This window comes from Plecotus auritus, assembly GCF_963455305.1.
Source record: "Plecotus auritus genome assembly, chromosome: 4".
NCBI lineage: Eukaryota > Metazoa > Chordata > Mammalia > Chiroptera > Vespertilionidae > Plecotus > Plecotus auritus.
This window is the reverse complement of record NC_137775.1, coordinates 180,138,533-180,210,621: the sequence shown is the minus strand read 5'-3', so window position 1 is coordinate 180,210,621 and position 72,089 is coordinate 180,138,533.

The following is a 72,089-nucleotide window of genomic DNA, read 5'->3' as shown; positions in this document are numbered from 1 at the left end:
GGGATATCAACTGTTCGCATGTGCTGGGCCAAAGACAGGGTTATTCATGGTTCCCCCTTCCAGGAGGGGAAACCTAGACTTGAACTTCCTGGGTTCTCCAAGGTGCAATTTCCTGCTCTGTGGTGGACCCCAAATTACCTTCAGTTGATCAAACTCACATATTCAAGAAGAGATGCTGTCTTCCCTTCTTTCCCTTCCTTCCTTTCTTCCTCGGTCCAGCAACATTTATTTTTAGGGTCTATTCTGCGTCACACAAGCTTGCTGCCTGCCCTTGAAGAGCTTCAAAAAATGGTGAAGGCAATTGAAAGGATTGACGAGTCAGGGAGAAACTGGGCAGGGAAGAGGGCGGGACACACAAGGCACGCTGAGTGAGTGGGTACAGGGGAGTAAACCGATGACTGAGGGGCCCTCGCGCTGCGATAGCACTGGGCAGCGTCCAGCCACAGCAGGTGCAGGAGACACGGAACATTTGGTTGACTGAGAAGTTTTCAAAAGATGCCCGTCCTTGTCATAGTAGATGGGAATTGTTTCTTTATATCAAGCATGGGAGGGTTGCTTTGAGACCTTTTTGTGAGCTTCATGTGGGGTCTTTTCTCTTTTACAGCCACATTTCAGAGCAAAGTGGAGACCAACCTTAGTTGTTTTTTTTTTTCTATTTAAAAGAAAAGACTCTCTCTCTCTCTCTCTCTCTCTCTCTCTCTCTCTCTCTCTCTCTCCTTCCCTCTCCCCTCCCTTCCACTTTCTCTAAAAATCAAAATCAATGGAAAAAGTTTCCTCGGGTGAGGATTAACAACAAAAAAGTCATAGACTAACAAGGATCGATCATCCATACTCACTTACGTTTCCCAGGCAGGGAGAGCACGAGCAAATGAAACACACAGACGGGCTTCAAGCCACACAGGCTCCAAGACTTCTGCTGCTGCGCCAAGAGCGGATGACATTTTCCATCTCCCCTCTTCGGGTGAATGCAGAGAGGTAAGCCACGGGCACTGTAGTATTCCATCGCATCTTGGTTTTAAGCCATGGAATTGGTTTTCTACTAAGAAAGAAAAAAAGCATTGTCATAGAAACACCCAAACTTCAGAGACATTAACATGTTGAAATATGCATGTCTCTGAATCTATGGAAAACATCATTCTGCCTAATGCTGGGCCCAGGGCTTTGCATAGGTGGTCAATAAGTATTTCTCTCATGAGTGAGTAAATATAGGTGACAAGCAGAAATCCTTGGATTTTGTAACGCTTAGGGTCAGTCTCTGAGAACAGTGGACAGATCTCTGCTTGACATTTTAAGTAGCACTGAGAAGGGCAGGGGACTGTTCTCTAGTTGAGAAAAAAACGACACACAAACAGCCAGGTTGCAGAGTCTGCCAGTCTACCCCGTGGGGGTCTTGTATGTTGTTCATGAAGAAATAATGATTTTTTTCATCTCCACTGTGCCCATCACACAGAGATCTTTCTCTGAATAATCAAAGAAGGGATAGTTTTGTACAAGAATCACATTGAAATGCGTACGAATGTGCAAATGAGTGTGTGTACGTTAAGGAAGGCAGATGGACCAGGCATCCTCAAACTTTTTAAACAGGGGGCCAGTTCACTGTCCCTCAGACCGTTGGAGGGCCGGACTATAGTTTTTTTAAAAAAACTATGAACAAATTCCTATGCGCACTGCAGGCCCGGGACGAGTTGGCTGCTAAGCAGGACAGGCAGCGGCACCTGGCGGGCTGGATAAATGTCCTTGGCGGGCCGCATGTGGCCCGCGATCAGCAAGCAGCATACACTCGTGATGAACCCACAGATCTCAGATGGCAGCTTGCAGCTCTGTGTCTCCTCTCTACAATAAAGACGGGCAATATTGATGCCACTTCCAAGCCCCCCAAAATATAGCTGACTCTGTTCCACAGAGCTGGTCAGACTGCTGCAGGCAAATCACCTCCAGGTCAGAACCCCACACATGTAACCTTCAGAGCATTTATGAAGTCTGGGCTCACAGGGTGACAGATCCAGACTATAGATGTCCCTGAATAGCCTGTCCTACTGGAGCCTATTTTTAAAATTCTCCACCAGTAGTAAGGATGTAGTCTCTGATATGGGCCTCCTTACAAATAGCTTCTAGTTTATCTTTTAAGGGTTCCTGCAAGAAAACCAAGAAGGTCTTCATTCAAAGTACACAAATGTATAAGCAAAAGGATGGGAGATAATGATGTCAATTAGGATTCAACTAGATGTCAGGGCAGGGAGGATGCTGTGTGGAACTCAGGGGACTCACTGCCATGTCCTAATATGTCCGTCCTTGCCCAGTAACCCCTAGCAATGGGAAACGGAGACAATAAAGGCAAGGCCACCAAATACTCAGATCATCTGGATCAAAGATTTGGCCATCCCATCAGATAAAGGATCTATCCAATGAGTTGCGGGTAGAGTGTGGGGGGACATGGAAAGAGTGGTGGAGGAAGGCCGCTGTAATTACTAGGTGGGGCTCTTGACCAACTACAGAAGTGGGGATTGAGGCAGGACCCTCTTTCTACCACTGTCTGCATAAGTCCCCAGGTCTGAGAAGTAAAGAAGCAGAAGGGGGCTTTTAATAGTGCAACGAATGGTGGCACTGCCATCCCAAGTCCCATAGAAGGGTAGTATTATGGGGGGAATGGCACAAAAATAAATCGTGCTGGGAGTGGGCATGGGCTCATCTATTTGAATCTCCTCAAGAGCCTGAATTTCAGTCATGCCTGTTGTCCTGCAGGCCCCTCGCCCAAGACAAGCATTCCTTCGCTCAGATAGTTCAGTGTAACTCAACCCTTTAAGAAGAGCAAACCTGTTACCTGGACCTAACTTGATAGACACTCTACATCTGTGGGTTCTATGTTATTCTGCTTGGTTCTTCCCTTCACATCCCTTCCTCCACACATTCTTTCTCCTCCTTGGGCCTTTGGTGGCCATTCCCCAAGTTTTCAAGAGAAAAATTTAAAGATGACTATTTTAATAAGGCTTGTTATGCTCTTAGTCAAGGGTCTTTATCTCCTGTGAATTCTTCCTTATAAACGTTAAAAAACTCATTCCCCAATTTGTCTCTTGAGCCACGCTACCTGGGTTTGAACCCTCGCTCTGCTGTGTAGTACTGTGTGACCTTGGAAAAGTTATGTAAACTCTCTGTTCTTCAGCTTCCTCATCTGCGAAATGAGAATGATAGCAGTGTGTCCTACTGTTACGGGACTTTTATGAGGATTGCATAAGATTATATGGGAAGTGCTTAGAAAGGTGCCTGTGACAATGTTGCTGTATCAGGAGGAAATTAAGGACTTGTCGACATGACATACCATACGACCAACTGATCCTCTCTGCAAGGAAGGGAGTGAGGCAGATGCTAGGGCCTCCTCTCTCTGACATCTTTTGACTGTAGTTGCAATGCAGTGACAGGCTTGCCTTTGAACTTGAAAACGGTCCTTGGTCCCCTGCCCTGCCCATATGAAGGCAGGAGACTGACAGCCCAAATGGAACCAAAGTTCTTTAAGCAAAAGAGCTCACCGGACTGTCAAGTGTGACCCAAAGAACTCCCATGAGAAGCCATCTTCCAATTCTCAGGGAAAAAGCAAAGCTGTCTGATAGCTTTTGAATTTACACAAACCAGGTCTCCTCCACGCCCCCCAACCCCCGGCTTTCTAAGTATCTCAAGCCAAATGAATTCTCAATGTCAGCAGAATTTTACATACGTTATGCAAAAGCACATCGCTGGAACCCAGAGAAAAGACATAAAATAATGCAAACGGGGCCTCTGCATTAGCCTGGCCAGATGAATGGAGTGGGGACCACAATTAGCTAGCCGAGGCCAACAATGGTCACTGAGGCAATATAACTTATGGGAGGTGTCTAGGTAGACCAGCACATTTGCAAGGTGGGAATCTAGTGTTTCAAAAAAGAGACAGGCGAAGAAAAATTGTGAGGGGCTGCGAGACCCGGTAGGGAGAGAGAGGAACAGACTCGGAGAGCGGGGCAGAGGGAGGGGAGCTCACAGGCGAGGGCCCAGCATTGGTTTTTGAACAAGGACAGAAACTGCAAGTGTCGCCCTTTGAATCCTCGCCCGGGCATCTTGAGCGAGCTGCTGATTCTGCTGGAGCCTAAATGACAGAGGGCTGTGGGTTAGATGGAGAACCGCCTGGCCGCCCCTCAGCAGATGGGAGAACCGCGTGGAAGCGAGATTAGCGGCTGCCTGGTGGAGAGAGCGCCTGGGTCTTTCCTGCTCCAGGCGCTCAGAGCCTGCGTGGGGTATAAACTCAGGACCATCATCCGGAGGTGGCTCCAGCATGAACAAAGCAGCCATTAACAACAACAACCCTTTTCCTTCTCACAGATGTAAGAGACAAATTCCCTTTTCCAAGAAATTGCTAACCGGTTTTCATTCTAGAAGCCTGGGTTGGAGTAGGTGTGAGAAGGAGGCTGGGAGGTTTCTCCTGCCCCCTCACAGCCCACCCTGGGCACCCTGAAGTTACTGTCGCCTCCAGGGAGTTGGGCACAGGCGGGCACAGAGGGAACAGCAGCGTGAGCAGGAAAGAAGTGTCCGGAGGGAAGCCGGGCCCTCCCCCCAGGAGGCGCACTGGCCAACAGGAGCTGTTTCTGTTGAAATAGCAGCTCCCACTTCTCCTTGGAGGGTTCGATTGAGGGATGGAGCTCAGGGAGCTCCAAGCAGCCAGCAAAGGCCCCCCCTGTCCCGAGAGAACAGCACTCACCAAAGAGCCGCGGGAAGGCAGATGGGGGCCATTCTGAAATCACCCTCCCTTGAGTCACAGGCTTCTGGGAGCCACAGAGGGTTTCCATAAAGTCTGGGCAGTTTTGGAAACCATTTCACTAAACTTGCATCCTAGGGGGAGTCATAACCCAGCACATAGATACTCAAAATCATAATAATCATTATAACAACCATAATAATGATGACAATAATACTAGCTGGAGTCATGAGTACAATCATAATAAAATCTAATACTTATTTAATGCTTACCATGTGCCCACCACTGTGTTAAGCACTTTGCATGCATTTTCTCATTTAGTCCTCAAATAAGACGGAGGTAGAGACTATTATTAGCTGCATTCTGGAGGTGATGAGGCTGTGGAGCAGGGAAGAGAAAGGCCTCGCAAAGGTCACGGTGGTAGGTCGATTACCAAAGTGGTCACTCTGCACTCTTCCCAGTACTCACACTCTGCAGTGTGGCTTTGCAGCTTCTGGCTGGTCTCCGGGCTTGCTTTTGGCCAACAGAATGAGGCTTTGCTGACAGTGTCCCAGTTCTGAGCCTAGACCTCCAACATTTCTACTCTTTCTCTTGGAATTCTGAGAGGACGCCAGGTGAACAGACCGGGACCAGCTGCTGGGGGATGAGGGACCAGTTGGAGCAGAGCTAAGCTGCCCCAACTGAGACCACCCTAGACCAGCCAGCCTCCTGAGAGCTCAGATGAGTCTGGCTCAGATTAGCAGAACCACCAAGCTGATCTGCCGACCAGTGAGCAATAATAGATGGTTGTTGTTTTAAGCCACTAAGTTTTGGGGTGATTGTTATATAGCAATTAATAACCGAAACAATCACCCAAGTCATGCTAACATTCCAACCAGGCTTCTTTACCCCGAAGTTCTTTGCCTTTTGATCCTTAATCTCCGGTGACACACTCCCAAGTTCCCCATCGTTCTCGACAACATTATCTTCTCCCATTCCGTCTTTCTCTTTCCAGTAGGTTCCAGCAGCAGGTATTGCTGGTTGCCCACTGATGTTCATTTGCTGGCAATATACATAGGGATACATATAGGGATCCTGACTCCACGGGCAAATCTTGATTGGAAAAACCAGCCATGGTGACTGCAGTCCCTCAGTGGCCATTGAACAGGGGTAAAGACGGGACCCATTTCTGACTCTGAGGTAGAAGGGTGGGCCCACTGAGGGCTTTTGGAAAAGATTTCCATTTTTCCCAGAGGACAGAAACACCAAAACACACAGTCTTGTTCTGATTTTGTTTGCTGTCCATCATCTTGCAACATGAAGGGGCTACCTGAGGCTGAAGGTAACTCTTGTGACAGAATCATGCCTGGGCCCATACTGGTTTTCCTTTTATTTTCTCTTTTGTTCAAGCCAGTTGGATTTGTTTTAAAACTAGCAGCCAAAAGCCTCCTAATTAACAGAGTTCCAATCATCAGTTACAAGGATCCAGCCATCTGGTTGTTGAGTCCTTTATTTCTGCAAAATACGAAGTCAAAGCCCTTTATTCCTACAATAACCAAACTGAAAATGCAGAGGAACTGAAACTGACACCCCCCCCCGAAGCAGGCCCCCGCCCTCTGGAGCCCCAGGCTTCTGAGAGATTGCTGCTCTGTGTAGCAGGTGTCAGCAGTAAGTAGCTGCCGTAGGACTCAGGGCAGGGTGACTGCACGGTGGGGTGATGGAAGACTTGGGACGTTCTGGGGAACATGACTGAAGTGCGGCCCGAGATCCAAGGAGACAACAGATGCTCAACTAATGCATGTTCTTGGGGGTATTCCCCGCTTCAGTTGGTCCCAACATTTCCTCCCCATTCCTCTACTCCCAGGAGGCACGTGCCTTTACTCAGCAATGACACTCACAGTATTTAACCACTGGTATGCTCAGATGCAGATCAATCAAAAAACCAAGGCTCCTGCAGTTCTGGGCAGGGTCTTGGAGGCCCCTGTTTTGGATCCTGGGAAAGCTGGGGGTTGTTAGGTGGAAAGGATGTCCTTGAGGAAGGGTCAGGGCAGAAAGGGTAGAAGAAGATGGATATTGTCGGGTAGGTGGATGGGCACTTGGGACAGTGAGTGTTCACCAATTTGAATTTATTTTCCAAAATGGAACACAAATTTTAACATCTTGTGTAGTCATACCAGGGCACAGCAGACTATTCTATTCTAAAACATCCTGCATTCTGTGTGCATCTGTCTGCACTGCCAGCTAGTGTACCCCAGAGGCCAAAGGCAACTGTGATGCTCATTTGCATATTCCCAGCACTCAGCACAACCCCCCAGCACACAGGCCATCTCAACGCAGTTGGATGAATTGAGCAGAATCAACAATATAAACCCTGAGACCCATTCTCTTCACCTTGTCCAGATTCTGAATAAAGAAGAATCTGACTGGTCACAGCCATTTTCCTGTGAAACAATTATTTCTTTGGAGCAGAGTTATGGAGAGCTAAGGTGACCTCTGACGTTCCGACCTCTTTCGCCCTGAGATAGCTCAAGATTAAACTGTCTCATTGAGGAGAGCAGATGGCAGAGCGAGCTGGGGGGAGAGAACAGCCCCCTGTGTCTCTCAGGCCTTGGAGCACGCTGTGCCCTAAGCTGCCAGGCCTCCATCATCATTAGTGATTCAACAGTTCTCATTTGACTGAGAAAGGGTGCAAAACCCTGCCCCACACAACCTTGCCCTGGGGAACTCCTAAAATAAGCCTGCAATCCCAGTACTTGGACACAGTCTCCTTCTCCGAGGCACTGCTGTGTCCTTTTCATCTTTACCCCAATACCAAGCGTGGCAGGGGTTCAGGGGCCATCTGCTGGGAGCAAGAGTGAGGGAATGAATGCATGTGTGAATGAATGAATGAGTGAGTAAGGGCACCCTCCTTTGCAAGCAGTTTTGGTATAGCGAGCATGAGATGAACTTTGGAGTCCTATTCATGTGCGCTCATGTCCAGGTTTTGTCATTTAATGGCTATTGACTTCAAGCAAATTCCTTAACTTCCATAAATTTGTTTCTCGGGTACAAATAAGTGTGATAAAACCAACCTCACAGGCTCACAACTCATGTAAAGTGTTTAGTTTAACACCCAGAAGTGCTCAATAAATTGTAACTACTTCTGTTCTTCTATAATCTTTTTCTTCATTTTATTCTTTTTGTTTTAATATCGTTATTATTAAACTCACTACTCAGAGATACTCTTTGCATGTTTTAGAATTGCCTAGTTTGAGTTTTTACCCAAATAATGTTCACATAAGTCAGCATTTAAACAGTCTCTCTCTGAACAGTCTTTGTTGTCCATTTATAGCCACTTCTCCTGCCCACATTAAGGAGGAAGGTCCATTTGAAACAAGCCTATAAAAGAATGTAATGTCCACATACAGTGGGCACCTACTTTAGTTTACCTTCTCCCTCATAATCTTTACTGAGCACTTGCAGGGTGCCAGGCGCAGTACAATGCTCCTTGTATTCTTAATCCCTACCACAGCCAGCAAGGTGGATACCAAGGTATGTAATCTTCATCTTATAGATGAGAAAACTGAGGCTCAGGGAGGTTAAATGACAAGGTCAAGGGAATGCAAGTAGCCGAGCTGGCACCATGAACATGATGGTTGTCTCCCGGCACCCCTTCTCACCTCCCCTTAGGTGGAGCATACCTTTGTTTTTGGTATGATCAGCTCTATCCCCAACTCCAATGAGTGACTCTCATGGGTGTAAACCAACCAGGGTAATCCTATCCCTTTTGCCCAGTGATTGGCTCAGATTAACCAGACTGTAGCCAGTCAGTGGTTGGGGGACCCCAGCTCTCCCTTTTGTTCCCCTGCTGACCCCTAAAGAGGAAGCCCTAACTGCAGCTCGAAGCCAGCTTTCAGCCTTGGGGGAAATTAGGAAATCAGTTTGAGGATGAAGCTAAAACAGTAGAGTGGAGAGAAGAGCCACTGACTTCCTTGAACCCCTGGAACAACCAGCCCAGAAGCCTGCTCTGCCCGTTGTCCAATATGAGCCACTAGATTTCCTTCCCTGTTAAACCAGTTTGACTTGGTTTTGTTGTCAAGTGGAATCAAAAGCATTTAAAATAATACAGGAAGATTCAAGCTCCGGTCTGTCTGATCCACGAACAGTACATTCCTCCCATGTTACACTGATTTCCGCTGGTCATCTGAAACCCACACCTTTAAGGGAAGCCCATAGCATCACTGGGTCTCAGCCAGCATGCAGCATTTCTGGGCTGGCTGGAAGGCGGAGGCCCCAGGAGGTAGCTGGTGGGCACTTAAGGTCACTCTTTCAAATTAGTGACTGGAGGCCAGGAGCACAGAGCTAGTGGCTATTTCTAGATCCAAGGTAATGCAAACCTCTTCTTGGGGTGATTCCAGCCAAGCCAGGCTTTAGAGGAGGGCTGACCTCCGTGACTGCTTATCAGGCCTTGACATACTGAACATGTGAAAATGCTAACCTCCTCCAATGGCAGTTTAATTTGCAAGTGCTTAGAGAGAACACTGAGTTTATCAGAGCTTGAAGTACAAAATATTAAAAATAAATCACTGCTAGTAAAATTGTAGAGCTACCAGGAGATGCATTTGAAAGACAGTTAGCAAAGTCAATCAGAGATACATTCATCAGGCTTTGAGCTCAGAGGAAGATGCCCCACTCCCATGGACTTCCTTCCAGCCAGCCCAAAGGGGGCGTAGAGTTTAAGGCTGAGAACAGCTAAATCCTGACAACCAGGAATCAGATCATTGGAAACTTGAATAAAAGTGTTGAAAGAGATAAAAGAAAATGCCAGCCCACATAGCTGAGACCAAGAGGCTTTTTAAAATTTATTTTATTGCTTTCCCTTGTCCTGGCTTGGTCTTTCTGGGGACACCCATGATGGGCCTGTTCTCGGTCTCCCCCAGTAGACCTACTCATACCCGATCTTCTGAGCCCAGGTATAAAGTCAACTTCCCAGACCTGGGGTTCAGGTAACTGACAATGAAGAACCTTCTATATCGGGTCTCAAGTCTCCCTGACTGCCTGCAATTGAAGGACCCATGTTGACCTCACTGGGAACATGTAACCTTCCTGCTTACCCAGTTTGACCCTAGCACAGGACTGTGCATCCTAAATCCTGACTGGCCAGGCCTCCAGCCTAAAAAAAAAAAAAAAAAAAGCCTGATCTCCTGGGCCCTTGGGCTGACCCACTCTATTGGTATGTGGTGTCACACGCAGACTACTCTCTACAGCCCTGTCTGTGTCCCTGGGCCTCTGGGGGTAGACCTGGCCCTTTCCTCTTCCCACCTGCCCCAGACTATGTGAGAGGGAATGACCCCGAGTCATTTGTGTGTCAACCATTTTTTTTTAATGAAATAGTATAGCATGATAATTTAGAGAGCAGTGCTTCTCAAGGATCTGTGCTGAACGGCCAGGGTTTCATACTTTCAGTCCATCACAGAAGAAAATGTGGGCTCCCTGTGTGTATCTAGAATGTAGCTTATATCACATGTGACTCCCAGTGCAGATGTGACAGTCCTGAGCTCATCTAGACCCTAGTCAATGAGATATGCCCACCATTGATCATGTATTTGGATGATGGCAATGTCAAATGATAAAAGCTTCCCAAAGCTTCCCTTTGATTTAGTTTCTGTGCTTATCTTGTCACACTGGTAACAAATAGCTCATATCTGCAGTTGGCATTTTGAATAACATTTATTTAAAACAACGGTTCTCAAAATGTGGTCATCAGCAGCACCTGGGAACTTGCTAGAAATGCAAATGACCAGGCTCCCTCCTGAACCTAAGGGATCAGAAATTCTGGGGATGAAACCCAGAAATCTGGCCTTGAACCAGCGGCCTGGGTTACCGTGAGGGCCCATGCCATTCTGTAGAACCACCTCTCATGCAGTGGGAATGAGCTAAGAGCAACAGATTTGTTAGGAGATTTCTTCTGTTAGAGCCTTAAGTATCATTCAAAGGAAATAGTTATGACTATCTTAGCGACTATTGAGCTCAATTTTTGAAGCTTTGAATTGTATTTGCCCTGAAGTCAATGAGTAGTGTATTCCACAGAAATATACTTTTCTAGACTCCTCTTAACCAAGCCCATCATTTGTGTTTCCAAGTTAATCTTTAACAGATTTAAGAGTGAGTGACCATTTTATAGCTTCTCCTCACCCCACTCCTATCTTCTGCACCATTTTCAGCAACTCTTCAATGGCACACCTGCAGAGATGCCTGGAGGAAGGATTAACAAGGGAGGGAAGGCCCCTCCCTGAGAACACGGAGCCTCCCTCTCTGTGTCTCCAGCACCTGGCTTATCACAGATGCTCGGTCCATCTTAAAGGAACGAATGAGTGGATAAATCAACAAACGGAAGAATGAAATTTGATGAGCTAGAATACTTTGCAAAAGGATGTTATGATGAATCGAACTCTGTCATTAATTGACATATCCTTTTTGTCTGGTTCTTCCTTTTTTCCCTAAATTAGTAATTTTTATTTTTAAAATTTTACTTGTCAATTATAGTTTATATTCAATATTATTTTCTTTTAGTTTCAGGTGGACAGCATAGTTGTTAGACAGTCATACACTTTAAAATATTATTCAGCCATAAAGAAGAATGAAATCTTACCATTTACAACAGCATGGATGGTTCTAGAGGGTGTTACGCTAAGTGAAATAAGTCAGACAGAGAAAGATAAATACCGTATGATTTCACTTACATGTAGAATCTAAAGAACAAAATAAACCAACAAGAAAAATAGCAGCAGACTTACAGATACAGAGAACAGACTGATGGTCGCCAGAGGAGTGGAGGTTGGGTTGGGAGACTGGGTGATAAAGGTGAGGGGATTAAAAGGTACAAATTGGCACTTACAACATAGTCACAGGATGTAAAGGACAGCCCAGGGAATATAGTCAATAATATTGTAATAACTATGTATGGTGCCAGGTGGGTGTTTGACATATCAGGGGGTTCACATTGCAACGTACATGATTGTCTGGTTCTTATTTTCAAAACGCTTTCATAAAAAAAAAATTACATTTTTGTTTTTCATATAATTTTAGTGAATTTCTATCAATTGCAACCCAAATGTCACTTGACTAGAGACAGCCTTGCTCAAGTGTGATACATCCAAATTATATCTGTCCTAAAGGGGCTATTGTTCAAGTTTCTGGGGTCACATAAAATAGTAAAACTGAGCATTTCATTTCTGAGAATTTTTTATTGAGAATGAATTTTATTGGAAATCGCATGCAGAGAAAAGCAAATAAAAAAATTATAGCCCATGAAGCATGGCAAACAGATGCCATTATTTGGGGTAAAATGTAATTATTTTTATTACTGAACTTAAACTAAGCACACCCGCATTTGGCATTACCATCACCATAATTGGTAAAATGGTTCTGTAACAAGCTCGGAGTGGTTCAGGCAGGATTTATCCAACAGACGTAGGAGAAGCAAGCAAGGAAAATCATATGTCGTAAAAAAAAATATTGAGAGAAAAGTAAAAACATCTACCAACTGATTTGCATACACAGGGCCAAGCCGCTGGGACAATGGATTCACTGAAATTGACTGATCCTTTGTCTAAAGCTTCATTGGCACAATGCTAAGATAACCCACTGATTTGAACCGTTCAGTCCTAAATGGACTGAACTGACCGGCCCATTGGAGTGCCTGGGGAATCCGCCTGTGATGTGTTTGTCTTGAATACGAGGCCTCACTTCCTTTATGAATATCTTCAGACCCACACCATCCCTCCTTAGTGGAGAGCAGAAGTGTAGAGGCCAACAAGAAAGTTCCAATGTCTGGCTCAGAGCCCTCTTTATGATGCAGGTCATTCATATGAGACAAATTGATCGTCTTTCCTAAAAAAAAATTTTTTTTAAATATTAGATTTTGAAGGGTGAGGTGAATTCAGATCTTAAATCTCCCTCTTTAGCCTTAGGGTGGTCCTCTGTATAATGGGAGTAATAATACAACCTGCCTCATAGACTTTTTTTTAAGGATTAAATAAGATAGTGCACGTAAAGCATTTATTGTCATGCATGGCATTTAATTAATATTAGCTATTATTAACAGTTACTCTTCATCAAGCATCACAAATAGTTTTCCTTGATTTGCCCGACAACACCTCCTTGGTATTAGATATTTGAGTTAAGATGCAAAGTCTGTGATTAGGTGCCTATCAGCACGCTCTTCACTCCGGTGCTGAGTTTACACCATATTTTATGAGCTGGTTGTGAAGGAAATAATGCTTTTCCCACCCAAAACATATCATCCCTGGAAATACTGCAGTTGATGGCCATGAAGCCCAAAAACAAAAGGAGACTCGGGCTCTGAAAAGGGGAGCAAACGCATGCCTGCCAACTTTTCCCTTATTTGGAAGGAGCCCCCGTGAAATTCTAGAACTCTCTACAGGTCACTCACGGTCTGTCCATTAGCTTTCCTGTTTGCTGTCTTCTTGTCTACTTACGTCAACTCTTCTTAATATTTAAGAACTTCTCAGGAAATTCAGTTTTAGAAAGACAGCGAAGGAGCTTTGAATTGGCAAAAGGTCCGCGTTTCAGAGGTGATGCTAATCTAAAGAAACACACCATTATCTTAGTGATTTCCAATTGTTCCTGGAAGCATTTTAGTGCAGAGACCACTGCCAGCTATTAAGTAGAGGAGACTCGTTTTGGTTGCCAGAATTAGCTGAAATTAAGATCCTTTGACATCTTCTTACAGAAGAAAGTCAGTTTCAGTACAAACTATTCAGAATTTAATAGATTGTGACAGGTTATAAAATTCTATGCATTTGAAAGAAAAGCTTTGCGGGTGGAATAATGTGTTTCTAATTTACACATAATAGGCCCATGAAGCTATGACTAGAAGGACATTAAAGTAATGAGGAAATTCCAGTTATAGACACTTTCTGTGGAGATCTTAAAGATTATGATTAGGGCAGCCATTTCCCCAAGCACCTCATACAGCTAAACCAAAACGAAGGTGGCCAGGACAAAGAAAGGAGACTGGAAGGGCAACAGGCTCCAGTTTAGAGCGTAGGGAAGCATTTTGGAGAAGTTGCTCAATCCAGAGGTGGAGGGTTTCATTAAAATTTGACAAATGCTGTACCTACTGAATTTCCACCAAGGGCCTAGCACTGGGTGATGGCCCACAAATGAGGGAGGATCAGCTATGATGTGCCCCAATAAAGAAGACCATGTGATTTTTGTGGATGGAGAAGAAGAACTCTCCTTCGCTTGATTCTTTGTCCCTACAGGTGTCCAATCAAGCCACTCTTATCCCTTCTACTCACAATTAACACCATGCCAAATGGATCCATTGAAGGCTTTCATTGAAATAAGTCTCCACGCTTCTGTGTTATTTAAAATGTATACTCAACGGCCAAGAACATGTGGAGTGTGTCACTTGATAGGACTTTGGGTAGCTGTTCTCTTACCACAAGCTGATACAGAGATAGGGAAGGCATTTCGAGCAACAGCAGAGAACATGCCCTAATGAAAGGCACATGCTTTGCTTTATTGCCAATTCCTATTTTCCTGCCCTTTTGTGAGATCACTTTCTAAGGTGTAAGTTGATATAAGTGAGAAATCTGCTTTCTGACTAGAAACTCTTATTCTGTCACTGCTCCTGCTATTGTTTATATTTTGGGCACTGCATCTGACATATGTTAGTGGTCAATACTGACCTCCCAGGTGTTGGGAGAACTGGCAATTTTGTTCTTCCTTTAAACATGTCTCCAATGAGTGTTTCATGATTCTCCTCTTCTTTCCCTCTGTCTTCCAGAAAATATTTTTTGAGTGCCCTCTATACGCCAGGCACATTCTCAATACTGAAGAGTGAGATTCCTGTATTCTTAGACCTTCCGCTCTGGCAGGAGAGGTGGGGAGGTGGGAGATAGTCGACTAAAAAATAAGATAATTTTTTGTGCCTAATTTTCCTCCTGTGCTCTTTGGTCTGTTGGGATCTCTTCTCGCAGAGGAGGCCTTTCTTACCCTTGGCCTTACCTGAGAATGCAAAAATAAATTTAAAAAAAAATCCCAAAGAAGTTAGTGGGTATCACCTCTTACCTAGAACCCTGCCACTGGGCCAGTTTGAGAAGATGATAGGTTTATAGTTTGAAGATCATCATATAAGCACAGAAGAGTAGAAAAGATAAAAATAAAATAAAGGTATGTTTATGTCAGCAGCTTTATTCCCCCAAAGCCCATTTCTTTCTAACCTGTTCAAGAGGCATGATATTTGGTTACAAGTATTTCCTTCTTCATCCTCCATCATGAAGAGCGTCTTTGTGACACCAAGGAGCTGGGCAGCCAGGCCAGTTCAGCTAAAGAAAACAAACCCAGTGACAAGTTATTTGGCATCAAATAGAAAGGTCATCTTTCTACTTTTTTATCTTTTAATCTTTCCGTTGGTCTTTTTTCTTGGGGCATTCTGGAAACCATTTGTCTATAACTCAGATTTCCTTCAAGAAATAATGTGATGGGATTCTTTCTTATCCCTCTGTAGTCATTGTGCTTCATTCATTAATAAAATTTCCAGAAATAAGATCAGGAGCCATGGTGGCCCCATCTATTTGGAATGCACTGTTTTGTTTTTGTTTTTTTCATTGTACTCAGTAGAAGTTTTTGGCCAGGGCTGACCAGCAGACCCTGAGCAATGGGTGAATAGATTACTCTGGCACACGTTCCTGTGAAAGAGAGGCCAAGGGGCTTGTTTGGCTTTAGAAACCAAAACAGCCCCAATTGCCTGCCGCGTTAGCCTTTTATTGTAACAACAGCTTGAAGTAAAATTAACCTCTAGATCAGCAGGGTAAGTATCCTTGAGAAAGCTCATGCTTCTACAAGGTCGGGCCTTAAAGACTAAACATCGAGATTGTTTGGAAAAGTCAAGGTAGGGGCAGCCACCTTTGGCAAGGTCCCAACCAGAGGCCCCCGACCTTTCAGAGAATCCTCCTTACAGACTTCCCAACCAAGGCCCGTGCTTCTCCACAAGTTTTCACTACAATAACATGAGAATTTTCTTGTTATAGGAGGACTATAATCTGTGTGTGTTTTTTCTCCTTGTTCTCAGCATCTTGAGGACTTGAAACCTTCAATTGCACTCGAAGCGAAATCGTATTCTTCTGAAAGAATTTTGGACATAAACTTGGGTTGTTGGGTAATGAGGGGTTGAAGTTACTTCAATTATCTGTAACATGAAGAAACATCTCTGGTTTGTGGTTGAATAAAAAGATAAGCTATGCCCAGCTGGCATGGCTCAGTGACTGAGTGTCGACCTATGAACCAGGAGGTCATGGTTTGATTCCCAGTCAGGGTACATGCCAGGGTTGCAGGCTCAATCTGCCATGTGGGGCATGCAGGAGGCAGCTGATCAATGATTCTCTCTCATCATTGATGTTTCTATCTCTCTCCCTCTCCCTCTCTGAAATCAATAAAAATATATTTTTTTAAAAAAGATAAGCTATTGTCACTGCTTGGGCTTCTAGAAAACGAAACCCCCAATAGACTGGCATTTGGCCTCAGACTGGTCTGTGACTTCTTTCTGAGGAGGCCCATGCACCAGATAATCATACTCATCTCCTTGCAGATCCTCTCACACGGAATTTTAGATTTGGAAAAAATCTTAAAGGTCATTAGTTTTTATTGTTAACTCCTTCCAAATTTAATCTTTATATATCCTAAAGGGCCAAATGTATGCAATGAGATTCTTACTAGTATCCATGGAGAAACAAAAAGACGCAAAATAAAATTGCAAGTGGCCAACTGAACATCAGCAACCCATGGAATGGGGGTATATATACCCAAACTGGCTGACTCTACCCACAGCTTCAGCATGACAATTAGAATAAAAGTACCTTCTTTTACACAAAAGTTCCCAGCCAAGCACATCAACGTTACTTGCTGCCATTTTTCTATAATCCCTATTTCTTGAAAGCACCTATACAATTCATGCAGTTTCTACATTTCAAAGTCATGATTTTGAAAGTAACAGTATTTCCTTGTGCAAATGTACTTTGAGCTGAATAATTAATTTGCTTACAGGGGTCCCCAAACTTTTTAAACAGGGGGCCAGTTCACTGTCCCTCAGACCGTTGGAGGGCCGGACTATAGTTTAAAAAAACAACTATGAACAAATTCCTATGTGCACTGCGGGCCCGGGACGAGTCGGCTGCTAAGCAGGACAGGCAGCAGCACCCGGCGGGCCAGATAAATGTCCTCGGCGGGCCGCATGTGGCCCACGGGCCGTAGTTTGAGGACCCCTGATTTAACAGATACCTATTACAAGATACTTAGAAGTGATCGAAGTGAAAGGCCCCAAATGGCTTCCCATCTAGTAAGAAATACAAGAAGTCTAAAGGGAACTTTGGCAATAGATTCCAAGCTGTATAACATACATACCTTTAACCCTGCAATTCTATATTTATCCTAGAAAGACAGATTATAATAACAAAAATGGAAAGCAACCCAAATGTCCTGTACTAGCTGTTAAGGGAATTAACACTAGTTTACTCTAACCAATAACACTACATCTCAGTGTCTTAACACACCAACAGTTTCTTTCTCACTCATGATGCAGTTCGAGGTGGTTGTGGATGGTCTGCCACGTAGTGATTTAGGGACCCTGGCTCCCTCTGTCATGTAGTTCCATTGTCATTCAGAACCTCAGAGTCTTCCTCTAGACCCCTGTATTCATCCAACAGATGAGTGGAGTGAGAGTGAAGAGGAATGCCTGGACTTGCTGGATATGGCTTACATCATTCTGAACACATTCTATTGGTTAGGACCTGTTCATGTGGCCACACCCATATGAAAGTGATGTTGGGAAATGTAACTTTCCACTGAGCCCCAGAGGAGGAAACAGAATTGGTGAGCATCTAGCCGATCTCTGGCACATTTACAGATTGACTAAATGAAGTATGGTACATCCATAGACAAGATACTTTGCAGACATTAAAAATAAAGCTGTAGAAGGATATTTAATGAAGTAGAAAAATCTGCCATCCTATATAATAAAAGGCTAATATGCAAATTGACAGAACGGCAGAACGACTGGTCACTATGACGTGCTCTCACCACCAGGGGGCAGACGCTCAACGCAGGAGTTGCCCCCTGGTGGTCACTGCGCTCCCACAGGGGGAGCGCCACTCAGCCAGAAGCCAGGCTCACAGCTGGTGAGCGCATCCACGGCAGCGCTAAAGATGTCCAACTGCTGGCTTAGGCCCACTCCCCAGGGGGAGCATGCCGGCAGTAGAACATCCCTCAAGGGCTCCTGGACTGGGAGAGGGTGCAGGCCAGGCTGAGGGACCTTCCCCTGCCCCCGCCCCCCTCCCCCCGGGTTCACGAATTTCATTCCCCAGGCCTCTAGTGTTAAATAAAACAACATCATATATTTTGTCAAAAATATATGTTTGTAAATAAAAGTCCTAGAAGGTATAAATTAGTGTTTCTGAGTGGTGGGAAGAAAGAATTTTCCTTTTCTACCCTGTGCTTTTCTATATTTCCTCAACTCTTATTGTACATAAGCATCACATTTTACAATCAGAACATCGTTAAAAACAACTTTACCTCACAATACTGCTCTCCAGTAGGAAAATCATACATGCAGTTTTAAATTAAAAATAAAATGAATAACATATTTTAACCTAATATATTCAAATATTTCAACATGCAATCAATAAAAAGTAAAATATTAATAAAATGTTTACTTCTTTTTATTTAAACAGAGCCTTTGGAATACCGATGTATGTCACACCTCCAGCAGACCGCATTTGGAACAAGCTACTTTTCAAGTGCTCAGTAGCCACGCGTGGCCAGTGCCAACTGTGTTAGACAGCAGAGACTGCGAGTGTGAGAAGTGGCCCAGGTAGATTGAGCAAGTGTCTGGGGAGCTCAGAGGAGCACAGTATCTCAGACATGTGGGGGTTGGGAAGAGCTTTGTGAAGGAAGTGGCTTTGAGACTGAGATTGGAAGGATATTATTAATAATACCACTGAAAACCATAATACTGATAATACCTAACATTGATTTTTATCCTCACTCCTTGCAGGCTGCCATATGCCCATCACAGTGTTGACCGCTAGGGGTCGGTAGAGAGAACACCAGCAGCAGCAAAGGTGGAGACCTGGAGGAAGCACAACACCCTTGCAAATATTTTGGGGGGAATTGGAATAATACAGTATCATACTCTTGGTTGAATAGCAGACAAAAGTATAAGGCCAGTTGGAGGCAAGTTTAGAAGCACCTTGAATGTTAATGGAAGAACTTTTTATCTAGTTCAGTGAGATGTGATAATAATAACATAAAACACTTCCTATGTGCATTGTGACATGTGCCGCTCCAGTGTTTAACGTGCATTAATTCATTGTGAGATAACTACTGACAATGTCCCATTTTACAGATGAGGAAACTGAGGCATAGAGACGTTAGGAAACTTTCCAAGGTCATGCAATGTGTAGCAACGTCTGGCTTCCAACCTAAGTATTTCTAGCTCCAAAGTCTAATCCTTAACCACTCACAATTTTGTAATCAGAGATCCAGATTTGCATCCCTGGAACTTGAAACAGTTCCCTAAACTCTAGAAGCTTCAGCTTTCCCTTCCTGACACAGGGCACATCCTGCCTATCTCATGTGTCATCGGGTTGGATGTAATGACACCGGGCACAGAAGCACCAATTACACTGTCTGGCACAGAGCAGATACCAGTTAATGCTGGTTGCCTTGCAAAATCCCCTGGGCAGCCATTCCAGGCCTTTAGTCAAGGGGATGCAATGACTGGACTTACCCTTCAGGAAGATTTGTGCTGGAAATACCCTCCTCCCCTGCTTACTCTGCCAGATGGATTGGAGCTGGGAGAGATGCAAAGTCCGGATAAGAGGTAACGAGGGCCTGTGCTGGGACAGTGGCAGGGAGAATGCAACTGGACAATCTGATTGTAGGATATTAGAGCCAGAATAGGCCCTATGGATTATCTAGTCCAAACTATCCTCATTTTATAGGATAAAAGCCAATATCCAGACTGAAAGGACTTATCCTTGAGGCGAGTCTAAGTCTTCTGGTTTCCTCATTCACTGACTTGTTCTTGCCTCATAGACAGTTACCCATCAACACTAGAATCTTTAATTCTTAATAAAAATAACAGACTCTCTCAATGTTGTCTAAGTCGTATACTTTCTGCTCTTCAGTAGCATCCATGGACATTAATCTCATTTGATCTTGTCAATGGCAACTCCCCTCTACCCCTCCCTCAAAAAAAGATAAGTAGACTGGTGCTAGAATAATTTCCACACTTCACATGGGTATACTAAGGCACAGGGGAAGGTGACACCCATTTCTAGCTCAATCCTCTCCCATTTACTTCTATATTAGTGTTTGTTTTTTTTTAATTAAAGTTTGTTTTGGCTTTGAAATCTTTCCAACATGTTGAAACGGGAACTGTATTCATAAAACTTCATGCTGAACAGAATTCCATGGGGACAAAGAGGCTTAGACTTTTCAGGTCATTCAGATCTTCAAGGGTAATGTCTAGGGTTCACTTGAAATTATGTCCATCCAAAGGAAGACTATTGTGTTATCAACAGGAAATTGAATCTTTGTAGTTGTTCTGTTTTAAAGATAGGGAAAGTATAGGTAATTTATAAAAGTAATTTTTCCCTATATTTTGTGAAAGTATAGAAAATGTGAAAGTATATAAATTTTCTTGCTTGGAAAATATGCCGAGATGCTATCTCTTTCCACCTCCCATTCAGAGCAGAGGAAAGAAACGAAACAATCTAAGAATTAGTGGTGGGTTTTTTGCCTATGAGAAAAGCTAAAGTCTACCACAGGGGGGCGCAGGAAATAACAGATGCTTTATCAGATAAGTGACACTAGGTGGCGCCGCTCTGCTAGTTTTCTTCATGTGTGTTTTTAATTTTTTATTTTATTCCTTTGTTTAGTAGCAATGTCAATGAATTAGCTTTAGTTATGTAAGAATCATTTTTATCTTTCTATCCTCTTCTCACCATGTCTTGGTAGGTCATTATGCCTTTATAAAAGTATGCTAATAGAGGTAGAACTAGTTATTCATCTTACTTTTTTTCTTAATATACAGGTTAATTATACTTTATTTTTGCAGTGATTTTCAGGACCTTCAATTATGAATCCAGACTGAATTTTCCTTTCTTGTCTGTTATTTTCTCAGATTCTAGTTTTGTTAAAGATTTCATTTTAGTTTGACTTTAAAAGAGACATAATTCTGAGTTCCATATGAGCCTCATAAATGTAACAGAGCTCAGATGCTGAAAACAAAAATAAGTATTAATGAAGACAATGGAAATGGATTCTCCTAATTGCATTTCTGTAAGGAGGAGTTTCTCCGGCATTATTTCGTTAATTAGTTATACGTCTGAGTTATACCCCTCTCTGGAGTTCGAAATCCTAATTATAAAAATAAGAACATTTCTCTAAATATCTTCAAAGTCCTATTTCAAATTTGAACAGCTGTGAGCTTATGAGTACAGAAACACAGTTGTGCCCCCTGCCTGCCTGAAACACAATTCTTGAACATTATGCACAAGCTACGATTTCTAAAAATCTGGATGATTCTGGTGGCAGCACGGATGCAGTTGTGAGCCCCATCTAGTTTTCCCATCCCTGGTTCTCACTGGAGTTCCTGGGAGGATGAGCCTGAACACGGAGGAGCAGCCGACCGCTCTGGCCGTATCACACCCACGAACAGGACCTATTGAGCTGGAGCTGCCTGTTGGGAGACCCTGCACCCAACTCTGGCTCCAGCCTTTACCCGCTGGGAGGTGCTAATCTGTTCATTAGAAAGTCGGCATTGAGCCCGGCCCATGTGGCTCAGTGGTTGAGAATCATTCCATGCACCAAGAGGTCACTGGTTTGATTCCTGGTCAGGCAGGGCACATGACTGGTCGTGGGCTCAGTCCCCAGTAGGGGGTGTGCAGGAGGCAGTGATCAATTATTATTTCTTATCATTGACATTTCTATCTCTCTCTCCCTCTCCCTTCCTCTCTTTCTCTGAAACAAAAAAACCAAACCCATATTTTTTTTTAAAAACAACACAGAAAGTAGTCATTGAACTTAGTGCTAGACTCCATGATGGATATGTGGAGGCGTAAAAGGTCAGACACTTGATAGCTCACAATCTAGGGGGGACAGAAGCTGTTTGTTATCAGAGGGTGAGTAATAATGGGGAGCAGGTGCCCCCATGAGATCAGGTATGTACCCTTGGCCCTAAACCCTGCCCAAACTTCTGCCCATAGTTGTCATCCTCAGTAGTGTTGTTAAGTCACCCCTGGGGACTGGCTGGTTTGTGGGGAAATCAGTGACATTGGGATAGAGAAGAGGTGGGGAGAGGGAGGGAAGAAATAATGAAATTGTTAACATTCTCTGCCAGCTAGTAGTAAATGTTAGACATCACGGTCAAAGGTGTGATATTTCCTCTGAAATATCTGCCACAGACACAGCACATTAGGTTTCCACAGACCTGTGCCAGCCTGGAAGCTCACAGCATCTACAAGTGTACAAGGCAGTGGCAGAAGCGGGATAAGAATCCTTGTCATGCCATCCTGGCGATGTCCGCTGGAGTGTGATGTCCACTCTAGTGTGAGCTCATCAAACTAAATGGTGCCCAGGGATCCCCTTCAAATGCCAGGATTGGCAACATGGGGCTCTTTTCTCAGGTGTTACAAATATGGACAGAAATAGGTTGCATCTTAGTGCATGCTATGCCCACTGGTCACCAAGACTGCGTGGCTTAATGACTGGCTGCATGCCATGAAACATATGAATGTTACCAAAAATAGTACAAACTTGGAATAATTTTGTGCCTTATATCATACTAGTGGCCCGGTGCACAAAATTCATGCACAGTGGTGGTGGGGGGGTGGGTGGGAGAAGGGTGTCCCTCAGCCCGGCCTGCACCATCTCTAATCTGGGACCCCTCAGGGGATAACCGGCAGTCAGACATCCCTCTCACAATCCAGAACTGCTGGCTCCTAACCACTCGCCTGCCAGTCTGATTGTCCCTAACTGCTCCCCTGCTGGCTTGATTGCCCCTAACCACCTCTGCCTCGGACCTGCATCTGGGACCCAGGATTCCCTCCTCCGGCCGACCACAGGCACCTGGGATCTGGGCTTCCCTCCCTCTGGTCAGCCATAGGTGCCCAGGCCGGCTGCAGCTGCAGGGGATGGTGGGCAGGTGGCTTTACCTGGGCTGCAGCTGCAAGTGCTGGCGCCCGGGACCATGAGGTGGGCAGCTTCTCCGTCTCCTGGGCCACAGCCAGCCCCAGGTACTGGTGCCCGGGACTGTGGGGTGGGCGGCTTCTCTGTCTACCAGGCTGTAGCCAGCCGCAGTTGCTGGCGCCTGGACCACAGGCGGGCAGCTTCTCTGTCTTCCCTGGGATGCAGTGTGGGCGACTTCTCTGGCTGGCTGCGGCCTGGGATCATGGGGCAGGCAGCTTCTTCATCTCCTGGGTTGCAGCCAGCCTCAGGCACTGGCGCCCAACTTCTCCGACCCCCACAGGCCCAGAGTGGCAAGGGGGGCGTGGCTGCCGCCATGTGTTCAGGTTAATTTGCATACTCACTCTGATTGGCTGGTAGTGTAGCGGATTGATGGTAATTTGCATGTTTCTCTTTTATTAGTGTAGACTAGAGGCCCGGTGCATGAAATTTGTGCCCAGGGGAGAGGGGGTTGTCCCTCAGCCCAGCTTGCACCCTCTCCAATCTGGGACCCCTCAAGGTATGTCCAACTGCCCGTTTAGGCCTGATTCCAGTAGGATCAGGCCTAAACGGGCAGTCGGACATTCCTCTCACAATCCAGGACTGCTGGCTCCCAACTGCTCGCCTGCCTGCCTTCCTGATTGCCCCTAACCGCTTCTGCCTGCCAGCCGATCACCCCCTAACCACTCCCCTGCCAGCCTGATTGATGCCTAACTGCTCCCCTGCCAGCCTGTTTGCCCCTAACTGCCCTCCCCTGCAGGCCTGGTCACCCCTAACTACCCTCCCCTGCAGGCCTGGTCACCCCTAACTGCCCTCCTCTGCAGGCCGGGTCCCCTCCACCCAACTTCCCTCCTCTGCTGGCCTGGTCACCCCTAACTGCCCTCCCCTGCAGGCTTGATCGCCCCCAACTGCCCTCCCTTTCAGGCCTGGTCCCTCCCAACTGCCCTCCCCTGCTGGCCTGATCGCCCACAACTGCCCTCCCCTGCAGGCCTGATCCCTCCCAACTGTCCTCCCCTGCTGGCCATCTTGTGGTGGCCATCTTGTGTCCACATGGGGGCAGCCATCTTGTGTGTTGGAGTGATGGTCAATTTGCATAATACTCTTTTATTAGATAGGATAGGCTTTGGAGCACATCTTATGCACAAGTTTTCTCCCTAGTGCGTGGCTACTTCATTGAAGAAGTGGCTGAACCTTGTAAATTTAGAGTAACATGGGCCTCCCTGACCCCACTACATTTTGAGTGATGGGCCTGGTGGTGTGGCGAGTGGAGCCCTGCTCTCCTGGGGCAGGGCTGGGGGGCGGAGGGAGGAGGGCTGTGGGGAGGCAGGAAGTTGGGGGACTGGGATAGACTGAGTTTGGCAGCTCAGGCAGTGAAACAGGAAAGGGAGGAAAAGGTGAAGCAGCAGCCAGGCTGGTGCAGAACCTTCGTAAGTCAGGCCCGCTCCTTTGGGTTCAGATGGCGGCCACTGTGGCAATCGCCAAAGGTGTGGCACTCCCAGGACTGAGCTGGCCTTCCTTCTTCCAGATCTGTCTTAAAGCAGGGATTCCCAAAGGGGGTTCCTCGGCGCACCAGCACTGAGGGATGTTGATGGGTGGGGAGAACAAAAGTTTGGCATGAAATTAGTTTGGAAAATGCTGGGTTAAGCAAAGTCAACCAAGTTTCTTTCTCGTCTGGAGCCTTCAGTGTGCTCCCATATCCTACATCTCCTTACAGGGAGGGTGTATCGTGCAGGGCTTCCCAAACTTGCTGCGTTCAGAAACTTTAAAAAAAATCAGAGTATCTCTAGACAAATGTTCTGAGGAAGACACCTTGGAAAAGAATAGCCTAATGCAGCCGAATTTATTTCAGATTGAATTACACTTTAGCCATTTCAGTGTGAAAATTTCAGGATAAAAGAATTGACAGCGAAGTGAAAGATTCCCGGAGCCAACTATCTTTGGTGACATGCGAGCAAAACCCAGGGTTCTTTTGATTCAGTGACTGAAACCATTCGTGGGCACAGACACACTCTTAAAAGGAGCAGTCGCCCCATTTGTGAGAGTATTTTTTCTCTCCGTCGCTGGGCTAAATCCGCTCCGAGCCCTCACCATCAGGCGTGACTGGTGCCGCCGCCCGGAGCCCGTGTCGTTGTGGCTGTCAGTCTAAGCCTACCTTCTGCTCTGAGAATAAGAAGAATAAATACAGTTCCCGATTTCCAACTCAAACACGGTACGGACTGATATTACACAGTAAAATGCAATGAGATTAAATCAATAACATCTGCAATAAGGCATAATGAAGGTGAAATTATATCTCTGGCTTCCTGAGCAGCTGTGAATCTATTTTTAATGATCCTCATTTTTGGCAGCCAGCTAACAACTTCTAAAACGTCCTAGAAATTGGATTGTTAAGCAGATGAGCGCGGCAGTGGCTCCGAATGTCATTAATTTCAGCGGCCTGATCCATCTGCGTGGGTGAGACGCGGGCATCACAAACTCATCCCCCCTCCCCAGCTCACCTCACTGAGCACCCCACTCACTGGGCCTTGGGTCACCCTGGCAAATGCTGGGATAGCAAGGCAGGAGAGCTGTGGGGAGAGAGGCCCCTCAGGAGGATCGTGGGCTGCTGAGTTACGGAGAGAAAGGAAAAGTCCAGTTGCAGCACAGAATCGACGGTGATGTGCACACGGCGCTATCGGAACCCACGTCACTGCAGAGGGCAGGGCACGCTAACAGTCCTCTGCTGCCAACAGGGCACTTCCGTTCCATGAGATCGCTCTGCCCAGGACTTGGTCAAGGTCACACCACCAGCAAGTACAGGAGCCAGGACTCAACCCAGGTCTTGTCATGGCACAGCCAGGGCCATGTCCATGGCCCAGCAGGCCCTCTGCTCGTTTGACCAGCGGGCCTGGGAAAGGCGCCGTGAAGTGTGAGGTTGAGGACAGGTGCCCAGTGGGGACCCCCATGGTTTCTCAGCTGCCTGGCTCCTTCAGCTTTGCTGTGGTTTGTACGAGGAGCAGTGACGGGAAAACAGGCCGTTGATCCCTTTGGCTGATTGTTTTAAGGTCGCTTCACTTTTCTGGGCTGGAAGAGGGAAGCGGGGGGCACCCCACGCTGTGCACACCACTGCACTTCCTGCACCCCGTGGACAGATGCACAGGTCCCCCAGTCGGGCTTACCAGGCAGGAGGTCGGGAGGCCCAGGCTCAGGGCGTGCCAGCAGGTTGCAGCTGGGAGTGGGAGCTCACCGTGAGGGCTCCCCTTGAGCGAGGGAAGGAGGATGAATTCATCTTCGCTTCCCCACAGTGGGACGCTGCAACGGAGAGAACGAAGATTTTGCTTGTTTGTTTTTTGTTTGTTTGTGGGTTTTTTGCTTTTCTTTTCTTTTTTTCCTGTTTAGAGAGGGAAGACTTTTGTGCAGAAGAACTGGCGGCAGCTAAGAGAAGCCAGGGGTTTATGGGGCTGACCCCACGGACCAGCTGGCTTTCGCAGTGTGGCTGAGATAGCTGTCAGTCCAGCAGTGTGTGGTGCAGGGGTGGGGGCTGGGCTGTGGCCTGGTTTGGGGACTGGGGGGGAAGAGCCTGGTCCCAGGGTCACATGCGTCGCTTGTGAGCCTGCATCCATGCACACAGACCACACCAGCACAGCTGCATCACCTGTGCGGTATATGGAGGAGGGCGGCTTTGAGAACAAAGCTCCAGAAGCCACATCCTCTAGCTCAGGGGTCCTCAAACTTTTTAAACAGGGGGCCAGTTCACTGTCCCTCAGACCGTTGGAGGGCCGGACTATAGTTTAAAAAACAAACAAACTATGAACAAATTCCTATGCACACTGCGGGCCCGGGACGAGTTGGCCGCTAAGCAGGACAGGCAGCGGCACCCGGTGGGCCGGATAAATGTCCTTGGCGGGCCGAATGTGGCCCGCGGGCCGTAGTTTGAGGACCCCTGGCTAGCTTGTCTGGGCTGGGTAGTCACCGTCGCTAACCAATGAAAGGCAGAGACCAACACCCAAGATGCGAGAGCAGCCACCTGGGGAGGCACCTAACCCCCACTCAGGTAAGGTACCACTCCCTGGCCCCTCGGCGCGAAAGCCACAGAGGGGAGGAAGCCATTTGCCTCGTGGCTCCGAGCAAACCAAAACCCGTGATGTCGGCGGTTTCTGGAAGCTTCACCTTGAGCTTCGATTAGTGCTGAGAGCACCTGAGGGCTGGCGTAAAGGAAAAAGCAGAGCTGAACCGCGTTTTACACAAGAAGATAGTACATTTCTGAGGCGATTCTGCATGTTAATGTCTTTCTCCAAATGACAGCTTCTTAATAAACCGATTTCACTGGTTGCATATTGGGATGCCACGAAAGGACAGGATTTGTTTTTAAAAGGAAAAGCCGCCCGGGAAGCCTGCGTTGGCTAGTTCACCTGAGGGGCTAACGTCACATATTTGGTGTAGAGGGTTCTCACCTGGACTGGATTGCTAAGCCAAGGCACCTGATGCTCACGGGTGATGGGCCACAGGTCTAGACAGCAGAGCCCAGCGCTCAGGGCTGCGAGTTCGTGGGGTGAGGTGGGCGCATTCCTCCCTGTCCGGGCTCAGGAGCCGACACCAATAACCACACTCATCTATCGGGAAGTCCCCACCACGCCCAGCAGGGAAAAGGACCTCAACATTGTTCCCACGACAGCACGCTGGCATCCCCTACAACCAAACGTCGCTGATGCAAACACAGCGAAACCTATTTGCATTTGGGGACATAGCTGCTTACTAAACCGGGCGGTCTATTGTGAACTATTCGTAGAATGAGAAGTCTCCTTAGGTGTGACTGTTGCTATTCGCTGGCTGTTGCGATTGGAAACTGTCCTCCTTAAGTAATGAAATGATAATGACTTAAACATTTTGAGTCCTTTGCACTTTTTCCTGGACGCCCCCCAACGTCGTGCAGTGTAGGGGCTCATAACTTCAGGTCTACAAACCCCCAACTGGCTCAGGTGTAAGAATTGAGGGTCTATACTCTTGGGTGTGAAGCAAACATATATATTTCTATTTTCACTACTTCCAGCTGAAACTGAGCAGTGTGCTCTGTTATGAGTGTTGGCAACAAACCAGTGTTGGTGTCGGTGATTTTGCCATTAAAAGAAATGACAGATCTCATGGCAGATTACTGTTGTTGCAGGCCGCTGTAAAGTCACATGTGTGCATCAGGACTTTGAAATGACAAGGGCTGTCAGCTGCTAGTTAGATCACCAATTGGGGGTTTAAATATTTTGATAACTGCATTTGAGTGTAACTGGTTTTCTCTGTCTTTCCATGTATGTGAAAATGTGATCCCGGGAAGAGGCTCTGTGAATAGGAAGGGTGTTCCCTTCAGAGGAGGAGGCCTGGGTTATGCTCTTGGTTAAACTTTGTCAAGTCCCCCCCCCCCCATCTTTTCGCTTATTTTCTTGCCTTTTTTTTTTCTATTTTAAAAATGGAGATAAAATTCACTATATTAAATGTACAATTCAATGGGTTTTAGCATAGTAACAAGGTTAAAAACAACCGTCGCTATGTAATTACAAGAGGAACATTTTCATCCTCCTCCCCGAAGTCCTCATACCCACCAGCAGTCACTGCCATTCTCCTTCCCCAGCCGCTGGCAACCAGGAACCTGCTTCCTGCCTCTAGGGCAGCCGTGGGCAAACTACAGCCCGTGGGCCGGATCCGGCCCGTTCGGCTGTTCTATCCGGCCCGTTCGGCTGTTCTATCTGGCCCGCGGAGCCGAAAGAGCGGAGGGTTCTCTTGCTCTCCGCTCCGCTCCTTTACTTTGAATTTATATTAGTTCACACAAACACTCCATCCATGCTTTTGTTCCGGCCCCCCGGTCCAGTTTAAGAACCCATTGTGGCCCTCGAGGCAAAAAGTTTGCCCACCCCTGCTCTAGGGGATTGTCTTTCTGGGCCTGTCTCCGAAATGGGACCTTTTGTGTCTGGATCCTTTCACTTAGCATAATGTGTCCAAGGTTCGGCCTTACTGTGCCAGAACTCCATTCCTTTTGATGGCTGAGTAATATTCCATCGCACTGGGTGTGCCGCCTCTGTTTTACCCATCTGGCCGGGTCTTTTTTCAGTCTTCCTTTCTGCACTTTCAGGATGAAGAGATTAGGGTGGCTTGTGGCTAAGGACCCTTTCATCTTTCAAGCCCTGTGTTTGCACCTCCTTTTTGCCGCTGCTGTGTTGTTTAGCATGAAGCTCTGCTTAGACTCCATTCTGGGTCTCCTGTCTCAAAGACTGGCCAATCAGATTGCTGAGAAGGCATTTTTCAATGTCATCTGTTTATATCTACGAAAAAAAGTTTTTAATTGGTCTGGTGCTCTTACCTAATTAAGCCTTGTGGGTAGACCATCTAAAATGGAGTATGACTTTCTCTTTTCCAATTATATTCGCAACATTACAGCAACCATCCAAATTACAGTGAACTGGGTACATGCATAGGGGAACTGAATTTTTTAAAAAATCCTCATCCAAGTATATGTTTATTTATTTTAGAGAGTGTGGCGGAGCGAACACGAGTGAACAACCACTGGAGTCCAGACCAAATTAAAATTTGGGGAGCCTTTATTAGCCGCTGGCCAGCTGGCCGGCCAGCCGGCGACTGCTCTGCCTTTCTCCACGCAGGGAGTCCAGAGAGCAGCCCCGACCCTTTGTGCGGGACCACTTTTAAGCACATTAACCACATCCTGTTTTTGCAGAGCAAGTAACCCAAGACAAAACAGTTTTTCCTAACCAACGTCAGGATCATGCCATTGATGACCATGTTATTCACAGGGTCATCCTGTTCTTCAGAAAGCTGACAGTGTTCTATGAAAGAAGGCCTCTAGGAAGGGGCCATGAGACCGTATCTCAAGGCCTGCCCTGATGTCAGCACTGACAACTCTATCTGGGGCATGGTCCACGGCCTCTCTGGAATGGTAGTAGTAAGCATGCTCAAATATTCCCACTCTCTAACAAGAGGACGGGAGAGGGAGGGAGAAAGAGAGAGAGAGAGAAACATCCATTAGTTGCCTCCTGTATGCACCCTGACTGGGGATCAAACCCGAAATCTAGGTTTGTGACCTGGTTGGAATCAAAGCCACAATCTTTTGGTGTACAGGACAATGCCGAAGCAACTGAGATACGGTTGGGGGTGGGGGTAGAGACTGAATTTTTTTTTAAATTACAGTCACCAGAAAACTCCTTTTTCAAAATCCTTGGTCTTTTGTATGCCCCAGGAAACAATTCAAGGTCTTATTCCATCTAAGGTTCTCACTCAGCCATTCTCAATGCTTAATTCTGAAGAAAAAAAATAAAAAGAAGAAGAAGAAGAAAAGAAAGAAAAGAAAAATATAAATCATCTGTCACTTTAAAATTTCACCGGATCAGAACAGTTTATTTCCACAGGCCGGTAAAGGATTGGAAAGATAAAGGAGGGAAGGGTTCATGGAGATAAGGGACTAACAATAAGTCCTTTAATTATGTAAGGATAGAGTGCTGTTTACAGAGTTTATTTAAGGATCTGAGATGATCCCTTAACTCAACGGCTTTCACTCTCATCTTTATTAGATTATAAAACAGCTTACCCCAACTAGTCAGAAATAACACCAAGGATCCTCAGGCAGCCCATCAAGTACTTATTTAATGTAAGAAAAACTGTAAATTATATTCTTCAGTTTTATGCTACCTCCCACCCCGTCACACATAAATGAAATAGGAATCCTCTGTGGTCTGTCCCCCCACCTTTCTCGACATCAGCTGAGCCCTGTTTCACTCACAGCCTGTTCCTTTGTTGAATAACCACCCTCCCAATCCGTCCTTCCGCTTCTGAGCCTCGTCACACCTCCTGGGCCCTGGCGCATAAGCAGTTACTGTTCTAAGCCCAGCAATTTTTTTTTTTTTTTTTTTTTTTTTGCTTGCAAATGCTTTAGATATTTTTTCTTTGGGAGATAAACCCAGAAATCAGCAAATTCATACCTAATCTGTGATAGCAGCGCTCTCACCCAATTCTGTCCTCTCCCAACAAAATCCTTTGGTGAGAGGAAGACAATACCCATTTCATAAATAATTTTTTCCGCCAACCTTAATCTGCTGTCTATGAATATTAATGAGTCTCATCGATTCATGTCTCCATTTTATGTCCAATATTAGACACCTTCCCAGAAAGCTAGCTGTCAAGGTTGCAAAGGAACCTATTTCACTTTCACATTAAATTAGCAGAATTACTAGTAAAAAGGGTGACTTCTTTGGCTTGTAGATGTCAAGACACACCCCGTTAGCCCTACACGCCGGCTTCTTTCTCATTGTTCCCAAATCACAGGCCGATCCTTGCAGGAAGAAGGGATGGTCGCTCCTCTTGGGCTGTTCCAGGCTGGGGGTGACTGGCCACTGGTGGCCTGATGCCATGGGAAATGAGCAGAGACCCACTAAATGTGATTCTCTTACCAACGGTGATTCCTTTGCTCACTGTTTTGGGGTGTGTACAGGTTGACACTGCAACCAACTGAGACACCTGGCCAGGGTGGAGGGTGCCTTCCTTGTTGGATCAAGGTCTGAATTCCTGTGAGATTCTGCTTCCTTGGCTATCGTTGCTTTAGACTTTTCTGCGCACAGACCACAGATGGAGGGGGGTTGGGCCAGGGCTGCCACGGGCCTGGAAGGAATCCTTGTGAAAATCCGGAGCGGGCTCTTCTGCAGCCTCGTGAGGAAGCAGCATCCACTGCAGATGTTAGAACCAGGAGCCCCTCTGGGCGGACACGCCTGCGGGCTGGCACCCAGGCTGGGGTGATGGACTGCCTTCAGCACCCGCTCCGTCTCGTCTCCACAGGGCACCTTGGTTGGTTTCTCTGCTAAGTCTTGCCCATGTCTCCCTCAGATAGTTTCTTGGACCCAAAGTGTTTTGGGGGACACCAAAGATTTGCCTTTTATGCTTAGAGCCTTCTGGATTGCAATTGACGTCTTCCTCTTTTCTTCTTTTCCCTAGACAGCAGTACTGATGTGAAATTTCTTGTTTATCTGCCGGGTTTTACTGCAGTGCCCTTAATTCATCTTTCCATCTTTGAACAATCTGGATAGGAATTCAAATGACATCCTTGGGTTTTTCATTTATTTGGATGGTTGATTTTTTAATACATGCTTTCACGTGTTCAAAGACTTGTTTGCTGATAGCATTATTTGTTCTTTAAATGACAAACAGATGGCCAGCTACCCGAGGGGACCTAGGAAGCCTGCTCTAGCTTTAGATATACCCCTTTTCTTGCTACTCATGCCTGAAATTTCACCTTACAGCCCTATTCTTTGGGATTAAGTAAATGTAAGCTTGTTGCAATGGGACATACTTGGAAAGAACTAAGTAGACTATGTTAGTCATTGACATTTCAGTAAGAATAAGTTTATTAAATCTTATTACAGGGGCAGCTGTGTGAGAGAAGAAAAGTGGTTTGGGGCATGTAATGTACCCAATCCCTAGTGGGCAGGCTGGTTAGGTGGGCAGGATAGACTTCAAAGAACTTGACCTCTCTTAGACTTGTTTTCTCCAACTAAATGCAACTGCTTGGAATACCTATTTCCTGAACTTGCCTTGAGGATTAAATGATACCGTGTAGATGGAGATCTTGGCATAGAACATAGTAGCTGTTCAGTATATAGAGGGGTGGGCAAAAGCAGGTCTACAGTTGTTATACAAGAAATAATACAATAATTAATAAATAATAATGCAAAAATAAACTCTGTTTTGCATAGTGACAACTGTAAACCTACTTTTGCCCGCCCCTGTATATACATAGTACGGAGTAGGCTCAGAGTAGGGATTTCAGTTATTATTAACCATCAATCCTTCCCTCCCCTCTGCCCCCACTTGGGATTAATGAAAGCCTTAGCCAAAAGGGAGGTAAAACAGACATGTTTCTGGCCAGGTTCTATTCCAGCCTTTTAAAACTTCGTCCTAGTTTTGTGTACTTGGCTGTCTTCTGTGCCGAAAGGCCCCGTCCACAGAGAGCCTACAGGCTGGGCCGTCACAGGCTCCAGAACAGGCGGATATCGTCCCTGAAAAGACCGAGTTCCCGGCCTCCGTCTGCCGCTGCTTTCAAACACCACCTGAGCTTGAGCGGAGCCTGCCTCCTGACCGCCTCCCTTCCAGCCGGGGCGGTGCCAGCGGGCGAGGGGTGCTGCCTCTGCCTGCAACCCGTGTCCTGAGAGGTGACCTCGGGACTAGCTTCTGAGCTCTCATCCTCTGCAGCCGGAGAGAGGACTCGTGCAGGCCAGGACTCCGCGGGGCCACCCCCTCGAAAAACATCTCAGCATTCTTTTGAAAAGCGAGAGAAGGACAGTGAAGTGAGATTTTTTTTTTTTTTTTTAAATAAAGGTTTTAATGAAAGAACTATCCTCTATTCTGAGATTACGGTGTGCTTGTTTTTGGTATCAAGGTGTGTGTGTGTGTGTGTGTGTGTGTGTGTGTGTGTGTGTGTGTCAAAGAAGAGGGTAGATGTGAGTGGTTATGTTTTATGCCTTGACTTGGCAAAATAAAAAACAGGCAAACCCATGTCCCCCCACCCCCCCCTCACACCCCCTATTACCACCCAGATTTTTTAAAATTAATTTTACTGACTCATGAAATAAAAAAGCTGGAAATCACTGATATGGACCACCCTGGTTGTTTGGGGAAAGAAAATAACTTCCAGATTAGCAGCTACCTGGAACATTTTCCCCGACTGCAGACCCCCCGGTGGTGCTGCATAAATTACTTAATGCCGCATACACAGGGCGTATGGCAAACGAGGGCGAAAGGAGCCTTATGAGGGCCCGTAGGTCCCACTAACGCAAGCGTGCACCAGTGAGCAGGAGTGAGCTCGGAGGTGAGCCCCATCCCCACCCCGGCACAAGCCTTCCTTTGTGTCAACAGGTCTCAGAACGATTGCTGTTGTTAACCCAGTGCTTCCAAAAGACTCTGCTAACATTAAAAATATTTTTTGAAGTAAGGCTGTCACTTCTTCTGTGAGAGCCTTACTTCAACCTGGTTTTGTTTGGGTTTGAAAAGACCACTTCTCTTTGGTCGGGGTCCAATATTGTAAAATCACTCCTCTCATCATTATAACTAGGCGGTCCCAAACTCTATTAGCCATGTGGTCACATTCCCAGTAAGAGGTTCTGAGTGGTGGTTTGCCCTGTGCTCATGTCTGTCAGTGCCAGCTCAGCGAGCATTTCTGGAGCTGCCTGTGAGGATGGGCCTGGTTCTCCAAGCTCTCCGGGGGTTGCCTGGTGCTGCCGCCACCCCTGGGCTCCAGCCCTCCAGCTTTCACCCTGCCCCAGGCCTGGGGTGTCTCTTATCCTCTCTTCCCTACCAGGCCTCTGGGAGTGGTTCCTACTGAAGGACTTCTGGTTCAAGTCCTTCCCCTCCTCTACGGTTCAGCTCAAATCACATTTCCTTTAGGAATGCCAAGATTCCTGGTGCAGAAATAGCCTCTTCTTCTCATTCTCCTGCTGTACCCTAGGGACCCACGCTACATGTGATGAATGCTGGAGTCATTATTGGCGTGTCCATCTTCCCACCATTTCCGGCCACCGGGTGAGCTCCAGGATGCAAGGACTAGATCATAGTCATTCTTTTTAACTCACCAAAGCACCGGCACAGTATATGGAGCATCATAAGTGTAGTAAATACTGAATAAAAGTGAAGTGCCTTGAATTCTTACTAAGGTGTGAATGACTGATTGCCAGAATGTATAACAAAAAATGTCACTAGGAATTTTTGCTTTAATCGGTCCGTGAAGGGAAATAACAATTCTTGAACCTTCCAGGAAATCACACAGGATGCCAGCCTGAGCAACATTCAGGTAGGTAAACGCCAAAGAAGCATTCTCGTGATGAGAATCCCCCTTGAGTCCCCCACCAATCACTCGGAACAACATCACTGGCAGATCTTGCACAATATTAGCTTAATTTAACCAGCCATCATTTCCTCTTAAAAAAAAAATAAGAAGGGAAGATAAGGGCACGTAGAAAAAAAATGCCTTTGAATTAAAATCTGAGCTTTTCTTTGAACATACAGATGATTAAATGGGATCCAGACGAAAGCAGGCAATTTCCAAAAAAATAAAACCCAGCCGTGAGTATCTGCATTCCCTCATGTTTCTACTGGTGAGCCTGTGGTAAAGTCATGATGGATTCGGAGAGAATTATGGCTATTATAAACGGTAATCAGCGGTGGATGAGAATAATTACCCAGGGAAAGGGGAAAAGCTGAAACATGGCTGAGCAGTGTTCTGATGGATGGGGAAGTCATTTCCTGGCTGTTAATGACTGATTTTTCAACAGTCAGCACACAAGCTTTAATCCCGGAGGGGAGAAGGAGAAAGAAATGGCCACGTCATTAAGGATGCTCCTGCCTTCACCTCAGCCGTTTTAATCTGCATGTGGCTGGTGCCTGTCCCCCCGTCTGTCCTTGCTTTTGCTCCTGCCGTGGCAGACATACCCACTGGGGCTGAGGCTGGGGCTGCGGCTCCCTGACAGACGCCAGAGAGAGTTGGGGTTGTAGAGGACTCCCCGATGTCCTGGTGGTGGGTGACAGCATCCAGGCAGATCAGCATTGTGGGCTGTTAGAACGGGAAGGGCCGCAGACACCTCCGAGTCCAGTCTGCTCGCTTCAGAAACGTGCCCGGAGAGGTGAGGGCACGTGTCCCAAGCCACATAGCTGTTAGACTGAAGAGGAAATCGCCCAAAAGGACTGGCCTTGTTCCAGAGCTGTGCCGGGGTCTCTGAAAGAGAGAGCTTGCTAAGTCTATTTCGAATGGCATCAGCTGAGCCTTGCCCGGGGAGGCTATGGCACTCAGTGCTCTGCCCGCAGGAGCTGGCCTGGGTGAGGCGACAGAGCAGAGAGGGGGCCTGGGCTGGTGGAAGAGGCTGTGGTGTTTACAGACCAGCAGGGAGTCCTCTAACCTGTGACACCCCCCGAGACAGAGCGGAGAGAGGACCCGATTTATCTTATCGTCTGCAGTCATAAAACAGGAGAACTGATGGAACTCGATTAGGAGTCATAAAACTGTGCAAAGCAGGACAGCCAAGAACTGGTGACAGACACCCCCTTCCAGAGCCCTGTGACCTTGAAGAGCCTTTGGAATACTCTGTGGAGTCCCCGCTTCTCGCTGGCCTCCGGGGAGAGCCCCAAAGAGAAAGGTGCCTGCTGGTGACGGGCATGTGACAAACCCCAGCCGCCCCTCCAGGACAGAGCCCATCAGGAGGAAAGGGAGGACCGTCTTCGAAGGAAACAGGACTGTCTCTGTGGCTAAACCATGTCAGGGTGCAAGGCCAGGCTGCCCACGTGCTGTTTATCCCATCTTAATTAAATCTGGACAACTTTGGGGAGGGGGGGGCTGCCTCAGTTCCAGGAAAGGCTGTTTTGACTCTGAGGCTGTTTAGACTCTCGTCTATGAAAACAAACATTTAAATCAAGAAACCATCATTCCGGGATCTTCACTGTACAGGTATTTTCTGGAGCGAACTCTCTTGAGCCCACGTATGTCCTTGGTAATATTCCAGTCAACACTGTTAAATCATCTCAGTTTTTTCTCTGTTCTCAGTTTTAGTTTCCTGAAGTTATTTTCAACAGGATCATTCCTTTTCAGGTGCATTTTATAGTGATGCTTTAAAAACGTATTTGTCCAAATGCTATGCCTTCCCCACAAGCATGCCTTACTTTCCTTTAGGGAATCGTGTTTCCCCCTTTCCATGAGATCTTGGTATGTCTACACACCCCAGAGTGGCAACCCACCCCACCAGAGCCCCAGGCCACGGCACCCACCCCAGCAGCACTCCACAGACCCCACATGCAGAAGGGGTCCCGCCACCACGACGGGCCGGTCCCAGTCCTCTATTCCCAGCCAGAGTGATTGGCTTTGAAATGGCCATCTTTCTGGAGATGTGCTATATGGAGAGAGTGAGCATGTCTCATCAATTTGGTACAATATAGCTGTAAGGATATGGTTTTTGAGCTGTCTATATTATCTTTCCATCTAGAGAGGGAGAGAGAGAGGAAGAATGAGAGAGAGAGAGAGAGAGAGCACTTAATATCTTAATATGTCCATCTTGAACCCAACAAACCTGACATTTTGAGTCCTAAAACCCTGGACTTCCCAATTCTGGGGACCAATGGACTCCTTCGTTGCTGTAAGATGCATGGAACTGGATTACCCTTTCTTACTAGTGAGAGTCCTGACAAAGACTGAGACTTTTCATTGGGCCTGCTCTGATTTACATATTGGCCAGAGAGTCCAGTATTTAATTTTTTAAAAATATGTTTTAATGGATTTTCTTTTTTAGAGAGAGAGAAAGGGAGAGGGATAGAGAGATAGAAACATGAATGAGAGAGAGACATCCATCAGCCGCCTCCTGCATGCCTTCCCCCCACTGCGGATGGAGCCCACAACCTGAGCATGTGCCCTGACTGGGAATCAAACTGGGACCTCTTGGTTCATAGTTTGATGCTCAACCACTGAGCGACACCGACCGAGCAAGTACTTAATTTTCAAAATTGAAATACTTATAATGAATTATTGTGCTAGTAACAAAGGGCTACCGTACTTTATATAGCAGAAAGTAGACATATTTTTTACTATAATAGCTTGGATTTCTCAGCCCATTATGCATGTATTACAATCAATCTTTGAATCTATATGATTTGAATGAATAAGTAAATGACTGAACAGGTAGATGGGCTAAAAGTCTTCCAATATCACCCAGTACCTCCTGGAAGCCTCCCGCCTGCCAATGAGTTATTGGAGTGAACAACTCTTTCTCTTAACCACACACACACACCCCCTAAGGGACTAACCAGAAAAAAAAGAGGAAGTTCTGTAAAGAAAATAGTCAGAATGATAGTTTCACATGTGATTTAAGGACGAACGCCATTCCCTCATAGAAGATACCCCACGGGGCATCACATTGGAAGAACTCCGCAGGGACGCAGGGGCAATTCAGACACTTGGCTGGGCGTCCCTTCCCCTTTTCCTCTGGGGCCCAACCTTGTATGTCGTTGGGGGGTAGGCCATGCACAATGAAGCCCTCCACTTCCTACGGGCCCTCCTCTGCACATGCTGATGGCAGAGGCACAGGCACTGAGGGGCCCGTCCTGGGAGCGCTCAGGTGTGGAGGGTGAGTGCTGGGGGCTGCTGGCCCAGGTGTCCCAAAGGCTCTTCCCACAGGGATCCTCAGGGTCCACACAGCACGAGGGGTGCCTGTTAGAGGGCACGGTGGTTGGTGACCAAGGGACGAGGTGGGTGGCGGGTAGCCATGGCAGCGCCGTACACAGCTATTGAGTACCTGACAGCGGGCTTGCACAGCCCCAGACAAAGCATCCCACTGCGAAGTGCAGTCTCTCACTCGGAAGGAGGAAGAGAAGAGAGATCCCTGGGCACAGATACCAACTGAGATCACTGTCACCTGGTTGACAGGACTTCTGCTCCAGGCAGAGCCTTCCCCATTTTATTCGGCCAAGACACCACCTTCACGGAGAATAAATGGGTGATTCTGCAAAGTCCCTTAACCCCAGAGAATGCAGACAGACCCTGTCACAGCGAACGGCTGACTGTCTCTTGTTGCTCTTGACTTCCTGAAAGCCACATACTTCTGTGGCTTTACCAACAGGTCAAGTTTCTGCATTGGTGGGTCGTCGAAGTTAATCATTATATATCATAGGTATGTGACTGTGTGTGACTGTATGTACCTATATATACACATACACATGTAGTCATATACAGCCATAGCCACATGCAGGAGCACACATTTATTTACATAAGTGCATGGTGCATGTATCTATATGAGTATGCACACACACAGGCACATATACCTGACTTATCCAGAATTATCACTCTGCAAGGAAGTGTTTAGCAGATTTTTTAAAAAATGACTTAGTACCCCTTTTCGGGTGATAAAAGTGAAAATGCTTATTGTAGAGAAACCAGAAGCAGAGGGTGGTGAAGAGAAAAAGAAACACCACTGATAATCTCGATGAACAAAGAGAATGGTTCCTGTCGTCTCAGGCGTATTATAGGGGTCGCCTCTCTACATAGTCACAACCGCGGTCTGAGGCATTCTGCAAACGGCTGTGCCCACTCCGCCCTATGGGACGCAGTTTCCCTCCCTTTGTCTAACTAATTGCAAGCCTATCTACGTATTTCTTCCCAGGAGTCTTCAGTGAGAGCATGTGATATCTGTGTGGGCCTGGGCAGCAGGCTGCACCCCCCACCCTCTCTCTTACATTGTTGCCAGGTCTCCCTGGGGGAGTAGGGAAGTGGACGTGGCATTGCAGACTCCCCCACAGCACCCACCATGTGTCCTGATCCAGAGGCACAGGTTCCCTTCCCCATGCTGGGGGCGGGCAGAGAAAGCATCCGGGGGGCAGGAGGGGGGGGAGCAGTTTGAGAGGCGCCAGGTGCCTGCAGACAGCTCAGACCTGGAGCACGCACATCCCTTCGGCCTCTCCAGGGCATCTGTGTACGTAGCAGCTGAACGGCGGTCCGAAGGTGCTGGCGGTGAGCGTAGGTGATGGCTCCATGCATGCTGTGTGTATTATTCGGAGAGAGGCAGGGGTGCGCTGCCTGGGGGAAGAGCCTTGCCACGCGGCTGAGTGAGTTATAGACCGCAGCAAGAGGACCTTAGCAAGGGGCAGCGCCTCCGCTGGGCTGCCAGGGCCTGGCTGCCCCCGCCCCAGCCGCGCTCTGTTCCATTTAGTCGGGCTCAGATGCAGTGAATTCAGAAAAGGAAAACAAAAACCAAGACAGAGAACAGACATTGCAGAGGAGCCAGTTAATGAAAGATTTAGGCACAAAGACATTTTTACATTTTTTTTAAAGCACCAATAAATTCTTTCTCATAAAAATGGCAGGAAACCAATGTGGAATGAAAGGGAGAAGCTTACAGAATCACCAGAGATACTTACAAGCAAATGAGTGCGAGTCAAGAGCACTTGGGCCCGGCGGCAGGGATGCACCGAGCCGCTGGTGGTCTCTGCGGGCCCAGCCTGAACGCAGCGCCCTGGGGAGAGGCCTGACTCCGGGCCCTCAGAGGACGCCCACCTGCAGGCTGGGGGGGGGGGGGGGGGGCGGGGAGGAGAGAAGGGTCAAGGCGTGCTGGGCTCTCAGAGAAGCGTCAGCTGAGATCTGGCCGCCCCCCTCGTGGGAGCAAGCAGATGCCCACCACCAGCAGGGGCGTAGGGCCCAGGTACGTGCCTCTCACCAGCCCCTTGCGTCCACTCTTTGGGAATGTCTGAGACCTGCACCATTAACTTCTGTCTTTCTGTTCGATCACAGCTAACAGGACATCTCAAATCCTCCTAAAACTAGGAAACATGAATCCTATATAATAAAGAGCTAATATGCTAATTATACCGAACAGCTGAACAACCTTCCGGACGTCCTTCCAGATGACCTTCTGGATGAAGCGGGCTGTGAGGGCCGGCAGAGGCAGCCGGGGCTGCGAGGGCTGACCAGGCCTGCAAGGGCCGAGCCCCTTGCATGAATTTCGTGCACTGGGCCTCTAGTTTCTTTTTCTTTTCTTTTCTTTTTTTTTATTGATTTTTTACAGAGAGGAAGGGAGAGGGATAGAGAGTTAGAAACATCGATGTGAGAGAAACATTGATCAGCTGCCTCCTGCACACCTCCCACTGGGGATGTGCCTGCAACCAAGGTACATGCCCTTGACCGGAATCGAACCTGGGACCTTTCAGTTTGCAAGCCGACGCTCTATCCACTGAGCCAAACCGGTTAGGGCAGGGCCTCTAGTTTCTTATAAAACTTCTAATTTCATTGTCTGTTCTCAAGCCTTAGCTAACTCTTACATTTTACAAGATTCTTTTAAGATAAATGTGATGTGTGTTTTTTTATTACAGAAGTAACACATTTTTGTGTTCTAATTAAGGAAAATTGAGAAAAATACAAAATACTCACCCATACTGTTATTTGGTGGTTGTGAGCTTTTTCTTCTTTTCTTCCTGAGTTCTCTTCCTTCTTCCCAGTTGATAAATATTTGGCCCCTGGAGCTTTTCTTGAATTGGCACGTTTTGATAAGTTCCAGAAGGGGACCTAGCAGACACAGGATGCTATGGTTTAAAACGCGGGTGACTCCTGCCGCCCCCTCCTCAGAGACGCTCGAAGTCCCTCGGGCAATGTCACTGCTGGGCATGGTTTGCAAGGTCTGGTTTGATCCTGCAACACTTCATTTCACGTCACGCGCATTGCCACCCTGCAGGGCTCTTCTGAGTACACAGCTTTGAAACTGCTGTGAACGCATGAGAAGGGGGAACAGCCGCTCCCTTTTCTCAGGGTGCTGCTTTGCATGCTGCCAAGGCCTTCTATGATGATGCTGATTTGGGGGCTGGCCTTTGGAACCCCACTGACTGAGATCCCAGTTTCAATACATTTGGGTAGTCTTATTATTGGGCTTCCTCTGACTGTTCTGTTAAAAATACTTTGGTGTCTTGTTTCCTAATGATTACCATCATCATCATCATGTTCATCATGTTCCTGTCATTTATTGAACACTTACTGCTTCCAGAGACGGTGCTGAACCCTTTCTGCGGATTATCCTACCTCACCTCACACGGGCGTCATCAGGGAGACAATTTTGTCCTTCTCGTTTCCTGGATGAGGAAACGGAGGCTCCGATTGGTTAAGGAATGTGCTTGGGGCCACGTGGTCTTTCTGCTTTTAGCCATTATACACGATTCACTTCAAATCTCTCAGCCCCAAGGTCTGCAGACATCCACAGAGAGATTTAGTGTGTACATCTTAAGATCTTATATACTTTTCCCTCAATATATTTATAGCTCTAATCTAATTAACTGGCTGACTTCCCTATCTCCTCTGCCCCTTTCTTCTTCCAAGTATTTAGTAAATTTCCACTAGATATTAAACACTGAGTTAAATGTTAAAACGAAGGGTCGCAGACATGGGCCCTTCCCTTAGGAGGCTAACAGTCTGGTGTAAGATTCCCCTGAGTAAATCCATGACTAAAACAGAGACCTGCTCCTCTGAGATCCCAGAGGTATAGCCTCTGCGTCCAGGGAGCCAGAGAAGAACTTCTAGAGAACGTGGCAAGGGGGTGAGTTTTAAAGGGTAGGTGTCCGATAACTAGGCCAAGGACTGATATTCCAAAACTGACGGGCAAGCTGGAGGCATGGGGACAGGAGATGGCCAAGGAGTGTGGGGAACCAGCGGGGCTGGAGTTGGGGTGGGCTGGAATGAAGGGCTATAGGGCCAGGCAGGGCAGGTTTGCAAATGGCCCTGTGTGCTAAGTCGAGGGATTTTAGATGTCTGGAGAATGACATGATCAGGTACACGATTAGGAAAAACCTCTCCAGCAAGTGTGTGTGTGGGGGGGCTGCCTAAGGTGGGGGGACTGATTAGGTCCAGGGAGTTAAAATAGGAATTTGGGGTGGGGGGGATGATACAGAACTGCCCCAAGGCCATGACAGTGTGGGTTGGCAAGAAGAGTCAGATTAGAGAAAGATGCAGGGAGGAGAACTGAGAGGATGTGATGGACTCATAGATGTAGGAGGTGAGCGAGGAGTAAACATGGCTCCACGGTGTCTGTGGTGATGGTGGCGGTGGTGATGGTGTCTTGGTGATGGTGGCGGTGGTGATGGTGGCGGTGGTGATGGTGGCGGTGGTGATGGTGTCTTGGTGATGGTGGCGGTGGTGATGGTGGCGGTGGGAAGGAAAGGGCGGAGCTGGGCAGGATGGACAGCCCTAGCCTCGCCGGGGACCCAGGGGGGACAGAGCTGGTGGCGAAGAGTCTGCATGTCTGTTCAGTGGTGACGGTGCCGTTAGGACGGCTCAGGCCTTTATCTCAAAAACCTGCCTACTAGATAACTTGTCCAGCCTCCTGAAACCAAAACATTGATTTTTTTTTAAACTTATATTTTATATTTTCTGTTCTCAAATCTTAAATTTGACAAAATTATGTTAGGATAAATGTTAACTCTCTTTTGATTATCAAAGGAACACATCTTTATTTTACATTTAGGGAAATCGAGGGAAGTTTAGAATGTTCACCTTAGAGAGATGGATTTGGAGGTCATGTGTCCTCTCTTTGTCTCTTCATTCTCCTCCACCTTTTTTATGTATTTACTTATTTTTAGTTACTTATCCTGCCCTCCTTTTCTTTTTTATGTATTTATTTATTTTTAGTTACTTATCCATTTATTCGCCAATGTATTCAACTAATATTTATTTTATTTTATTTTAAATATATATATATTTTACTGATTTTTTACAGAGAGGAAGGGAGAGGGATAGAGAGTTAGAAACATCGATGAGAGAGAAACATCGATCAGCCGCCTCCTGCACACCCACTACTGGGGATGTGCTCGCAACCAAGGTACATGCCCTTGACCGGAATCGAACCTGGGACCTTTCAGTCCGCAGGTCGACGCTCTATCCACTGGGCCAAACTGGTTAGGGCTCAACTAATATTTATTGAACATCAACTATATGCCAGCAATAAAACAGTACCTCAATTTGCATAAATCCTAATGGGACAGATTCTGACAACAAATAAGCAAATCAGTGTCTGTCGGGTGGTAGTACATGCTGTGGAGAAAAATAAGCTAAAGTAAAACTTGGCAGGGGAGCTACAAAGTACCAGAGGTTTGCCACTTCATGTAGAGAGGACTGGAAAGACCTGTCTGACAACGGGGGGCATTCGCTAGAGCCATGGAAGAACAGGATACAGGCCACGAAGCAAATGCAGGGAGAGGATGCTCTGGCCACAGGGAACATCAGGTGCCAAGGCCCTGAAGTGGGAGAATGCTTAGCACTGAGGAGCAGCCATGGCTGGAACAGAATGAGTGAAGGGGAGAGCCGAAGACGACGTCGTGGAGGTGGCAGGGAGCCAGCTCAGACTGCAGAGAGCAAGTTCTTGGAAAGAACCACAGAGACCGGCTGAGGAGGCTATTGAAATATTCTGCGGGGGAGGTGATTGTGGCTTGGACCCGTGGGGTAGTGGTGAAGTGGTGAGAAGCAATCGGATACGGATTCCTTTTGAAAGCGGATTGGAGGGATGTGTGAGGTAGGGGTCAAAGATAGGGCCAAGGGTTTTGACCCAAACTGGAAAAATGGAGCTTTTGTATTCGATTTGGTTATTTATACACCTGCATAGATTTTTACGTAGTTGAAACACAATTTTGTATCCTGCTCTGCCCGCCTCACTTCTTTCCCCTCAAAGCAGAAAATTTTAAGAAAGTCAAACAGAAGACATACTCCCTGTTTACCTTCTTACTTTTTCTACTCTTATCCTCCCCCTTTCCTCTTTTTTTCTTGTTCGAAAGCCAAACATACACGGATGGAGCCATGCGCTCTGCATTTTGCTTGGGAGGGGACTGGGCTAGAAGCTGCACTTTCTGTGAACTGTGTGGCCCGTGGCCAAGGGAAATAAAGTTTAATTAATGCTAATTTTTCTAACCTCTTTCTCTGCCTTCTCAGCAAAAGAAAACCACCTTTGGGAGAACTGACCAAAAAGTTAAAACAGACACCATACTACTAAATCTAGTCATTGATATAGCAAAAATATTTTCCTACATGGTTTGCATTGAGACACAAATGATAAAATATTTTACCTTGCTCCTTCCCCTACTTACCTCTACTTTTTTTTTTTTTTTTTTTTTTTAGTTTAAACAAGTCAGTTGGCTTTCATGCGTCTTTACTTCTTTAGAAGATGTAGGCCGTTCCGTGAGCTTGCTTGCACTGGGCTGTGGTCCGGGGACTGGCCTTGGTTGGTCATTGTCACAGCTGCTAAGCCGTAGGTGTAGGGAGCGCTGGTGGGTGGGCCACCTGCTTTACTCAATTGGGGTTTCATTTGCTGGCCTTTCCGGTCTGTGAGACGAAGTTAGACCAGCTACTTGAGGACCAGTTATTAGGAAGTATGAGTCACCCCTTTTCCTAGGCAACGGTTTTTGTTAATTAAAAACAAGCTGTGTCTTCATTGGTCTCCGGTGAAGGGCCTCCGCTGTTAAGAGTTTAAAGGGTGGCTTTCTTGCCTATGGTCTACTTGCTGGATATTTTTAGGTTATGTGTATACAGCACTTGAAGGGTTGGTCACGCAGTGGTTTCTGGGAGCTGCGGCATTCCCTTGAGAAAATGCTGCAACCTCACGCCCTAGGATATTATGGCTGGTGATCATTTGAGAGAATCTCATCTGGTTCTACCCTCTCCCTATTTACCATGCCCAGATTAAAAATAAAAATAAAGCAAATAAAACTGACAAATGAAAAGAAACCTTAACTGTCGCTTGGGACTGCCAGCTCAGCCAAGGTATCCTCTGATATCAATTTGTTATTTCTCTTTATTCAGTCGATGGCTTATCTTTGTGACTTACTGGGGGAGGCAAAGGAGGACCCAGGAGGAGCCACAGGCCCTTCTCCAAAGTCTTTATTTTAGATAAAGACATTCCTTCTCATTCTGACTAACAAAAATCATGCAGTGTGGTGCATGTTCATGGAACCTTACTTACTGTGTGAGAACTGGAAGAGATCTCGGTGACAGTGCATCTCAGCTCCATTCTTTCACAGGGGAGGAAGCCAATGTCCTAATCAATGAGGGGATTTGTCTATTTATTTATTTATTTATTTATTTATTTATTTATTTATTTTTTGTTTGTTTGTGGGGTTTTTTTGTGTTTTTTTTTTTTAATATATTTTATTGATATTTTACAGAGAGGAAGGGAGAGGGATAGAGAGCTAGAAACATCGATGAGAGAGAAACATCGATCAGCTGCCTCCTGCACACCTCCCACTGGAGATGTGCCCGCAACCAAGGTACATGCCCTTGACCGGAATCGAACCCGGGACCCTTCAGTCCGCAGGCCGACGCTCTTTCCACTGAGCCAAACCGGTTTCGGCGTGTTTTTTTTTTTTTTTTTTTATTTGTCTCTTATCAGACAGCTTGTTAGAAACAAGACTAGAGCTAGAATCCCAACTCTTGATTCCTGGGCCATTGTCTTTCCCATTGCCCCAAGCTGTTTCTAAATCTTCATTTCAGAAATTTTCTGATCTAAATATTCAGTCCCTATAACACGTTTTCTGATGAAGATCATTCTTTTTTTAAGGAAGTCAATATTATTTTAAAATCAGAGTCTATTTTGAGAATTCAATGACCGTTTATTTACTCACTTCCAGAAATATGCACGTACTCATATACATACAACACTTGGTGTGCAAATTCAGGGAGCACAGACCACCTGAATGCCATCCTAGGGGAGTGAGCAAGTCAGGTCAAACACCCTGTTTAAAAGTTTATTTATAAATGCGGCTTTAAATATGTATGTCTTCTGCACTTCCAAAATTATACTGTAAAAATATTCTTGATGGGCTTGTTCCCCCAGCATTTAAACAGCATTCTGATTTAGATTATGTTTCTTCCTTTGGAAGCTGCCTTATCTTTTGGCTTCTCAACTTGAAATGATTTTTCCTCAAGTCCTTCAAAATGTTTTTTAATGCATCTCCCAAAGGTTCTAGTTTCAGGTCCACCCTTGTCTAGGGAGACTGTTTTTATTTTATTTAATTGAGAATACTTTTGTTTTGTAGACTATTTAATATTTGAAAGACTGTGGGCAGGGCTAAACCTACCTCCTGTGGACCACCCTGCACTCTGCACCAGGCATTATTTCATCACCACATGACAGTTCCAATCAGAATTCAAAGCTTCCTCTGACAGCCAGAGTCTGTGGGGTCATGTTTAAGTTTATCATTTCCCAATCCAGAAATAGGCTTTCCAGGGTTGTTCATGTAGGTCATCCCTTCTGCCACTCAACTAGATGACTATTTCATATCTTTCCCTCAAATGTCAGTGCTCCTTCCCTACCCTCATCTTAGCTGAATGCCTTATTTTCTATTTCTAATAAGTTGAAGCAATCAGAAGAGAACCTTCATAGGCACTGATCACCACACCCTCCCATCTCCCTGCACCTCTGTTGCGGGGGCCATGTTGCCCTCTGGTTAGGACGAGTGATGGTCCAAGGTCGCTCACTTGTGCACTGGGTCTTATTCTTTCTCTTCTCCAGGGTGCAGCTCCAGCGATGTCCTCTTCCTACTCGCATCAGCTTTTCTCTATGTATCAACCTCAGCAGGGTTGTTCCCATCAATGTACAGCCCTACGGTCAAACAAAGCAAGGACATTCTTGATCTCATTCAGCTGTGGGCAAACTATGGCCCGCGGGCCGGATCCGGCCCGTTCGGCTGTTCTATCCAGCCCGCGGAGCCGAAAGAGCGGAGGGTTCTCTTGCTCTCCCCTCCGCTCCTTTACTTTGAATTTATATTAGTTCACACAAACACTCCATCCATGCTTTTGTTCCGGCCCTCCGGTCCAGTTTAAGAACCCATTGTGGCCCTCGAGTCAAAAAGTTTGCCCATCCCTGTCTCATATCCTCCCCTGGTTGTGGCCTGATTTCTCTGCACTCCGTTACGGCGAAACTCCTTGAAAGTGACGCCTCTCTTCCCAGGGTCCATCCCAGCACCTCCCATTCTCCTTTGAATCCACTCCAACCAGGATTTCGTCCCCATCTCTCTGTGGAAATTGCTCTGATCAAGGTCACCAGTGAAGTCCATGGTGGTTACAACAACTACCTGCCCAGCTTGGGATGTGCCATCTATTGTCCCTCTGAGACCTGTCCCTGAACTGCATATTTGTAAAAGACAATCACACAGGGAAGGAAAGAGATTTTGCCCAAGTGCTCCCCAGATGTGACAAGGCTGAGTGCCTAGCTAGCCCCTATTTTGTACAATGTAATTTTATGAGACAATTGAACCCATCCGACTGAAAATATAAACTTTTCTAGGTCCACACATGCCAAGGGGTGCATTGGCAATTATCCGGTAATTGGATGGTTTAGGCCAGTGGTCGGCAAACTCATTAGCCAACAGAGCCAAATATCAACAGTACAACGATTGAAATTTCTTTTGAGAGCCAAATTGTTTAAACTTAAACTTCTTCTAACGCCACTTCTTCAAAATAGACTCGCCAGGCCTTGGTATTTTGTGGAAGAGCCACACTCAAGGGGCCAAAGAGCCGCACGTGGCTCGCGAGCCGCAGTTTGCCGACCACGGGTTTAGGTGAAGAGGCAGAGTACCTGAGGCGTTCTGCTCCTTCCCTCTGCCCTCCCCCCGCCACCCTTTGGGCCTCAGTTGAAACTATTGGCCTTGAAGGATGTGAGCAATTGTCTCAGTGTTTGCTTTCCCTCTGCCTGGGGAGAAGGGCCCAAGGTTTAGAATGTCACATATTTTACTTCAAAGGAAAACGCACAGCATGAGAATGGAGTCTTAGGAGTAGAGCAAGCTGCACCCTGTCTTATAGACAGCCATTGACATGGTCTCTCCATGGGCGCTGGGGGAGAGGACGGCCCATCGGACCCCCAGAGGAGCCTCGGAATGGACATGACAGCGTTGGCGGGCTCTGGGGGTGGCGAGGGCATTCCTAATAGACAGACATTAGAAGGAACTGCTCTATAAGTGACTCGAGATTTATTGCAGTGGGATATGGATGTCTTCCTCACCAACCAGGAGGAGGGAAAGGATCTCAATCCATCTTTTAAGAACTCAGACTATTTCTTCTGTTTCCTCATGGGGCATTCTCCATTCTCTCTCCTTCCAGAATGAAAGGTTCATTTATTTCCCCAGATAAGGTCTGAATAAGGGCAAGATATAATTTAAATGCCGTCAAGCTTAAGATAAATCAGTCATAAAGAGGCAATTATTTTATATTAAATCTGTGTCCTTTCTAAAAAGGAATTTGTATTTATCAATTAACTCATTTTCACCATTTAATTTTTCTAAAGGAGATCATGAACTTAAAAAAAAAACCTCATTGTTTTTTTTTCTATTTGTAGAAAGATTTAGAGAGCTTGGGGGCTCATATCATGTTATAGTCATCTTTTTCATCAACATTTACTAAATATTAAAAAATGCTGTAGATCTAATTTTTTTCTTTAAACATTCAAAAGCTCATGCTACCGTTTTTTTGGCATACACTGCAGATTATTAGATTAGTAACAGGAATGTACAGCAGGCATCTGAGTGCAGCAAATAATCAAATGGCATTTGCAACCAGGCTTGAATTTGAATTTGAGCTATCACTGCATGATCTGGGGCTTGCTACTTAATCCTGCAAAGTCTCAATTTCTTCAACAAGGAAACGGGCACACAAATGGCATAAAACTGTAATAAATACCTATTGTCTTTGCCTATCCATCATGCATTTCCTCTTCTTCTAGACCAGGCCATTTCCTTTTCTCACAGGAACGGTTCCTCCTCTGTTTTCAGACCATAAAGTCCTGGTGGAGCTCATCTTCCTCTAGGCTTGGGGTTGGTGTTTACTCAGTTCCCCTCCTCCTTGAAAGAGCAAGACTGTTTTTAGCAAGGACTCCAGCAATGCACAGGATCAGAAGACAGAGAGCTCAAGAGGGCTGGATCAGGAGGTGGGTTTGTCCATGGCTCTGCGTTCCTTTCTCTTTCTCTCTTCCTTGGTGCATCTCCACCTTCAGCCCTGGCCTTTCTTTAACCGCCAAAGACCATTAGATCTCCGGCGCTGCAATTTATAAGGAAGTTTCTGAATAGTCCAACAACTTGCATGGCTTCCAAATGTGCTCTCTGTTATGTCATCAAAACTTTGGGGCTTAATGAAAACATACCACTCAAGCCTTGTGAGGCTCCCCATCCCGTTAAATCCTACCACTGCTCACACTCGATATATCAAGTGCCCGCCTCCAGTAGGCAGCAAGCTCTACTTAGCAATGCATGGAAAGAAATCAAACCCGTCTGCCTGGAGTAAGTGGTCAAAACACAGGAGCTGTGTTTTGGGTGCACAGGTTAAAGGAGAAGCTTTTCCCTCATGGCTTCATTAACCAATTTGCCTGTTTTCTCCATGTCAGTAAGCCAGGGAAATGGTGTGGAGTAATGACTGTCCTGGGAATACTATAAAAGAGCAGATTACTCTCTCCTAAGACACAAAAATGAGAAGCCTTGTCTTTGCCTGGCCTCTATGGGCCACTGTGTGGCCGATTTCTTTTTCATGAGCATCATCATGACAATTTGAGAAGACTTGTTATGCTGCTTCCCACCCCCACCCTTGGATCAGACTACACCATTGAATCAACCATTTCTCTCTTTAAAAAAATTAAATTTATTGGGATGACATTGGTTAATAAGGTTATATAGGTTTCACATGTGTAATTCTATGATATATACATCATCTGCATATTGCATTGAATGCCCACCACCCAAAATCAAATCTTCCATCACCATATATTTGATCCCCTTTAACCTTTACTGCCCCCATCCCCCTTCTCTCTGGTAACCACTGTATTTTTGTCTATGTCTATGAGTTTGTTTTACTTGTTTGTTCATTTGTTGTTTTCAGTTTTATATACCACATATGGGTAAAATCATATGGTTCTTAACTTTTTCTGCCTGACTTATTTCACTTAGCATAATATTCTCAAAATCTATCCATGTTGCCTCCTCTAAGATCAGAAACAAGTAGGGATGCCCACTCTTACCACTCTTTTTAAAATTTTTTTAAAAATATATATATTTTATTGATTTTTTACAGAGAGGAAGGGAGAGGGATAGAGAATCAGAAACATCAACGAGAGAGAAACATTGATCAGCTGCCTCCTGCACACCCCCTACTGGGGATATGCCCGCAACCAAGGTACATGGCCTTGACCGGAACCGAACCTGGGACCCTTCAGCCCTCAGGCCGATGCTCTATCCACTGAGCCAAACCGGTTAGGGCCCACTCTTACCACTCTTATTCAACATAGTACTGGAAGTCCTAGCCAGAGCAATAAGGCAAGAGAAAGAAATAAAAGGCATCCAAATTGGGAATGAACAAGTAAAAGTGTCACTTTTTGCAGATGACATGATTCTTTATAATGTAAAACCCTAAAGACTTCACCAAAAAACTAATAGAAACCATAAACAAATACAGTAAAGTTGCAGCATACAAAATAACTGTATAAAAAATTCACTGCATTCCTATATACTAACAATGAAATTTCATAAAAAGAAATGGAAAAAAACAATTATTTTTGCAATTTAAACAAAAAAAATAAAATACCTAAGAGTAAACTTAACAAAAGATGTGAAGAACCTGTATACTGAAAACTGCAAAGCAACTGAAACTGAAAAAGACAATGAAATGGGAAGATCTGTGTTTATGGATTGGAAGAATTGACATAGTTAAATGTCCATATTAGCCAAAGCAATATACAGAGTTAATGTAATCCCCAATGACATTTTTAAAAGAAACAGAAACAAAAATATCACCTGATTTGTATGGAACCACAAAAGACCCCAACTAGCCAAAGCAATCCTGAAAAAAAAAATAATAAAATCAGAGGTATCACAATCCCTGACTTCAAATTATATTACAAAACTACAACAATCAAAACCGCATGGTATCTGCAAAAACAAACAAACAAACAAACCATCAAACAAACAAAAAAACAGACACACCGATCAATGGAACAGAATTGAGAGCCCAGAAACAAACCCACATGAGTATGGGCAAACAATTTTTTATAAAGAAGCCAAAATCATACAATGGAGAAAAGAAAGCCTCTTCAATAAATTATGCTGGGAAAATTGGAAAGCTACAAGCAAAAGAATGAAACTAGACTACTGCTTGTCCCCATATACAAAAATTAACTCAAACCGGATCAAAGACCTTAATATAAGACCTGAAACAATAAATTACATAGGAGAAAACATAGGTGCTAAATTTATGGACCTTGGTCTTAGAGAAAATTTTGTGGATTTGACCCCAAAAGCAAGGGAAGTAAAAATAAAAGTAAATAAATGGGAATCAACCATTTCTTGAAAAAACCATTTTATCATCCTATATAATAATCCTATACAATAAAAGGCTAATATGCAAATAGCCTGAATGGTGGAAGGTCACTATGATGTGCACTGACCACCAGGGGGCAGATGCTCAATGCAGGAGCTGTCCCCTGGTGGTCAGTGCACTTCCATAGGGCAGTGGTCGGCAAACTCATTAGTCAACAGAGCCAAATATCAACAGTACAACGACTGAAATTTCTTTTGAGAGCCAAATTTTTTTAAACTTAAACTTCTTCTAATGCCACTTCTTCAAAATAGATTCGTCCAGGCTGTGATATTTTGTGGAAGAGCCACACTCAAGTAGCCAAAGAGCCGCATGTGGCTCGCGAGCCGCAATTTGCCAACCACGGCCATAGGGGGAGTGCCGCTCAGCCAGAAGCCGGGCTCACAGCTGGCGAGTGCAGCAGCGGTGGTGGGAGCCTCTCCTGCCTCCGCGGCAGCGCTAAGGACCCCTGGCGGGATGTCCGCCTGCCAACTTACGCCTGCTCCCCTGAGGGGTCCAGGATTGTGAGAGGGTGCAGACTGGGCTGAGGGAACCCTCCCCCCCAGTGCACAAATGTCATGCACCAAGCCTCTCGTCATAGATAAGATCTAAGCCTCAAAATGTGGTCTTTAAACTGTAGATAGAAACTTCTGTTCAAAAAGAAACACAGAAATATTGTAATATTCAGTTTCAATGTTTTCACCACAGGTAAACCATTACAAAATACCTCTATCTATCTAGTTACAAAATGCCTTAATTTTCCTTTTGATCAATTAAGGATTTCAACTCACTTTCTTAGTCAGCTGGAGAAGTGCCCAAGGCTAGGGAAATAGGTATACTAAGAATAAGTGTGTTTCTAAACATCTTCCTTTTTATAAAACACAGAGCTAGTCCTATCCAGTTTGACTCAGTGGATAGAGCATCAGCCCACAGACTGAAGAGTCCTAGGCTCTCTTCTGGTCAAGGGCAAGTACCTCGGTTGCAGGCTTGATCTCCGGCCATGGTTAGGGTGTGTGTAGGAGGCAACCAATTGATGTGTCTCTCTCACATCAATTTTTCTCTTTCTGTCTCTCCCCCTCCTTTTCACTCACTCTAAAAATCAATGGGAAAATATCCTTGGGTGAGGATTAATGAAACAACAAATAAACACAGAGCTGTCCATATTTTCCCCTTTTCAATGGCCATAAGGAAGCTCTAGCTCAAATTTGCAGCCTGATGTTAGTAGCAAAGTATATGACCTACATACACTAGCAAATGTAAGATCTGCATTTTATATCTAACCTTACCATTGGTGTTGCTTTTTTTCTTTCATGTTTTTTCCCAATTCTCCCACACCCCATTTTAATAACTCATTTGATTTTGTTTTCATTCTTTATATCATTTGTAATTATGCAAGCTCTCACAAATGATCCTATATAATAAAAGGCCAGTGACCATAATAGCATCACGATCAGAACGACCAATCGATCAGTCACTATGAGGTGCATTGACCACCTCTCAGTCCCTCCCCCCAGCCTGCAGGCTCTGAACACTGGATGGCCAACGGGGAACCACAGGGAACCAGGATGGGTGTCGGTGTCGGGGCGGGACTGGGGACTGGCGAGCAGGTGGAAGATGGCCCTGATCGCAGGCTAGGCCTAGGGACCCTACCCGTGCGCTATTTCATGCGCTGGACCTCTAGTACTAAAATAAAATCTGAACTACTATGACCAAGGACAAGCCTGGGCTGGTCTGCCACAAGATGAAAGACCAAATGGGAGCAATTGTTGAGTCATTCTTGCGGAGGCCATTCTAGACCAGTGACCCCACAGTCAGCCAGGCGGCTTCATTATAGAAGCATAAAAGCATGAGCAAGCCCAGCTGAGACGTGTTAAGCCCTGACCACCAGCAGAACACTTAATCTAAGGCAGTGCTCGGCAAACTCACTAGTCAACAGAGCCGAATATTAACAGGACAACGATTGAAATTTCTTTTGAGAGCCAAATTTTTTAAACTTAAACTTCTTCTAATGCCACTTCTTCAAAATAGACTCGCCCAGGCCATGGTATTTTGTGGAAGAGCCACACTCAAGGGGCCAAAGAGCCGCATGTGGCTCGCGAGCCGCAGTTTGCCGACCACTGGTCTAAGGTGAGAGAATTTTTGGTTATAGTTGGTTAAACTATTAACATTTCAGAAGGTTTATTACTCAGAATAGCAGCTAATATGCTTACCAATATATGTTTTGCTTTTTGTTCCTACTTCCCCCAGAAGAGTTAAGGAGGTGCAATCTTGTGAGCAAATTGGGGAGAGGGTTTGGGTCACCATTTGGGGCCTCCTCTCTTTACTCTTTCATCCTAGGATGTAAAGTTGCTATTTATGTGAGCACTAACTGCCCAGATGAGACACCATTTGTGCTGCAGGATGTGTTTACATGGTGATAACCAATCTCCCCTCATCCACAGCTCCGCGCTCCTTAGTGCTGCAAGCTGGAGGTCAGTGCTAATTGGCCCGGCTGCTCAGATCCTTCTCTGGACATCGCCTCACAGAAAATCTTTGCAAAGTGGAGGACCCGGGGGGGATGGCAGATCGAGGGCTGAAGATAATTTCACTGGCTCGCCACGGACCTTGTGTGCTGGTGATAAAATAAAGATTGGAAGCTCAGCAACCAAAGTGGCTCCAGGGCGGACATGTGGCCGAACTGTCTTGATGGCAGCTTGCCCTTTAATGGGCACTTTGTGCCTGTCTGGCTCCTCGTTCAGAGACTGGGGGAAATCTATTAGTGAGATCCATGCCGTTCATGTCTTGCTCCAGAGCCATCGGGGAGAAGCCTTACCCATTTCTTTTCTGATTCCCTAATTGGAGCCTCTGACTGACGCAAGCGGACCTGAGTGTCTTAAGATGGGGATGCTGAGAGCTTCGAGCGTTTACAGGGCAGAGGGAGATGGCGTCCATGCTGTCCGCAGATCCGTCTGGACGGACGTGGATGGATGCCAGGAGCCGTGGCCTGGAAGGCCTCTGTGCAGAGGTTGCTGGTTCGCAGTGACCTCTGCCTGCTCTTCAGCAGCTGAATTCGGCTGACCCAGCGAGCCGAGATGGAGTGTGTCTGAAGTCAGTCGGCGCAGGGCCAGAGCTCTGCTTTCCCAGCTTTCCTCCAGCGTCTCGGGGACACAGACAGGACGTCTTCTGAAAGAGGCCTCTGGCTATAGTTTTCATGGCATGAAAAACAATTCAGACATGGGAGGTTGGATCCAATTAATCCTTCTCATGGGGCTACGGGTGACTGAGGCGCTGTGGACCATCCTCTTGGCTAATGGTTTGCACTCACAACTGCCCCGTTTCGTTAGTCACCCCCGAAGGCCAGGTAGCTGGCTAGGCTGCTGCACCTCTGCGGGAACTCGCTGAGTGCGATGCAGATGGGATGGGGCTCAGGGAAGCCAACTCTCCTCCCAATCTTCCTTCCTCTGTATTTTGCAAAGCAGATCCTTCTAAGGAAGCCATTCAAGTCATTCATCAAGCTTTTATGGGGCACCTACTATGTGCAGGGGACTGTTGTGTATGGAAATGAACACAGTGTGACTATTGCTCTTCTCCAAACGCCCTGTTCTTCGGGTTCTCTGGCACCCAGCACAGCAGCCCTCCTTGCACCCACTCGGCTGTAAAGTGGCTAGAAGCTCCGGGAGGTTGGGGTGAGGGCTTTTCCCTCCCCCAGAAATGTAATGGGAGCCTCTTCCTTCTCATATATAACATGCATTTTGTTAATTTTTATCCCACCACATTCCAAAATGAATATAGAAATAATAGGCCAAAGATGAAAATGGAAAGGATATAAGGAAAAATATAGGTAGAAAGAAACACACGAACTATGCTCTATAACGTCCTATAAATGTGGCCAGGGAGCACAAATCCGGCTTTCAGCATCTTGGATTCCTGGTAAGAAGAGGACTGCCTGGCAGGATGTATGGGCAGGAGGGTCAGCAGGTGCAGGGAGTGGGCTGGGGGTGCTGGGGGCTGTGCTCCCAGAGAGGGACCATCCCCCTGTTATTTCCCTGCCACTACAGTGAATCTGAGGGAGTTCTGGCACAGGGAATGCTAAGCTCAGGTGCCAGTCATACTGAGGTACTGGATGTTAGAGATGTGAGAGTCCAGCTGGGGGGAAGGCGACTCACTGTCTCAGCTAGCGTGTTGCCATGCAACCCAGACAATGTACTGGGGTCATTTTTTGGAATAATCTTCTTGTTTCCCAAACTCTGTATTTGCACTGTAGAGCTTGCTGAAATTAAAGCCTTCATCTCTGAGCAAATCCAAAATAATGAAGCGACAGGGTATGTCTAGTGGCAAACACCGGACCAGAGGATCCTGTATTGACCCTCATATCATGCTGCAGAAATGGTTGCCCACAATACACCATGTGAGGAAGCATTCCCACGGTATCTACTTCATGGGAGAATCCTGGGAACTTGCTCCTGAGGCTCCTGACCACTTTGCCCAGAGGGCTCTTGTTGCCTTTAACCCCCCTCACTGCCTCTACATAGTCTTCACGCCTTCCTCTCTCCCCCAGATAAAGGGAGAATCCTCCCACTGGGTTTGTCACATACTGGCTCATGTGTTGGGGCCGTCACACGTTCTTTCAGTCCAATGTACTATTGAGTGCTGGGAAAATCAATTTCTTAGGTAATAAAATTAATTTCTCAGCAACCAGATGAGTCTGCATTATCTATCACACAACTGTGCCAACGTATTTCAGAAAACCTACAAGGTGATGATAAAGTATCTACTCATTATAGGTTAATAAACTGATAGCATAAGACATTTATTCATTTTCATATAAATGTAGTGGCTACCCGTTATCATGATTTATTCTCCAAATTTAGTCTCGTGTGCTTAAATTGAGAAGTTACAACATAAGAGGCTTATCTTTATAGCTGTCATTGATGTCATATTTATATACATGCTACATTCACCAACACTTTAACAACTGAGTAGCAATATAAATTGAATAACTTTAAAGACTATATATGTTTCTGTCTAGTACAAGACTACATTCATTTATATTACAACCTCATTTCTGTAAAGGATTGGCTGCGGCAGAATGGAATCTGGATTCAACCATTGCCCCCTTTCTTTCTACTTGAAGCACACAAAATATCACTTTAGTTTCCTCTCCTATGACTGTAAAAATAACTTTAACATCAAATGGAAAGAAATGACTGCTGAAAGTATATGTATAATGGAATGTTAGCTTGAGTGTTAACTTTTTACTTACATTGGCTGGGTTACTGTTCACATTTTAATACTTATCTACTAGTACTTTTTTTTTCCTGAAGAATAAGGCCCTACATCCTGTTATAATCATTGTTAGTGAATGTTCCACCATCAGATGGACTTAGATGTGAAACTGCTGTGTGGTCTGCTAAAAGCCATTTAATGTTCTAAGCCTCAATTTCTTCATCTACCAAGGGATATATATATATATATATATATATATATATATATATATATATATATATATATAATATTATATGATGAGAGAGGTAATATTGTTTTCCTCATGCATATGTTGTAAAGATAAATGAAATGGTATATGTAAAGCATGAGCACTTAGAGTACCGCCAAATAGTAACTACTTAATAAATGCTAATAAGTATTATAAGTATTGCTATTAGTTTTTTTTTCTTTTTAAATATATTTATTGATTTCAGAGAGGAAGGGAGAGGGAGAGAGAGAAAGAAACACCAATGATGAGAGAGAATCATTGATTGGCTGCCACCTGAACACCCCCCACTGAGTGGAGCCCTCAACCCTGGCATGTGCCCTGACCAGGAATCAAACCATGACCTCCTGGTTCATAGGCCGATGCTCAACCACTGAGCCACACTGGACTGGACATTGCTATTGTTTTGAAAGTTGAGCAAAAAGAGAGTAAACCAAGCTGTTCACATTTCCCCTATAAGTTCTTTTTGAAATAAAAGTTCCTTTAAAAGAAATTTTGAGTAAGCTCAGCAGTTAGTTTTAATCTTTTTCTAACCCTCAAATCAACTAAAAGAAAGAGTTGGGATCCTTAGAAGTTGCTTCCATATGATAATTTCAGTCCGTGTGCAGATGTAAACATTAGAAGTAGGGAGATTGGCATTAATATTTTTGATCACCGTGGTTTATAGGTGAAAAATCAGAGGCAAAGGAAAGTTAGACTTTTTGTCTAAGATCACAGAGTGAGAGGCAGAGTAGCGAGTGGAATGGAGGTGCTTTAACATCAAAGTCAATTTCTTTCAGTCTCAGTTTTTAACCAGTTATCGAATTAAACTCATTTAATATAAGGCTCATGTAATATGAAGCTAATTTAATTGAAACCTGGAGTCCTAATATTAGGACCTATTATAGGTATCCTAATACCGATAATTGTGTTCATGTACAGAGAAAACAGCCTTGAAATTGTAGATGTACTTTTTCTACATTATGTATGTTACTATGTCATGTCATCAATATCCAACAGCTGCATGTCTATACTGTACATTATACATTGTTTTTGAATTTCGAGTAAAAAATAAATATTCTACTAGTATTATCTGACAAAGCTAAGCCCTCCTACTCATTACTTCTGACAAAGAAGAAGAAGAAAAAAAAGAGAGGGACAGAACAGATGGATAACTTTTGGTTCTTAATTTTCATCCAGTGGAATTCAGATAAAAGTAGTTGGTAATTCCTAATAAATTAAAACATTTGCCTCTTTATTTTAAAGCAGTTGTTTAACCTCTCTAGTTGACTTTGAATTTCCTTTGCATGTTATTTATTGCCATCCATGTAGCTAGGCTATTTGGGAGAGCAAAACGGAAAACCGTGAAGGGTGCTTGGAGGATCACGTGACGGGTGCCCAGGTGACCAGTTGGCATGGCGGGGAGGGTGTGCCCTTTATAAGCGAGTAGGTCTCCTTTGTCTCAGCAGCTGATTAAGTCTGAAGAGTGTACTTGAGATGCTGTTGACATTGGACTTGCTTTCCTAGCTCACCGCATGACAGGATCATCTCAAAAGAGGCTGGGGAGGAAGCAAGGCGCTGGAGAGAAGGTTCTCCTGACTCCTAAGAGTACACACTGCCTATTTTCAGATCCCAGATTGAGCCTGTGATGGACAGGCAGCAAGTCTCAGGCAGCAAACACAGCATCATCGAAAGCTTCAGAGGGACCTGGGCAAGCCGTGTCACCTCCTTGTCTTTTAGTGTCTGCATCTCGAAAAGGCAACTGATGAGATCTATCTTCCCTCCCCAATTGAAACATGATGTATATACAACATGCTTGTTGCACAGAAGGAAGCTATTATCATTGCCCTGTTGCTAATAGTAATAGGTAACAGACTGAAAATCAGTATTTAAGGGGATGTTGTCAGTGTAGCAGAAGAAATGGGGTTCTCAGGGGCTTTCAGAGGTACAGTATTGAGGAGATGGGGAAGGGACGTGTGATGAGAGAGTAGAGTGCTGTGGGCATCATCTTCCTCAGCCCGAAGACGCTGTTGTCAGGCAAAAGCTCTTGCTGAGAGAGATCATTTATTCTTCCAACAAAAATGGACATTCCCTTGGCATCCGTTCCATGACATGGCAGAGGAGTGATTATGCCCCAATGCCTGCCTATGGCTTGAGGTCTTTCGGTGGTCCGTCCTAACGTGCATTATTTCAGTGTAACCCCATGGAGCATGACTTAAAGGGTCAGGTTTCCCTCTGTGAGAACATCTGGAATCCAAATAAGCAATTGTGAACCAGAGAAAAAAGTTGGACAAGTCCAAAGGAAAGTGGGTTCATTATGATCCTTCAACCCTAAGTGTGTTTTCTTATAAGGACTTTCCCTACAAACCCTACATAACCATAGAATCATTATTGCTGGATTTTGCTTTTGTTTCCTCATGATTACATTCAAGTTAAAGATTCTTGAACACTAAATAAGTGATGCTACATGCTTCTCCATCATATCAGGAGGCATGAAGACAATATATCTTACTACTGATGCTGATTTGGACTACTTGGTTGGGTGATGGCCTTCTAATCACTCCTTGCAATTACTAAGTAATTTATTTGGAGATCATTTGAGACCACACAATGTATTATCAAGTGGCTTAGCATATGTTGATGACTCTTGTCTGAATCAATTATTACATTGGTAGACCTTATTTTAAAATTAAAATTAACTGCTGTTTAATAATGGCTCCTCATTCCAGCATTTAAGGTCATAATATAATTTTTTGCTGTTTTTATTTGTTGTCTAAAAATTTAAGACCAAAGGAGATCATCCAATTCTATGAAAACATTTCTCATGAAACGGAGCACATGTTAGGAAGACGGCCAAAAGAAACCATTGTGCAGCTATATTTCAGAAATCAACATGTATTTTTTAAAAAGAACAACTCTTGCACAAGATTTAATATTGTCCATGATGTTCAGCTTTTGTAGTTTGTAGAAGAAACACTGTAATATGTCATTTAACATCACAAAGGAATCTCATGTCTGTCCACTGATAACTCATTGGCAATGCACCACAGCTGTTAAGAGGCAGCCCAGGAAAAAGGGGGGAAACCTGCAAGCCAACCATCTGACTTTAATTAGGAAAGAGAATAGTCCCCAAATGTACAAGGATGAGGTCTTCTGCAGGTTAAAATATGACAGCACTTGAAAAGAGGTAATATAATGACCCTCTCTATGAAGGTTAGTTCATGCTTTAAAGGATTTATAGAATGGAATCTCCACCCTTTCCTGACAAGTAAACCTTTGCTTTCACTACAGTAAACACTCACTGAGGCACAGAAATCCAGGCTTCCTAATTACTGAAGGCCTGTTGGGCACCAGGGCAGCGATACCATTAACTGAGGTGGGTAAGGCTATGGGTACAGCAGGCTCTGTAGGTGAAGATCAGGATTTCAATTTGGGACATGATATATTTGAGACATCCAATAGACATCAAAATGGAGATATAGAATGCATAACGGTTCCCTTTTCTGGGGTCCTCAAACTACGGCCCGCCGGCCACATGCGGCCCGCCAAGGACATTTATCTGGCCCGCCGGGTGCCGCTGCCTGTCCTGCTTAGCAGCTGACTCGTCCCGGGCCCGCAGTGCGCATAGGAATTTGTTCATAGTTTTTTTTTTAAGCTATAGTCCGGCCCTCCAATGGTCTGAGGGACAGTGAACTGGCCCCCTGTTTAAAAAGTTTGAGGACCCCTGTATCCTCACCAACACGTGTTCTCTGGTCTTTTTGATGATAGCCATTCTAACATGTGTGAGGTGATGCCGCGATTTTCATTTGCATTTTCCTAACGACTAGCGATGTTGAGCACCTTTTCATGTACCTGTTGGCAATTTGTATGTCTTCTTTGGAAAAATATCTATTCAGATCCTCTTGCCACTTTTTAGTCGGATTGTTTGGTGGGTTTTTTTGGTTTTTGTTTTTGCTTTTGAGTTGTATGAATACTTTATATATTTTAGATATTAGCCCATTATCAGGTATAGGATTTTCTAATAATATCTCCCATTCTGTAGGTTGCCTTTTCATTTTGTTGATGGTTTCCTTTGCTCTCAGGCCTTATTCTGGACACAGCATGTACCCTGGGCATGCTTGTCCTCTCCCCAGTTTGGTTTTGTCTCCTCTTTTCCCACCTCTGTGGACTAAAGCTCGCTCTCCCTTCCACATGAGACTCAGAATGAACACCCAGTGCATGTCAGGCACTGTGCTCAGAATCTTTGTGAATGCCTGAGAGAGAGGAACTAAAGATGCTTTCAGAGAAGATTATTCTGGGTGGGAATGAATGTGGGCCCCAGGTGCCAGGAGCTGGGTCCATTGCTGACTTGTACTTGTATTGGCAAGGTGATTTCAGATGCATTGCCCTCCTATTTCTCACCTGCAAATGGGGGAAAGCATGAAGAATAAGAAAACAGTTTGCCATGTGTATGTCAGTCAGTATTGCTGTTTGCTGTGCATCCGAAAGCCCATTTTGATTCCTAGTTGTCTTTTTATTTCATTGTATGTTTCCCTAACCTTCGTCCCTTTACCTTTTTAATCTAACTTTACTACTTACTACTCAGATCTTTCCCCCCCTCCTTTTCTGGAAGTTAGAGGAGAGCAGCTTGCCACTGTTCAACCCGTAGACAATGTGGATCCCAAAGGACCATTCCTGCTAAGGTGGCCGCCTCTTCCGAAGCAGCTTCGGCTGTAGTTTTAGGCCTTTTAATGGGAAAGCGATTGCACACAAGTCATTTCTGGCTGCCTGCTTTGACTGGAGGCAGGACATGCAGGTTTGTGGTGCCCTGAAGGGAAAGGATCCATATTATGGCAACCAAGGCCTCATGCCTCATTTCAGAAATTAGGAACTGAGGCCCAATGCTCTGAATCGGTGATGCCGCTGGGTCTGGCCAGGTTTTTAAGTCTCTAACTTCCACCCTTTATAGAAATAAACACCAGAGTCACGTGACCCACACGAATAATTTCAAGTCTTTAGAAAATTATTCTCTACAGTTGATAGCTGATGTGGTAAAAGGTGTATTATACCTACCCACTAATTCAAATGCTCAGAGAATAAGAGAGCAACCTATTTTAAATTTATGCTTTCTTTTACGGGCTTGATTGAAATAAAAGGCTGGCTGGAGGTACATTAGATTTCTCCAAACGGAGTCTCAACAGAATTGGAAGGAAGATGAGCTGGTTGTTCTCCAAGTATAACCATTCCGTCTGTGCTTCCAGAGATACTCTCTTTGTGGTTCATTTTTGGTTCTCTTCCAATTTGCATGTTTACCAAAATCTCAAGGAAAGAAGAAGAAAAGAAAAAACATTAGGAATTTTCTCCCCTCTAATCCATTTAAGTCAAAACTGGAGAGAGAGAGAGGAAAATTTGTAGCTTTCAAACACCATTAGTTTGCTAATGATAGCGTTCACCCTCTGACGCGCTCAGACTGATAAGATGCGCGGAACATCCACCACGAGGAGAGGGCCATTTGCAGGCCCCGCTCGGTCTCTGCAGCTTGCACATGTTTTCCAACATAATTTCATGCCTGCTTTCTGACAGCTCATTAAACAAAGGCCTCTCGGTGCCTATATTGCCCGTCTCCCCGCTGAGAGTGTAACATATTTACGGCCTTTGCAGATTGCTGGCTGCTGGCACCTTCCCTTCCCCGTGGCCTGCCTGCCAACTGCTTATCAGTCTCCCCCAAAGGTGACATCCCCCTCGTTTGTTTAGGTAGCGATGGTCCCGTGTTTGACCCTTGGAGGCCAGCAGCCGCGTGATTAGGAGCGGCTCCTGCACCAGCCAGATAAAGGCAATCAGGCGGGTGAAGACAGCGCGGGCGCTCGGGGGCCTCGCCAGGCAGAGAGCTCCATTCAGGAACACGCTGGCAGTTTGCTAGCGCGACAGCTGGCAAGGCGCAGCCGGGCTGGGATTTCTGCCTCGGAGAAAGCAAACAAGGTTTCGGGAGTGTTGGGGAGCTATCTGGGGCCGTGTACAAGGGTGATCAGGGCGGCTTGCTCCTAATTACCTGCCTCTCGACTGCCATTAAATCATCACCACGCAGCCAAGCCCATAAAAGCCCCACTGAATGCGGCACCTTATACTGAATTTTTATCCTTTCCTCCTGCCTTTGCCAGAAGCGTTTTGCCGGGGTCCTGGGAGGACAGATGAAGACATCCTGGATGCAGCCAGAGGCTGCGGGCTGCATCCATCTGCCAGTGCAGGCTCTGACAAAACTGGTAACAGGTTTCTGCTGCAGTCCTGGGGGTGAGGTGTCGTTTCCACTAAACAGGGACAGAGAGAGGAGGGAGGGGGAGGGAAAGCAAGCAGAAGGGAAGGAGAGAGCAAGCCCTCTTTCTTTCCAGCTGGCTCACAGTTACCGCAGCCCTTAGCTGCTGTGGGCTAATGGCCAGGCTCCAAGGGCAGAGTTGGTGTCAAAGCCTCCGATGACCTTGACCTCAGACATGTCTGTTGTGCCTCTGGGATCTGATTGGGGCCCACATAGGACCAAGACTGAGGTGTGACTGCATTTGCCTTCTGGACGGATGACAGCAAAGGCTGCCACTTTTCACGTACCTCCTATGAATGAGGCAGTGCATTAAGCATTTTCCTACAGAACCGTCTTTTCATTTAAGGCAACACCACTCTGGGGTGGGCCACATTAGAGCCTTTGCACAGATAAAACTGAGGCCCAGAGGTTAGCAGGCTGCAGCAGACTCCCTGCTAGTCAGCAATTGCCTTCAGGTCTGTTGGTTTCTAAGTCCCCTCTCTTGACCTTCTGCTGAGTTGCTGAGGACATGAACGTGACTGCAGAATGAGTTGTTGCTAAGTCTGTGTCCTCTCTGCAAGTTCTGAAACCCCAGCAGCCAGAGAGGTGGTGAATGGTGGAGACTCCCAGACGTCCTGCATGAGGAGGGACCCCAGGCAGGGGATAAGCAATCTTTTTTTTTTTTTTCACTTTGTGGAAGCACCCTGGGTGGTTCTATACAGGGGCTCTCAGGTCACACTGAAAATCTGGTTCCTAACCTGGGTGCCCCCTTCTTGTAGTTCCCTATGGAGTGCTCCCAGTACATAGTAGGTGCTCAATAAACACTAAAATCAGGGCAATGATTCTGTTCGATTTCATTCCTCTCTGCCTTATTTTAAATTGCATTGAAACACTGTGCCCTTCAATTGTTTTAGAAGGAAGCTGGGGATAAATCTTATACAAATAAAAGTTATGTTTCTAATATGCCCTGAGCACTGACAGGGTGCCATCGTTCACTGTCAGACCACCACCTCCTGAGGGGAAGACAGCTGAGCCTCTGACCCCAGCAGTCCAGCACGGTGGTGGCCCTTCCAGAACTGATGGCGTTATTGAACGTTTACAAGAGAATCATCATTGCTTACAAAGCATCCGATGTGCACATTTGCTAGTTATGTGCGCGAGCACTGTTATCTATTACATGCAAGAATTATTTGCTACATTGCTTATAAATAATTTAAACTCTAGCTCGTTTTCTGCGATGGCCTATTGTTTCTGTGTACTGCAGTCCCTGCGAACCGACCAGTGGATATTATTTTTGATGAATCCTGACTTGGAAAGCAGGTATCACTGGCTCCATTTTATGGATGAGGAAAGTGAGGCGCAGAGAAACTAAGTAACATCCTCAGATGGCATCACTCCCAGACGGCACAGATGCCACAATAAAATACTACCTCTATTTCACTTTGTTGCCTAAAGACCAAACTGAAGATTTAAAACCGAATAGAGAAAATACTGGAAGGAAGTAACCACAGTTATTAATGATGGTTGCCTTTGGGAGATGTGATATTGGTTCTTAATACTTTTTTGTGCTTTTTAAATTGTATATGCATAACTTCCATAATTGTGGGAAAGCTTAAACACAGACACGCACAGCCCGGGATCACACTATCTGATTAAACTTAATGATTGTTAATTTATCAGGAGATTTTGTTTTTTTGCTTTAGTAGTTCATTTGAATATATGAGTTTTGGATTAAAAAAAAAAACACAAGAAAGAAAATATTCAGGCGCAGTAGGACTTTCTCCTAATTAAAATTATTCTCGTCACAAGGAAACTAGATTATTGCTAGTGGGAGAATTTGGGGTTTGGTTCTTAACAAAAGAAAACTGAACAGTGTTTGCTGACTGATGTGTAATACTGAGCTGAGGATGGGGTGAGAGCGTCTTACGTTTTCTCACCACCCTGCAAAGCTTATAGAGGACTTTCTCTCCCATCACTTCCTTAGGGTCTCATGATTGCAGACCCCCTACGCCCCATGCCCTAGGCACGGTGCACCTGAATATTAATTACCAAGTTTGAACTCGATTCCCAGCATTATAAGGTGGGCTGGGTGTGTTCTTTTTTTTTTCTTTTAAATCCCCTTTACCAATGAGGAAACTGGGGGGCAGAGATGAAGTGACTCGCTCCAGGACTCCCAATCAGCAGGCCATGGCATGAGAACCCAATTCCAGCTACCTCCCTCCAAACCAGTTTCTTTAACTGCACTGCCTCCTCGTGCATCTTAGGGACAGATCTGTTCTGGAGCGAGACTGTAATAAAGGTTACATGGGTTCTTTTGATGTCTTTACAAACTTGATATTTCGGAACCCATTTTCACTCTCCCACTTACCAGGACCCTCTGCACCATCCCCTGCACCGCCCAACCACCCCTTCAGATGACAACTCAGGGTCCAGACCCTTCTTCCCCTCTCGCTCTCTCCCCTGCCCCCGAGTCAAAACCTGGGCCACTTGTACTCCGTCTGCTCAGAAAACAAACGCGCGGGGCTGTGCCAATGCACCATGAGGATTCCCAAGGAACGTTCTTGCTTTTTTGAAGAGGACATTTATGAATGCCATGCCTTTGCCCAAAGGAGTGCCCCAGGGGAGGGATAATTAGATAATATAGGCGGTCAATGTGGGGAAAAATGAAAAGGGAAAAATACCATCGGTATGCGCTGGACAGAAAACAAATGAAAGCATCATTTCAACTCAGAGAAACACTTTGTTAGTGGATGCCCACACCTTACAACTCCTGGAGAGCCATTTGGCAAAGGGTAACAAAAGTCATTCAAAGGGTCATAACCTTTGTGTTAGTAAACCCAGTTCTGAGGATATATCCTGTAGAATAATTCTAAATACTGAACAGGCTGTGTGCATAAAGAAATCACCACAGAGTTGCCTATGATATTGAAAAATGGTAAAAGAGGCATAAATTATGATACAATAAAACATAGTCATTACAACTGATGTCTGCCAATGTTTTGAAATGATGTAGATGTTTTCTATGGTGTAAGATAAAAATGAGAAGAGTAGAATAGGATTTTATAGGCATGGTGATAATCATGTCCAAAATATTTGGAAGACGATTATCTAGAAGTAATTCTTCTTTCTACATTTTAAAACAAGTCTCCAGGTTTTCTTAAATGAAAATGTCACTTAATAAATGGAAAAATTAAACTTACTTGGAAAAATATTGTTATTTTACTTAATATCAGTTTTAACATAACTCAGCTAACATGTAAGTGGCTCAGCCCAAGAGTGACAAGCAGAAACCTAATGAGGAAATGAGCATTCAAACACCACAAGCCTTTAACTGGCAGCAAATAAAAGGCACAGTAGATGGTGATATTATTCCTATATTGATTCATCAAAGCCATTCTAGTAAATTGACAGACTTCTGGAACTTATAACCAATGTCCCTATATTAGCTGCATAACAAAATACCAAAGACAGAGTGGCTTAAAAGACAGAATTTTATTTTCCACACGTCTGGAGGCTGGAAGTCCATGTGCCAACAGGACTGGTTTCTGGGGAGACCTCTCCTTTCCCTGCGTCTGCATATGGCCTTTCCTGTGTGTGTCCCTTCCTCCTCTTACAAGGACATCAGTCCTACTCAACATTGAGGGTTACAACAGCTGAATTTGGGGGGACACATTTCAGACCCTAAGAGTCCCCAAACTGAATGGGTTTACTCATTCCCCACACCCCATTCCTATATTCAGGAAGCACGTGGATTTAACACTATTGTCAAATTAGTATCATGTCTTTGGTCCAATACCCCTGGGAGGCTGAACAGTAGCATTCAAGCAAACCAGACTCCCCCATGACTTTTAGGCCCTTGGTAGTTACACAGATACTTGGGGTAGAAGTGGGAAATTGTATCCAGTGGGTGATGCCAGTAAGGTGACCAACAAGGTTAATTTGCTGGTTTTGCCTGAACAAATAATTTAAAATCATAAATCTTGGTCTAGGCCAAATCAGACTGGCATTTAGTTGCCCCAATCTAAAATCTGGGTCTCTCTTCTTACAAGTCATATACAGTTGTCCTAAAGAGGCCATGTACCATCTTTAATCATATTCAATTACCTTAATCCAAATGTGGACAGACAAAATACAAAGTACACACTGAAATCTTGCTTTTTGTAGGAGAAAAAAAAATCTTTATGTTTTTCAGTTATTTTCAGGTCTTTCAGTTTAAAGAAGAAAAAAATTCCCAACTCCTCCTGCCTCTTCTCAGATCCATCTCTACTGATTCTTGATCTAATCTCTACATTTAGTATTTTAGAGGTTCAATATGTAACTTCACAAACTTAGTTGAGCACTAGTATTATTTTTTTTTACCAATCTTAATAATAATTGTTGATGGCTACATCGATGCACTATTTAAATGTTTAAGATGACACATTCTTTTGGAAAATATTAACTATAAGAAATTTCCTATGTTGGCCATTATTTTTTCTCTTAATCTGCACCCCTGGTAAATAGTAATGAAGAGATGATCCAACAACAGGTCTGTAAAGAAAGCAGACCCCACCACCACCACCCTCTGGACACATCTCCCCAAGGAAGAGGGAAGTGGGAATGTGAAGAACAGTGTTAGCATTTAGCTACACAGAATCACAAACACGCAACTGCTGACTACTTCCCGCCTTCTATTTTCCTGTTTTCCTCCTCCTGGGCTGAACAATGGGAAATACTGGCTTCACATTGGCCCAGAGTGATGGGAGAGAGCACCACACTGCCCTCAGAGAACATCTGATGGAAAGATGGCCCCTTTTGATCTATAGGGAGATTTTAAAATGTTATAAATCATCATTTTATTAGTTTATTTGAATATTACATTTCCTTGGTGTGGGCATGTATTTTATGAATGGCAATGAACGTGTGTTAAAAAATGAACTTCTAGCATGCAAATCTGGCTGGTGTCCAATAAGAGAAGGAAGTTCTGGAGTGGCCCCACAATTTTTACTTTTTGTCCCAATTCTTAATTCTTAAGATGATTGAAAGATTGCTCTCAATAAAGAAAAAGTCATGTTCAAATCCACTTCTATGAAATAAATACAAAAGACACCAAGATGTGTGGATGTAAAGAGGTATCTACCTTTGGGAATAATTAAAATTATGGTATTTTTTTAATGGGAAAGGTGTAAGGCAGCCTGTTGTCACACTTCCTGGAGACACCTTCAGACTCTGAGACAGAGAGTTGTGTACAGGAATGTCACTGCGGAACAAACTTGAGGTCAACATTTGCAAGGAAGAAAGGGTAGCAAGACTGGGCAGAAGAAGAAGCTGAACTACAATAGAGGCCTCAGCTGATCCCACTAGGAGCTCTGAAGCTGAGATGGCCCTTCAGAGTTGTCACAAGTTGAGGCAAAGGGCTGGGTCCTTGTATCTCTGCATCAATTCGTCTTTAGACTCAAGCTACCTCTAGGAAGAGGGCAAGCTGCCTCCTTAGACAGTGGGTGTTTCCCAGAAAGAGTCACAGTTGTGAGCCTTCAGTGGCCAACCACCCTGGAATAATTGCCTCAGACCAAAGCGGGACCTGAGCAGGCACGCCACATTTGAGCTCTTTTGATCGTTGTAAAATGTATGCACATCCCAAACTGGAAATCACTGGACCTCCCTTTATCCCATATTGCACTGGATTTTGACTCTCAGTCCTCAAGCTCAGATGTGCAAAAAATGGCATATTATCTGGGATGCTTTCTCATTTCAGTTCCATCTCCCCACTCTGCCAGGACACGTCGGAAATGAACTTCAATCATTCTTGGGGCTTCCTCTCCACGTCAGGGCTATTTCCAGATCTAGGGTCTTAAGGAGGGCCAAAGCTTGAAGGCAGGGGGAAACTATGGGATGTTTATTTATAACATGATCACTCTGAGAAGGCCACTGGCCCCTTTTTCTTGTTCCCTTCAAAGCCATAGCTGAGGAAAACCCGGACCTATGGTCCTATGTCCCTAGCCATTCCTTTTGGAGACTTGCCACCTCCAAACCCTGCCAGGGAGAGGGCCCCTTTCCTTCCTTCCCCAGACCCACTGATCTCTTCTTATTGGAGCCCTATGGGAACATGTTTCTGATTCAGGAGGAGCTCCTATCTACTTACTATATTTACAAGTCACTTCACTTTTCCCCCCAATTTCCTCAAATCTCCAGCAAATAAGCACCAAATGCTTCCTTTATAGAGGCAAGGAGGGCTTAATCTTCAAACCCCCTTGAAGGAAATATTTGCAATCTACCTTTCTCAGGAATCAGAGTAAGGAAGAAAAGCAAAACACTTCAGTTCCCATATTAAAACAGTCTGAAAATCAATTTTTTGCCAAATCACCCAGAGAGCTCTCATTTGCTGCATATTCTGGCTATAAGAAAAAGGTAACGTATTTTCAATAGTCATGACCAATTGGCTTTTATATACAAGACAATTTCAAGAACAGTTGTCCAAAATGATTCTTAAGTTGAAAGGTTACCTCTTTGAGGCTGAGGTTGAATATAAACACATTGAAACATTTTCTTTTAAATGTATCCAAATTTTAGGCCAGCATTTCCCTCCAAGCTAGCCTGTGTATTGTAATGATTTCTGTTAGCAAGCATTTTGAACTTAAAACCCTTGTTCTGACACACTGGCAGTGTAATCAGCTACAGGCAGTCCCCAATCTTTGAATGTGTTGCTTGCCAAAATATTGTTTGCACATCTGTTTTTATTAGAATATAAGTTCTAAGTGCCACAAAACAATAGCATAAATTGTGTGTGTGTGTGTGTGTGTGTGTGTGTGTGTGTGTGTGTGTGTGTAAAGATTTTGAGTTCTTTATGCCAGGGACAGTTTCTTCCTGTTCATAGAATTTGTTAAATATTTACACTGTAAAACATATATTAAAATGTAAAGCACAGTGTAAAACATAAAGCATACAATACATGCTCAATGAGGGAAAAAGTCAGGAAACAAAGGGTAAACTATTTTAATCATTTATAATTCCACCACTGCTAAAATTAGGCAAATGGGGTGTGGGGTGGCAAAGGTAGGTTTACAGTTGTGAGTATGCAAAACACAGTTTATTCTTGTATTATTATTTATTAATTATTGTATTATTTTCCACATGAACAACTATTTTTGCCCCACCCTGTATGTCCTAATTTTTTTCCTATGGTTGGAGTATGTATTATTTCTCTTTATATTGTCCATATCTTATCCTGTATATCACTTGGTAATAATATACTGGTAACATAAAAGGCTGATATTTTCAGAAGATGGTATAGTCACACTTCCCTTTCTGTGCCTTTATCCTAGGCCGTCTCTTCTCCCCCATTTTTCACTTTCAGCACCCGACCAGCGCTGCTTCCCCCCTTCCACCCGCTACCCCACCTTCCCTCTCCCGCCACTTGGCTGCCTTCTCTATCTCCTGCTCAAACTTCCTCAGAACAGCTAACCTTGTTTAGTGCTTGGAAAGAAATCTGAATGACAATATTCACATCAATATAAATGACAGGTGGTATCTCAGCACCCATCTCCAAGCTGCTTCATAACAGATATTGATTAACCCCAAAGGATCCTTCATTGAGGGACTTTCAAGCAATACAGTCTCACAAACTGTACCCATCATCGTTGGCACCTGTCTGAAAACCAACTCTTTCTATTCACCAAGACTTGAAACGTCAGCCTTATTCTTGTCTCCTCCCTCTCCTTGACCACTCCACCCACCCCACCACCCAGTCCCAACCCGCCCAGGTCCAGGTCTGCTGGACTTCGCCTCCATGCTCGCTGTGCAGCAGCCCGCTTCCACGCTCTGGTCATTGCCCTAGGGTAGCTGCCACTAAGCTCCAACAAGATTCTCAGTGTCCTCCCAGGCATTCCTGGCTCCCTCTTTGCTACTCCTATCAACTCCCATTCTGACAACATTTCAGTGATCTTCCTGAAGATAGCTCAAACCATGTCCCGACTGCCCGCAGAGTGAAGTCCACATGCTCAGGCCCCTACACACCCTGTCAGCCTCGTCTTCTGCTACACTTGCCTTCATACACACTGTAGCACAGCCAAGCATATCGGTTCTCTGTCCCCTCTGCTCCCCTTCAGACTTTCCCTGGTTCTTGCTTTTGGTCTGTCTTCTCAGTCTGAACACCCATTCTTAGCCTTCTCATGTGCATTTGCATCTCAAATACTTGCAGTTTGCTAGGTACTGTTCTCACCAGTTTCTCCATATTAACTCATTTAACCCTCATACCAACTCTAAGATACTATTACTATTATCATCCCTATTTTAAAGATGGGGAAACTGACTTGCAGAGTTAATCTCTCTGATGCCTATTCAAATATCCAAATTTTTACCACCTAGCGATAAGAAAATTTTTGTGATACTCTCTTTGCTTCCACTTCTGACAAATGTCTCATACGTTGGCCATGATTAACGGCCAAATAGAAGAAGATTAGCAATCTTGATCACATTCTCTCTTAGCATAGGATGATCCTGGCTTGCAAAGTGCATAGCACAGACTTTACTAATAAACGAAGAAATGGAAGATGGTACACACTTTTTCTTGGATTTCACTGAGTCTACTGAAACCTTTTTTCCCCTTTGTACTAGCAAT